Raw genomic sequence first — 71,942 nt, 5'->3', positions numbered from 1 at the left:
GCTTTTAAAAGTTTCCCAGATGCCAGATGTGGAGTTACGCTCAAGCACCCACCCCCAAACTACATTCCCCAGTTCCTGTTTTTGAAACTACTTGCTGTTTTGCTTTAGCAGCTTTGAGAGCAGGGTAAAACTGTCCAGTTGTCTTTATTTCATAAGAAATAATATAGCAGTGATACCTTATAGTATGCATATAACTTTAAGTTTTGTCCTTTGAATTGTTTAGATACAGGAGATCCCTTTTCCATTTATAGTCTTGTGAAAGTATCATAAACATTGTTTCCAGATGACTTTGGGTCCAATCTAATTGAAACATCCAGCTGTTTCTCCCAGAGGAATCAAGTTTCAGTATCCAACTCAAACCTGAGATGAGCCTAGAGAATGTTTTTTACTATTTCACAACATCTCTGCCTTTCCCCAGTTCAGCCGACCTTGTTCTAAGCATTTCTCACCTCAAACATCTGTCTGTCAAATGTGATTTTCCCCACCTCCACCAATTACAATGTTGTGCCATATCCAAATTTGCTGATGACACAAAGATAAGTAGTGTTGTAAGCAATGTAGACGGAAGCATAATATTACAAAGAGATATTGAGGGAATAGGCAAAACTGTGGGAAGTGGATTTCAGCGTAAGCAAATATGTGACCATCCACTCTGGACCTAAAAAAAGAACAGGATACTTTCCAAATGATGATAAAGTAGAAACGTTAAAGGTCCGAAGCGGTTTGTAAGTTCAACAATCAAAAACAATTTCAAAAAGGCCATGAACAGTTGCAGAGAATAATTTAAAAATTAATGAGTTTGCTCATGCTTGCACTAACAACCAGTTTAAGATAATCCGTCAAACTTGTAATGTGGCTAATTCATGTTTGCTAGAAGAGACATACAATCACAGGCAGGGACCTGTAAATTCAAGGAATATTTTCAACACAAACTGAAATTACTGGAGAAACTGAACTGATTTGAACCACCCCAGAGCTTGCGGAGCCTGTACTTTCATATTGCTTTCTGCATGGTAACACCTCGGCCAATCTTGACTTTCCAACTAATCAGCATTCTTTTCCCCATAGCAAAAGTTGTGATTATTTGAAATTTGACATTTTCATGTTTGTCCTGATAAATGCAAGATGAAAAGCTTCAGCAACATGTCTATTTGTTCAGTAAATAGCAAATGGAAAGCTGACCTTAATATCTAGAATAATAGAATACAAAGGGATAAAATTTGTGCATCGGATGCGGAAAGTCATGTAGAGTAATATGTGCAGTTCTAGGCATCACAGATTCAAAGGGGTAGATTGGTTCTGGAGGGAATGGGACAAAATACTTATACAATATTCACATTCCAAGTGGTAAATTCTAAGATACAATTATTCAAACAAAGGTGTATTTCCTGGAATTTACAAGCTTAAGAAGTGATACAATATTACAAAGAACAGATAGTGTAGACAAAGAGAAACTATTACCACTAGCTGACAAGTCGAGAACCATGGAATGTTCCCTGATACTAGAGCTAAGTTTTTCAAGAGTGAAATTAGAAAATAACACAAGGATGGAAATTTGGAACTGTCTTCTGCAAATGGTAATTGGTGCTCAATCAAATGTTAATTTTAAATTTGGGTTTGATAGATATTTGTTAACCAAAATTGTTAAGATATATGTAGCAACAGGTTTTATTATAGATCAGCACAACCTCACTGAATAGCTGAACAAGCACAATGAGCTAGGTGGCCTCCCTTTTTTGATTTTCAGACATTGTGCTGTAAAGCACTTTGGGACTGAACGAAAATTGTTATACAAAATGCAAGTTAGTTGTTTAATATGGAAATGGATATTCCTCTGTTGAAAAGCTGGGTGTCTTGCTGGGCAGGTACATGTGAATTCTGAATAGTTACATCAATGATCCCTACACAAAGCATTTGTATAAAATTTAGAAACACAAAATCTTCATCCTTTTGATTTGCTTTAGGAGTTTCACTGAGTAATGATACATTACAGTGACCCCATGCTATCTATGACATTCAAAATGGTGAAGAATTGTCATGAAATTTGAGAAGCTGCTCTGCCATCTGTTGTAATTATCACAATAAACTTGATTGATTATTGCAACTTTTCATTTAACACTTTTTCTGCTTAAGATAAATGACGTTTCAGTTGGCCCTTGCAAAGGTATAAATATTTCTCCAAGGAATATGAGGTAGTTAAAATGAATAACATGAAGATAGATTTCAGGGTCATTTTCCAAATAATACCTAAGGAATTACAATTTACATGTTGATAAGACATGAACAGGAATCATAGATTGTTTTAAGAGCTATACTTGCTTATCTTTTAAAACTGTGCTGGAAATAAAGCATTGCTGCCACCGATCACATGATACAAGTTGACTACAATTCTGGAAAGTGTCAACCAGCATTTACAGGACAGAGCTTAAAAATCATCCTTCTGAAATCTCGTTTCCCTCCATTGTGTAGACCTATAGTCAAGAAACACAAATGAACAGCAGAAATTTCCTTTTTAGGGCCGGTAACAAACAGGCTATTGAAACACATTATGCTTGTGAAGGCGGAAACAGCCTACCATCAAAGGAGGTTTATTAGATTGATACCTGGAATGTGTAGCTTTTATGAGGATACGTTGGACAGGCTTTATTTATTTCCCTTCGAGTTTAGAAGAGTGAGGGGTAAGCTTATGAGATCCCTAATGGTTTTGACAAGGTCAATATGGAAAGGACATTTCCTCCCATTGAACCGTCGAGAACTATAGAGCACTGGTTGAAATACAGGTTGCCCTTTTTAGTACAAAGATGAGGAGAAATGTTTTTTTCTTAGAGGGTTATGCAACTTTGGAAATCTTTGCCTCAGATGGAAGTGGAAATGGGGTCATTTAACATTTTTAAGACAGAGGTAAAAGATATTTAGTAGACAAGGGAATAATAAGTTACCAGAGTAAATGGGAATGTGGTGCTTGAAACACAAACAAACCCGCAATGATCTTATTGAGTGGCAGTGCAGGCTTGAGGGGGCATAGATCTACCTCTGCTGCGATTTCATATGTTCAATTGTACATATGTTCATTGCTATCTCACACAATAGTGAATGTTTTTTTGACTAAAGCATAGAAAACCTGTCTCATTAAGACCATAAGATTTAGGAACAAAAGAAGGCTATTCAGCCCATCAAGTCCCCTCTGCAATTCAATGAGATTGTGGCTCATCTGATAATCCTCAAGTCACTTTCCTGCTTCATCCTCATAACCCTTTATTTACTTAATTTTTAGAAATCAGTCAATATCAGTCTCAAATATATGTAATGACCAAATCTCAAGAATCCTTTGTGGTAGAGGATTCCACAGATTCACCAGCCTCTGACAGAAAAAATCCTCCTCGTCGCTATCTTAAATGGATGACTATTTACTCTGAGATTACAACTTCCAATCCTAGACTCATGCACAAGATGAAACAAACGGTCCAAATCTACCTTGCCAAACCTTCAATGTTTTAATAAGGTTGCCTCTTATTAGATTCTATTTTTTAAGATTAGATTATCTACAGTGTGGAAACAGGCCCTTCAGCCCAACAAGTCCACACCGACCCTTCGAAGAGGAACCCACCCAGTCCCATTTTCCCTCTGACTAATGCACCAAACACTATGGGCAATTTAGCATGGCCAATTCACCTGGCCTGCACGGGGAAACCCACGCAGACACGGGGAAAATGTGCAAACTCCACACAGACAGTCGCCCGAGGCCAGAATCGACCCTGGGACCCTGGTGCTGTGAAGCAGCAGTGCTAACCACTGAGCCACCGTGCTGCCCTATCTTCAAAATACAAATGGATAAAAATAATTCAAATTAGACTTACATTTTATTGTCACATGTACTCAAGTACAGGGATATAGTTCCTGAAGAAGGGCTTATGCCCGAAACGTCGATTCTCCTGTTTCCTGGATGCTGCCTGACCTGCTGCGCTTTTCCAGCAACACATTTTCAGTACAGGGATATAGGAGTACAGTGAAAAGTTTACAATGTTGCCATTGTACAGGTACCTAGGTACAAAATCTTAGATAAAAAAAAGGGTTAAAACCAAATCTACTTGCAGAATGACCCCTATCTATCTCCTAAGATGAACAACGAATCTTTGCCAGATGGATAGAAACAAATTTATAAGATGAAACTGATTCTTTAACGAGCCTGTCATATTACGAAAACTCTACTGGTCTCTGAAAGTCTTAACTGCACAATTACAAAGCTTTGCTTTGCTCAACCTCCTTGGGATCTACCCACTCACAGGTTAACACCATAGCTAGAATCCAGGTAAATATCTAAGGCTGCATCTAATGCTTCTTCAGAACTGAAGAAGGGTCACTGGACCCAAAACATTAACTATGCTTTCTCTCCACAGAAACTGCCGTACCTGCCAAGTTTTTTTGAGCAATTTATTGTTTCTGATTTCCATATCTGCAGTTATAAAGTCATAGAGATGTACAGCATGGAAACAGACCTTTCGGTTCAACATGTCCATGCTGACCAGACATCACAGATTCTACCAGACCTGCTGAGTTTCTTCAGTTATTTCTGTTTCTGTTTCAAAGTCCTCAGGCTTGGGGGAAACACACCACATTGTGTTTCAAGAGAGAGAAAAACAAAATTCTAGCCAACAGATGGAAGTCAAGAAAAATCAGAGCTCAATTTACTTCTCTCCTCTATAGGAGAAAGTGAGGACTGCAGATGTTGGAGATCAGTCGAAAAGTATGGCACCGAAAAGCACAGCAGGTCAGGCAGCATCTGAGGAGCAGGAGAATCAATGTTTCAGGCATAAGCCAGTCTCCCTTCTGTAGGTAACACCTTTACTGACAGTGGTTCAGTAATGCAGAACTTCAGTATTGCTGAAAACAGGCACATTATTGTGGTTTTCATCTTGCCTTCATTAGGATAAACAAAATAATTCCAACTTTCAAACAATCAATGCAATTTATACAATGGGAGAAAAGGAAGTTGATTAGTTGATCAGCTGATCTGATTAGCTGAGGTGTTCCCTATTGATTAAGTTGTTGTGATCAGTTGAAATTTTTGTTTTATTCATTGGTGGATTTGAGTGTCATTTGCTGGCCAGCATTTATTGCCCATCCCTACTTGGCCCTGCGAAGTGATAGTGAGCTGCCTTCTTGAGCTGCTGCAGTCCATCTGCTGTGACCTGACCCCCAATGCCATTAAGGACAGAATTTCAGGATTTTGACCCAGTGACCGGGAGAGAATAATGATATATTTCCAACTCAGGATGGTGAGTGGCTTGGAGGGGAACTTGAAGGTGGTAGTGTTCCTATGTATCTGCTCCTTTGTCCTTCTGTATGATAGTGATTGTGAGTTTGTAAGGTGATGTTTGAGGATCTTTAGTGAATTTCTGCCACACATCTTGTACATAGTTGTGACTTGCAGGCACAATTGCTACTGAGTGTCAGTGGAGGAGGATAGATGTTTGTGGATGCCATGCCAATCAAATGGGTTGCTTTTTCCTGGATGGTGTCAAGCTTCTCAAGTGTTGTTGGAGCTGCACTAATCCAGGCAGGTGGGGAGTATTCCAAGACACTCCGAACTTTTGCCTTGTGGATAGTGGCCAGGCTTTGGGAAGTCAGAATGTGAATTACTCACGACAGTATTCCTCACCTCTGACCTCTTGGAGTCACTGTGTTTATTTGGTGAGTCCAGTTGAATTTCTGGTCAATGATCTTGATGTCAAGGGTTGTCATTCTCACCTCACCTTTGGAACTCAGCTCTTTTCACCATGTTTGAACCAAGGCTGTAATGAGGTCAGGAGCTGAGTGGCTCTGATGGAACCTAAACTTAGTGCTGCTTGATAGCATTGTTGATGACACCTTCCATCACTATACTGATCAAGAGTGGACTGATGGGGTAATTGGCTGGGTTGGATTTGCCCCACTTTTTTTGTAAAGGACATACCTTGTATTTGTCCTGATGAGTGCAGGATAAAAAGCTTCAGTGATATGTCTATTTATTGTATTCACTTTTACATTTGGAGGATTATTTGGGCCAGAGATACTTTAACCCTAGTCCATATTAATGGCATTAAAAGCGTATGTTCTGCATATTGTGCTATGGGATCATTTAAATCAAACTGAAATGAGCAAGGACCTCTTTTTTTTATTGTAAACTTCCTTTCCCAGATCTTACTGGCAGGCTGAACTTTCGCACAACCTAAAACAGTTACACAGAAGAGCAACACTACTGCTGCCTCCTCAGAATATGGCTCATATATTTGCATTGATTGTGTTGATAAACCAGCCTCCAACCTAATTTATTTTTCTGTCATGGGAATATGGGAGGGAATCACCAGGAAGGCCAGCATTTGTTGCTCATTCTAATTGCCCTTGAACTGAATGGCTCGCTCGGCCATTTCAATCATGCTATTGTTGTCTGGAGTCACATGCAAACCAGACCATGTAAGAATGGCAGATTTCCTTCTCTAATAGTGATTAGAGAATCATATGGGTTTTAAACAACCACTGAGAGTACTTTCGTGGCCACCATCTCTGCAACTAGACAACAAAAAAATCAAAGAACTGTAGCTGCTGGAATTCAGAAACAAAACTGGAATTGCTGGAAAAATTTCAGCAGCTCTGGCAGCATCTGTGGAGATTAAAGCAGACTTAATATTTCGGGTCCAGTGACCATTCTGAAGAATATTTACTCTGTTTCCTCTCCACAGATACTGCCAGACCTGCTGAATCTTTCCTGCAATTTCTGTTTTTTTATTACTGAGACTAGCTCTGGATTCCAGATTTTATTAATTTACTTTACTTTCCATCAGCTGCTGTATTGATATTTGAACTCATGCTCACGGAAGAATAGCCTGGGCCTCTGGAATAATAGTTCAGTGATATTATCTCTAAACTAACTTCTCCCCATAGGGACAGGTATCTTTCATTGTATGCTCGCAATATGTGTAAAGGTTGATAGGGGCTGCCCTGATTCACAGAAGTGGTTGACAGTGATACGTGCCAATGACAGTGATACAATACAAAAGAATAATCTGGCCCATTACCTCATCTGGTCTTCTACAGAGACATATACTATCTCATGGTTCTATTTAAAAGAAGGGTAGGCGAGGAGCTACCAAGTATCCTGGCTAATATTTATTTCTCAACTATCGTCACTGAAAAGCAAGTTATCTGGTCTTTATCAAAAGACTTTTTGTGAGACAAGTGACTGATGCTTTTTTAATAAAATTGTTTATGGATAGTGTTTGTATTCTATTAGGGCCAGCAGTGCTAAATTTTAAATATCATGCTGACAGTCAGAATGAATTCCTAGCCAATCTAATAAAGATCCTTTGAACCCTCTATAATATATCAGACTTTGGGATACACGGGTGAAGATGGGCAGGATGATTTTTCTCAAGTGATATGAAGTAACTGCTGGCCCTCTACTCCCCCTAGTGCTTTTTTGCTGCAAATCAATTTGAAGGTAGAGCAAGATTTTACAGGCAGGAAACTATGTTGCAAGGCAGCAGGCTCCAGGGAACATGATCAAAATAGCTTCAGTTTTAACTAGTCACTGTGTATAGTGGGCCAGCACCCATAACTCTTGCATATCAGTTGTATTTCTTGGTGAATAATGGCCTATAGGGAATTAACAGAAGTGAACAGCCATATGGTCAGCTTTCGATACTTCTTACCATTCTCCTGAGGCATCATATAAATACAAGTTGTTTCTTTATTTTTAATTCATTGGTTGAAAATTGCTTTGGAATATCCTGATCATGAGAAAAAATGCACTCTGGACTATAGGGTATGTGCCTCAGAAAATCCTCCACAGTGAAGAATCCAAGGAGAGGTTGTGCTCCTTGGCAGTGCTCCCAGCTTCAGGCCAGATCTCAAGACTAAGCTTTCACAATCTTGATACTGGATGACAGAACTGAATGATGGTGTTTAGGCTGTCTCTCACGGGCAACATCAGTCACATCTCTGACCTCTCTCATGGATATATGTGATCACTCTGCAATCTGGCACAAATTGTAAGTTTTGTTGGTTTATATTGCAATGTTACTCCCAGTCACAATTCTGAAGTCATGCTCAGTTGTACTCAACATTATGACAACATTAACTGAATGTACATCTGCAAATCCAAGTCTTGATAAAGATTAGGATGCAGGAGTTCAATTTGAGATCGTTGGTGTTTTGAGTATATTGTTAGTGTGCAATTGTATTCTATAATGTCTTAAAACTTTTGAAAAATAGTTCATGTTTGTCTATAAAATACTAACAACTATATTTAGTGATTTTCACAGACTCAAGATATCCCAAAGAACTTCTAGCCAGTGGAATTTCTTTTGTAGTAAGATAACTGTCAGTGGTCATGACAGCTCTTTTCATACAGCATCCTACAGCAATCATGAGATGAATGACTGGTAGTGTTGGTTGAATGGGGTGTAAAAGTTAGAAAATACACTAGAATTCTCTTGCTCAACGTGCATCCACAAATGCCCTTAATGTAAGAAAACAACTCAAACTACTTTACAAGGAAATTATATATAAAATTATATTAAGACATCAACATATCAGATACATAAGGAAATATTCGGGCAGATAAATAAGAGCTTGTTCAATTAGCTAAGTTTTAATAAGCATCTTTACGATTGTTTGGGGAGGGAACTCAAATTTATGATCAAGGTAACTAAAGATTAACAGGTACTGGGGAGGGATTTATGAGGTTGAAACTCAGCAAGGAGGAAGTAAGAGTAGAGGGGGTAGAGGATGAGATAGAGTTAGGGAGGAGAATTAGCAAAGGAGGACTGATCTGTCAACTAAGAGGGGTGGAAATGGGAAAGAATAAGTTAGGGACAAGGAACAATGAATGAGGAGTTGGGTAGGATGGGGAAGGGGTTTAAGCAGATGATAAATAAGGGCAGATGGGGAAAAAGATTGTCTGATTGAAGGGCCTGAACAATGAGATAAGATTCAATAGATTGTTTTTATCCCCCTTGAAAGAGTGAAGGTTGAGAGCTGCAGTCCATGTGCTGTAGGTAGATTCATAATGCCCTTCGGGAGGGAATTCCAGGATTTTGAACCAGCGACAGTGAAGGAACCTTGATATATTACCAAATCAGGATGATGAGTGGACCACTTTCTGTTTGGAAGTGGTTGTGAGTTTCAAAGGTGCTGTCTTAGGAGGCTTGGTGAATTTCTGCAGTTCGTCTTGTAGATAGTCTACACTGCTACTACTGTGCATTGGTGGTGGTGGCGAATGAATGGATTTGGTGCCAATCAAGTGGGCCACTTTGCCCTGGAGATTGTAAAGTTTCTTGAGTGTTGTTAGATCTGCACTTGTCCAAGCAAGTGGGGTATTCCATCATACTCCCGACTTCTGCCTTGTAGATGATAAATGGCTTTCGGGAGTCAGATGAGGTACTCACTGCAGTGTTCCTATCCCCTGAACTCGTATTGTAGCCACTGTGTTTATGCGGCTAGTCCAGTTGATTTTCTTGTCAATGGTAAGCCCAGGATGTTGATAGTGGGGGTTTCAGTGATGGTAACACCATTAAAAGTCAAGGGGTGGTGGTTAGATTGTCCCTTATAAGTGACGGTCGTAGCCTGGCATTTGTATGGCAAGAACGTTACTTGTCACTTGTCAGCCTAAGCATGGATATTGACCAGATTTTGTCAATTTGAACATCGACTGCTGCAGCATCGGAGGTATTGCAAATGGTACTGAATGCTATACAATCATCAGCAAATATCTCCATTCTGACGTTATCATCAAGGGAAGACCATTGATGAAGCAGCTGAAGATGTTTAGGCCGAGGACACTACCCTGAAGACCTCTTGCAGAGATGTCCTGGAACTGAGATGACTAACTTCCAACAACCACAGCCATCTTCCTATGTGCCAGGTATGGCTCTACCAGTGGAAAGTTCACCTCCAGATTCCCCTTGATTCTAGCTTTGCTAGGGCTCCTTGATGCATCACTCAGTTGAAAACAGCCTCGATGTCAAGGTCTGTCACTCTCATCTCACCCCTGGAATTCAGCTCTTCTGTCCATGATTAAACCAAGGCTGTAATGAGGTCAGAAGTTGAGTAGCTCTGATGGAACCCAAACTGGTTGTCAGTGAACAGGTTATTGGTGAGCAGGTGCTGCTTGACAGCACTCCTGATTATGACACTTTCCATCACTTTATTGATGATCAAGAATAGTATGGGGAGTAATTGGCCTGGTTGAATTTGTCCTGCTTTTTGTGTACAGGACGTACCTGGGCAATCTTCCACATTGTTGGGCAAATGCCAATGCTGTAACCCTACTGGAAGAATTCGGCAAGGGGAGAGGAAGTTCTGGAGCATAAGACTTAGTATTAATGCCAGAATATTGTCAGGGCCAATCATCTTTGCAGTATCCAGTGACTTCAACCAAGTTGAGTGAACCGACTTGTCTGAAGACTGGTATCTCTAACACTGAGGACCATTGGAGGAGGCTGAGGTCGATCATCCACACGGCACTTCTGACTGAAGATTGCTGCGAAAGCTGCAGCGTTATCTTTTGCACTGGTATGCTAAGCTTTTCCATCATTGAGGATGGGGATCTTTGTGGAGCCTTCTCCTCCGGTGAGCTGTTTAATTGTCCCCCACCATGCCCGACTGGATGTGGTAAGACTGCAGAGCTTAGATCTGATCTATTGGTTGTGGGATCATTTAGCACTGTTTACCACTCACTGCTTATGCTGTTTTGGCATGCAAGCAACCCTGTTTGGTAGCTTCACCAGGTTGACACCTCATCTTCAAGTATGCTGGTGTTACTCCTGGCATGCCCTCCTGTACTCTCCACTGAACCAGGATTGATCCATTGGCTTGATGGCAATGGTTCGGTGGGCCATGAGGTTTCATATTGTGCTTTAAGTAAATCCACAGAAGGTAGTATCCTGTCCAAGCCACCCTTTATTTACAGGTGGAGAGTTCTTGACACTGAAGCAGCTCTAGCTCCCTCACAGCCAGCTCTGAGTGAACAGAACATTTGACACTCCCATCCAAGGCTCCCTGATTTGACCAGATTAACAGCTCCGATCAAGGAACTCATACTCTATGAGGTCTCCCTAATTGACCTAATTCCAATCACTACAGTGCTGGAGTGTACTGCTGTTGTTGAAAACAGTGCCTAATGGATGCCCAGTCTTGATTTGCTAGATCTGTTCAAAGTCTGTCCCATCTAGCACAGTGATTATTCCACACAACACAACGGAGATTTTTCTCAATGTGAAGGAGGGTCTTCATCTCCACAAAAGCTGTGAGGTGGTCACTCTTACCAATATTGTCATACACAGATACATCTGCAGTTGGCAAACTGTTAAGGATGTTTCTCTTCCTTGTACCCTCACCACCTGCTGCCATCGCAGTCTAGCAGCTATGACTTCCAGGACTTGCCAAACCGATCAATATTGAAGTGTCCCATCCATACTACATTTTGCACCCTTGCTACTCTCAATGCTTCTTCCAAATGTTGCTGAACATGGAAAAGTACTAATTCATCAGCCAAAGAAGGACGGTATGTTATAATCAACAGGAGGTTTCTATGAGGTAAAAACAATGACTGCAGATGCTGGAAACCAGATTCTGGATTAGTGGTGCTGGAAGAGCACAGCAATTCAGGCAGCATCCGAGGACAGGCAAAATCGACGTTTCGGGCAAAAGCCCTTCATTGCCCGAAACGTCGATTTTGCCTGTCCTCGGATGCTGCCTGAATTGCTGTGCTCTTCCAGCACCACTAATCCAGGAGGTTTCTATGCCCAAGTTTAACATGAAGCGATGAGACTTCATGGGGTCTGGAGTCAATGTTGAGGACTCCCAGGGCAGCTCTCTCCTGACTGTACACACTGTGCTGCCACCTACGTTAATTCTGTCCTGCCAGTAGTAGAGAACATATCCAGGGATAGTGATGGTGGCGATGGGGACATTGTAAGGCATGATTCCATGAGTAGGAGTATAGCCAAACAACAGTCTGTGAGAAGACTCTCCCACCTCCATCCACCCATTGTACACTTTGCAACCTTCTCCTTGGCCCCACCCCCCTCTCATTTATCTCTCCACCCTGGAGGCTCCCAGCCTCATTCCTGATCCTGCTCCTTGGATACTGCCTGACCTGCAATGCTTTTCCAGCACCACTTTAATCTTGTAAATGGGTGAAAAGTCAAGGGAATGCAGTCAAAAAAAAAAGTCCCTTTCCCTAACCCTGAGACTTCACCTGACGAAAGAGAAACGCTTCGAAGGCTTGTGATGTTCAAATAAACCTGTTGGACTATAATCTGGTGCCGTGTGACCTCTGACTTTATCCAACCCAGACCAGTCCAAAAATGTGTAGGTTAGGTGAACTGGCCATGCTAAATTACCCGTAGTGTTAGGTGAAGGGGTAAATGTAAGGAAATGGGTCGGTGTGGACTGGTTGGGCCGAAGGGCCTGTTTCCACACTGTAAGTAATCTAAACACTAGACACCCCCACACCATCCATAAACAGGACACACGTCCGACTGCGCCTGCGCGCTCTCGTCCGGCCCATCCGGGGAATTTTTTCCAGGGACAGCGACCAATCACAGGGGTGGACTCACGGGAAGAGCCGGGGCCGGGATTGACGGTACCACTGCGACACGTGAGGGTTTGATCACGTGCCCATGCCCGGTCCAATGAGGTTGCGCTGTGGGCGGGGATGGCACGCGGCTGTCAGCGCGAGCTACCTGACAGTTTGCGGTGGGGGTGCACGCAGTTAGATTGTCATCGCTGAACCTGCTCGCGTTCGCTGGCGGGAAGACCCACCTGTCGAGCCGCACGTTTGATTTTAATTTAGGAGTTCATGGGTGGCCACTCGATCCACTGGTTTCGGAAGGGGCTCCGGCTCCACGACAACCCGGCGTTGCTGGAGGCTCTGGTGGGTTCGGATACTATCCGCTGCGTCTACATCGTCGACCCCTGGTTCGCTGGTTCGTCCAGTGTGGGCATCAACCGGTGGAGGTGAGTTGAATCGAGAGTGACTTGCTGTTTACCGTAGCGACTGCACGGGGCTTGTCGGGGGTTACCGTGGCGACTGCACGGGGGGGGGGGCGTCGGGGGTTACCGTGGCGACTGCACGGGGGGGGGGGCGTCGGGGGTTACCGTGGCGACTGCACGGGGGGGGGGCCGTCGGGGGTTACCGTGGCGACTGCACGGGGGGGGGGGGCGTCGGGGGTTACCGTGGCGACTGCACGGGGGGGGGGGGCGTCGGGGGTTACCGTGGCGACTGCACGGGGCTGTCGGGGGTTACCGTGGCGACTGCACGGGGCTGTCGGGGGTTACCGTGGCGACTGCACGGGGCTGTCGGGGGTTACCGTGGCGACTGCAGGGGGGCTGTCGGGGGTTACCGTGGCGACTGCAGGGCTATCGGTGTTACCATGGCGACTGCAGGGCTATCGGTGTTGCCATGGCGACTGCGGGGACGTCCAAGGGGTTACTGTGGCGACTGTAGGGGCGCCGCTGCCGTGCTTGGCTGCAGAGTGTTGCCATGGGAACAGCACCGTTTCCTGCTGTTGCAGCCTGGAACTGCCCCCATCCCTCAGTGTCCACCACACTTTGGGGTAGTGAATTCCACTGATTCACAACCCTTTGGGAGAAGTAGTTTCCCCTCAACGGTTTTAAATTTGTTACCCCTTATCCTAAGGCAATGACCCCTCGTCCTAGAATGTCCCACAGGAGGTAGCATCTGCTCCCATGTCTACTTTATCCACACTTTTTATTGTCCTGAACACCTCAATTTGATCTCTTCTCATTCTTCTAAATTCCAGACAGTATAAGCCTAAATTGTTCAATCTCACTTCATAAATCCTTCATGTCCTCCTTTATTTGTGGTGCCCAGAACTGGAAGATATTAATGGACTGGTCAGGTGGATAAACCAGTGATAAATAAAATTTAAGCCATGGGGAAGAGGGGTGAGGGTGTGTATTTAGGAAAGTCAAACAAGGCAAGGGTACAGATTGAATGTATTGGAAATGAAACACTAGATAGAAGCAGTGAGAAAGGTGAGAGAAATCCACCTGACTGAATGTAGCCAAAAGAAAATCCCTTTATTATGTCAAATTCCATTCCAAGTAGGAAACAAGTAACCTTGCATCAAGTTTTAAATCTGTTTTAAATGTAAGGAAAACACAGTAACATTTATCAGGTTGTAAATTTCTTTGCAGATTGGTGCTTTTAATGACCTCTGTGTCTTCTAATGACCTCTGAATTACTATTCTAATGTCACTTTGCACTTGTACAAAGAACAGGCTAGAAATGAGATTTGCAAAGAAGCTTACAAGCTTATTATAATTGTTACTGCCATCTTGAATTTTGTAATATGTCTAAAATTTCCCTTTGTGCTCGTGTGATATTATGGTTGCAAATGTGCATTTGCAGGTGATCACCGACCATTTTTGCATTGGAAATGTACTTTCTAAAACATATTCTCTGTAGTTTGAACTGAACTAGCCATGTAAATGCCATGACTGCAAGAGCGGGTCAGAGATTAGTAAGATTGCAGTGACTAACTCACTGCCTGAAAACCTGTCCATTGTTTACACATGGGAGAGATGAAGGCAGAGTGGTATTAATGCTGGACTATTAAGACAGAGACCAGGTATTGTACGGGTTTGAATCCCACCGTGGAAGATCATGAAATTTGAATTAAATAAAAACCTGGAATTAAGAGGCTATGAATCCATTGTCAGTTTGGGGAACAACTCATCTGGTTCGATAATGTTCTTTAGGGAAAGAAATTCTGGTCATTACCTGGTCTGGCCTACATGTGTTTCCAGACCCACAGTCCTCTGGGGCAATTAGAAATGGGCAATAAATGCTGGCTTGTTTCGAAAAACTGTCCTGAATGCACCTAAGAAATCCACCCCCCCCCCCCCCCCCATCCAAGCCTCTGGCACTGAGTCCCAGTCAATATAGGGGAAGTTAAAATCACACACCACAGCAACCCTTCTGTTTTTTACATTTTCCATAGTCGGTCCCCATATCTATTCCTTTATCATCTGCTGGCCTTTAGGATGTCTGTAGTACAAAGTGATTGCACCCTTCCTATTCCTGAGCTCTACCCATCTGGCCTCATTGCATGAGCCCTGTAAGGTGTCCCCAGGTAATACAGGCAGAAACACACACTCTATTTAAAAAGTATCTGATTATGCATCTCAATTGCAATAAACTACGGCAGAGAAAGCAAACGATAGAAAGTGTGATTGGGCTGGGTGGCGTTTTATTTTGTTTGATACAGACACTTGAGCCAGGTGTGCCTTAAACTTTGTGATTCTGTCTGGGCAAAATACTCCAGTGGAGACTGAATCGGTGTTTTATTCAGGTTTACCATAACTTCTTTGCTTTCTATTCTATGCCTCTGCTTATAAGACAGTTTTCTTTTCCCAGTCTTCTTAACCTTCATCTTCAAAGATTTACATTCATACTCTGCCAGGTTTCTCTAGATTTTCCTGATGATCTGTTTTTTTTTTTTGCCATCAAAATACAGTTCATCATTGTTAAATGACATCGGTCATTTGTCTCAAACAAAAACAGAAATTGCTGGAAAAGCTCAGTAGGAGTGCCACCATCTGTGAAAAGAAATCAGAGTTGACGTTTCAGGTCCGGTGACCCTTCCTCAGAATTGTCTTTCATGTGTTTGCCCATTTCACCAATGTGCTAACATTCACTTGAGTTTAGTTAATATCTATGTCTCCAAGTACTTCATTTCCAGTATTTGTATCATCTAAAAATTTTGAACTTATACACTACAAATGTTCATTGTATCTGAATGCTCACCATTCACCAGTGCTGTGTTCTTTCTATCCCTTAACTGCTTTTCTGTCTCTACTCTCCCTTTAATTCCATGTGCTTTAATTCTACAATCTATTATATGGCACTTTATGTCAACTGTCTAAGATGCTGAAAGAATATCAACTGTAATAGCTTTATCCAGCCTATCCATTTCTTCATTGAAGGACTCCATGCAGTTTGTAGGACAGAATTTTTTTTTAAACCAATCCACATTGGCAATTGTTGATTAAACCCATGCCTCTCATAAATTAAGGCCCCAATGATGGTATGTAGAAGTCTTCACACCACAGAAATTAACTTGTCTGAGCTGTTATTACCTGATTTATCTTTTTTAATATCTGAGGTCTTTCAGGCCTGAAGAAAGGTTATTGGTTTAAAATTTAATCTCACTTTCTCTCTCTTCATAGATGCTGCAAGTCCTACTGTGTGTTTTCAATATTTTCTATTCTTAATTCAGGTGGCCAGCATCTACAGAATTTAACTTTTAAATTTTAGATCTTGGTTCTAGCACTCAACCTCATGGTGGATGTGAAATTCCAGTTCTCAGTTGCTAGTTTCTATCACTTTATTTAACTTAATGTCTTTTTCTCCTTTGTGGGGCAATATACTCAGTTATGTTATAGCTCGTTCGGTCAAAATTGTGGCAAGTGGAACAAGTATTAAGAATGTTGATGTCACTTTTATTCCCTTGATTGCATATTGGTTCATGGCCTCAATTGTAATGCCAGCTTGTAGGTTAGCAGCTGCAGTCATGTGTGGCTTGTCCGTATTTACTAAAGTGCATTTCAGAACTGGGTTAACAATCCTTGCAAGCATTGTATCCTTTAGGAGCAGAAATCAACTGCAGAGCAAAGTCTAGCTGTTTGGAAACCATGATGGAGACCATGATTTATTCTCCAAGACAGATTATTTGCTAAGTATCGTGCAAAGATATGGCATGAGTTTCGAACCTTTTATAACTAGGATAAATAAGCCATTAATGGAATATATTGAAGTAATGTTGCATTTTTCTCCCAACTCCAGATTTCTGCTCCAGTGCCTTGAAGATCTTGATGCCAATTTGCGGAAATTAAACTCTCGCTTATTTGTCGTACGTGGTCAACCAGCTGACGTCTTTCCCAGATTGTTTAAGGTGTGAACTTTGCATTTCATTTCGTTTTTAGTTTTATTTTATTTCATACTGTTCAACAATGTTTCATTGTTTGTAAACCTATACAGAATCACACAATTGTCACAGACAGAGGATATTTGGCCCATGTCTGCATTTATTCTCTCAATGGGCAATCATATAATATCATGTAAATGAATATCTCTAGCTCGGGTATAATGGTTACTCAATATTCTATATTACCTAATGATTTTTATAGAACCATCCTCAACACAAAATAGCAATAATCCACGAGGCAACTCAGTGGACCAAAAACAGCTCAGATTTTGTACAAAGACCATCCAGCTCTGAATTATCACTTTCAAGTTAATGTAGGAAGCTGCTTCACGTGGCGGTTTTTGTCAATATTTGTCAAGAATCAAGTGCTTAGCAATTGTGTAAGAAACCTGAAGCCTCATTTTCATTGGATAGCTTTTAACATGGAAAGATACCTTCCAAAATTTGGTATTAATACATTAACACTAGCTAGGCTTTATCATAACGTTAACGTGAGTTAAGAGATTTTCTTTGCTTGCAAACACTTCGTCCTTTCATAAGTCATACAAATATACACTAATATCCATAGTGTTCTGTCTTTTATATCCATATTTCAGAAGTCTTTCAGAAAGCTTCTTACATTGTTGGGCTAGAATATTCTTGAACTGTTTGCATTAAGCAGAACACCCATTTGTACAGTTTTCCAATTTCAGAATGTAACCTGATGTAAAGTGATAGTTTGAGCGGTTATTTTCTGCTGGTACTGAATCTAGTCTTTTATTAATATATGTCCTAAACAGCATATGAGGAAATTGGGCTTTGGTTATTTTTTTGCTGCACTAATATTTTCAAGGCACAGGTTAGTTTTTAAGTTTTGACAGGCCAGCCCCCTGCCCCTATCCTTAATAATACAAGACAATCAAGAGACAAATCACAGTATAAACATAACAATGAAAAAATATGCCTCACCTTGATCACGATTACAGATTTACAAAAAAAGTTACAATTTAGAATTTTATAAGTCACTTACTTACTGATCAGGCTCAAAAATCAAAGGTTGTCCTCTTCTGTAGTTTCTGGCAATCATTTTATTTCTTAACTCTGCAACTGCAAGTGAAGCTAGATGTTAGACCTCCCATTGTCACCATTATGCACTGCTTGTTTATTTTTCTAGTGAAACCCAATCTCCAGAGCTTTTGTGCAAATTTTTTGTCTGACAGCTGTGAAGCTTCACCAGTTTCTTTTTTCGAAGCAACTAACTAATCTCCAAGCCGGATGCAATTCTCAGTCTCCAACCTTGCCACAAACTCCCAAATACTCTCCTTCCTCCTTTTTAAAGTATATTTGCTTTTGTTTTTGATTTTTTTTTTGAAGTTCCAATGTAAACCTTGTAACGTCAGCAATTACTGCCCCAGGGAAGTGAGTAAATCCAGCTGAGCACTGAAAAAAAGACCTCCAATGTTACAAAAATATCAAGCTAACAGTTTTCATTATTTAAATCTCCTTTAGGAATGGAATATTTCCCGTCTTACCTTTGAATATGACTCTGAACCCTTTAGCAAGGAGCGAGATGCAGCTATCAAGAAGTTGGCCATTGAGGCAGGCGTAGAAGTGATTGTGCGGATTTCACACACGTTGTATGATTTGGACATGTAAGGTTTTTAAGTGACTGCAAGTTTGCACATAAAGTTCCGGTTATGTAATTGACCTAGTGTAAGAAACATTTTTTTTGAAAACAACAAGTCAGTTTGAGATCTGTTGAGTATGACTGTTTCATTTCTTGAATTTGTCACCTTTTGTTCAGAAGCTGTCATTGACATCGCTAATAAAACATTAAATCTTGTTTAAAAAATTGAATACTTATAGATGAAGATTGATTATTGGATTGTAAATCTTCAGATCTTCAAATAGAACTTTCCACTTATTCTGAATCTGCATTGAAAAATATCATTAAGTTCTTGCTCAATTTGATATTGTTGCAATTCCTTTATACATATTCCAATAGAAAGTAACCATGACACATCGACCTCTAATATGCAAGCATTTCTAGACACGCACACAGCCAGCTCATTATATCAAGTGTTAACCTTGTGTCTGTTATTATCTTATCCAAACATTAATAATAATTCTCTGAATTGGTATATGTGTATGAATCATTTTGTAGATTTTTACAAGGGTAAAGTGATTCACTTGTAGTGTGTGGTAGCTGACGTAGAATGCTACTGGCAGAATTACATCGCTCGTTTGCAGTTTCTCATAATAGAAACAGTGCAGAGTAGTGGTACATAGAACTTTGACTTTGTTACCGTTTGAATAACTGGATACTATTTTGAGTGGCACCTTATTGACTTCAGAAAGTGGCAGGCATATTCTCAAATGGCCACTAATAACCTTATCGTCAATGCTTAGCAACAAAGAGCATAGGTTGATTTCTCCAATGCTAGAAGTACTTTCCTTAAACTTCACAATTTAAGTTTTTTCCAACACAAAAGTCTATGTAAATTATTAAATGATATGAATTTGTTAAAAACTGAGATTTAATTATTTTCTATGTGTGATATGAATTAATGGTACAGAACAGAAGTTCTAATTAGTTGATGAACTGGTTTCTTTTGACAGGATTATACAGCACAATGGTGGGCAGCCTCCTCTAACATACAAACATTTCCAGACACTTATTAGTCGAATGGAGTCTATAGAAATTCCTGTGGAAACAATCACAGCTGAGGACATGGGAAAATGTACAACGCCTGTCTTTGATGACCATGATGACAAATATGGAGTTCCATCTCTTGAAGAATTGGGTATGAGCCAAAAGTATTTCATAACTGGTTTCCGGCCAGTTGTGATCCCTGAAGAGTTTAGACTAAATTATAACTGGTTTGGAATAATATTTATTTTGATGTAACATTTGACTGAAAACCACAATTAAAATTTATCAGAGGAAATTGGATAAATAATGTTAAGCAAAGGACGATACAGAACGATGGAAAATGAGAAGGCCATTGTGTTGGTTTTTGCATATTGTCACTGTGGTGTTGCGTACTGATTCTGCCTCAACTAGAAGATTTCATCCACTTCTGGACAGCACAACATCCCAGGATTCTTTGTGTACAAAAGGAGGCAATTTGGCCCATTATGTTTGCACTGGATCGCAAAATAAGAGTCACGTCTTGCTGTTGTTCTCCTGCTCTTGCCACATAATGCGTCTCGTGCCCTCTTAAATGGGTCATGTTGAATCTGCCCTCACTTCCTGGCAGTATGTTCCAGACTCGAACAATTCATTATGTGAAACTTTTTTTTTTAACATTGATTTATCTTTATTTGCAAATCTCTTTTAAATCTGTGCATTCACAGGTCCTTTTGAGTGGGAATAGTTTCTCCCTATCTGTCCAGATCCCTCATAATTTTGAAAATTTTGATCAAATCTCCTGTTATCCTTCAACTCTTTTAATAGAAACAATTCCAGCCTGTCAGATCTATCCTCGTAAACAAAGTTTCTCATTCATGGAAATATGGTCATAAATCTCTTTTGCATTCTTTCCAATGTGTCATGTACTTCCTTAAGTATGATATCATTGTTCACAATACTCCTGCTGAGGTCTAATCTGTGTCTTACACAAATTCAATATAGCCCTCTTGTTCTTGTACCCATGACACTATGAATGAAGCTATATGCTTTATTAACTGTGCTCTCCACCTGTCCTGTTACCTGTAGAGTTATGTACAAACAGTCCGGTGTCTCTACTCCGAACACCCTTTAGTGCAGTATCCTTTATGCTATACTGTCTCTTCATGTTCTTCCTACAAAAGTGTATGACCTCACACTTCTGTGTTAAACTTCATCTGCCACCTATTTGTCCATTCCACCAACTTGTCAATGTCCTTTTGACGTTTTACGTTGTCCTCACTGTTTACAATGCTTCCAAATTTATATTTGTGTGCAATTTGTATCCTGCAATCTCAGAATTAGATCATTAATCTAAAACAGGAAAAACAAGTGTTCTAATACTGACCTCGGAGGAACTCCACTAAAATCCTCCTTCCAGTCTGAAAAATATCTATTAAATATTACTGCTTATCATTCAGTCAATTTTAGATTAGATTCCCTACAGTGTGAAAATAGGTCCTTCGGCCCAACGAGTCCACATCGACCCTCCGAAGAGTAACCCACCCAGACCCATTTCCCTCTGACTAAGCAACCAAACACTATGGGCAATTTATAATGGCCAATTCACCATTTTGTATCCATGTTAGTACTTAATTTTCATGAGCTATACTTTGCTCACAAGTCTGTTGTGCAGTGCTGTATCAGATGATTTTTCGAAGCCAGGGTACATCGTATTACCTTCATCAAATCTGTTAATTCTTCAAATAGTTACAATAAGTTAGTTAAACATGAATTCTCAGAAATTTAACAAAATAAAGTCCAGTTGTCAAAGAAAATATAACTGTATTCCAAAAGAAATTCAATAAAAATGTTTCCTATTTTTGCTTCATCCCTATAAACACGCACATACCTCAGTGGTACCCTCAGTAGGTGATCAGGAAAGAAACCTCGTGTGACCTCTAAGTGCAGCTACCAAGCTTTATTTCGGCTTGTTTATGCGTTGACCTCTTAACATCCCTACTCAAGCTTACAGTATTTAAATTTGGCAGAATTAAATCATTACTGAGTCTGATTTAATCTGATTACATTAGATTACATTACATTACATTACAGTGTAGAAACAGGCCCTTCGGCCCAACAAGTCCACACCGACCCGCCGAAGCGAAACCCACCCATACCCCTACATTTACCCCTTACCTAACACTACGGGCAATTTAGCATGGCCAATTCACCTGACCCTCATATCTTTTGGACTGTGGGAGGAAACCGGAGCACCCGGAGGAAACCCACGCAGACACGGGGAGAACGTGCAAACTCCACACAGTCAGTTGCCTGAGGCGGGAATTGAACCCGGGTCTCAGGTGCTGTGAGGCAGCAGTGCTAACCACTGTGCCACCGCGCCGCCCACAAATCTGCTTTGATCAAGATGAGAATTAGTGGATCATAGAATCCCTAGTGTGAAAACAGGCCATTTAGCCCAACAAGTCCACACTGACCCTCCAAAGAGTAACCCAACCAGACCCATTCCCCATTACTCTACGTTTACCCCTGACTAATGCATCTAAACTGCACATCCTTGAACACTATGGGCAATTTAGAGTGGCCAATTCACCTAACCTGCACATCTTTGGACTGTGGGTGGAAACCGGAGCGATGTGCAAACTTAACACAGACAGTTGCCCGAGCCTGGAATCGAACCTGGGCTCCTGGCGCTGTGAGGCAGCAGTGCTAACCACTGGACTACTGTGTCACCCGTTTACAGTGCTTCCAAATTTTTTCCTGACGAAGTCGTTATCTTTTAGAGTCATAGAGATGTACAGCACAGAAACAGACCCTTCGGTCCAACTCGTCCATGCTGACCAGATATCCCAACCCAATCTGGTCCCACCTGCCAGCACCCGCTCCATATCCCTCCAAACCCTTCCTATTCATATACCCATCCAAATGCTTTTTAAATGTTGCAATTGTACTAGCCTCCACCACTTCCTCTGGCAGCTCATTCCATACACTTACCACCCTCTCACCCTAAACCTATGCCCTTTAATTCTGGACTCCCCCACCCCAGGGAAAAGACTTTGTCTATTTACCCTATCCATGCTCCTTATAAGTTTGTAAACCTCTATAAGGTCACTCCTCAGCCTCCAACGCTCCAGGGAAAACAGCCCCAGCCTATTCAACCTGTCCGTATAGCTCAAATTCTCCAACCCTGGCAACATCCTTGTAAATTTTTCTGAACCCTTGCAAGTTTCACAACATCCTTCTGATAGGAAGGAGACCAGAATTGCACGCAATATTCCAAAAGTGGCCGACATCCGCAACCTGACTTCCCAACTCCTGTACTCAATACTCTGACCAATAAAGAAAAGTACACCAAGTATCGTCTTCAAGAATATGTAAGGAATTCTCATTGTATTAACTCCAGCAAATGTGTCTTTGCAGTAACCAGGTCAATGATCGGTTTCATTTAAGATACCCGTTGACATTTATAATCCATTTCTGTGACTTATCCATACTATATAATCGATTAATAAAGTTTGTGTCAAGATATAAAGTAAAATATTCTAGAAATCAGCAGTAAAAACAAATTGCTGAAAATACTTGGATATGGCAGCATCCACGGCGAGAACATGTTACCGTTTTGAGTCTAATATGACTTCTTTAAATTACAAATCGCCGTCTTCTCTCCTTGCTAAATTTTGTAGTGTTAACTCACTTACCAATTAGACTTGTATTACCAAATCATATGAGCACATTAACCTTATCAACTTAGATTTACTCGTACATTTCTTAGGTTCCATGAACTGACTCCCTCAACCTCACCTAAGTAGCTATTATGTTAGCAGCAATGGTGAATATAACTGACTACAACTGCAGGAACGTCAAACCTGAGTTTGATCGATTCCCTAGCATATCTTTCTACTAACAATCCCTAGTTTGTGAGCTGACATAATGACCTTTATTTCTCAAATTCATTATTATTCTGGAGGTGATGAGAAATGAATTGTGACTCTAATCCTATCAAGTCCGAAATCAGCAGAGACTGAAGATCAAAGCTAGGTCTGTGTGACATTGGGGAGGATCCTGGAGATTCTTCTTTTATCTGTTTATCTTTACAGTAGTAGATAACTTTTTAATCCTGCTTTTCTGTTCTTAGGCTTTGATACAGAAGGGCTCTCTTCAGCCGTGTGGCCAGGTGGTGAAACAGAGGCTCTTGCAAGATTAGAAAGACATTTGGAGAGAAAAGTAAGAAGAAAATCTGCTGTAAAAGGAAAATTAGATCAATAAAAGCTAGGGATAGAATATTGAAAATGCTGAAGAATTTTTCAGTGAATATATTTGGAATCCCTTTGGTTGTACAGTGTTTGAACCTATAACATCACACATTTTGTGTGCTCTGTTAATAGCCTTAGTTATCAGATGGTTGCTACTTAAGTGTAGAAGTAGATCTGTACTGGATCATTAGATTTGTCAGCTTACCTTCTGTTTGTTGACTTATTGGTCCATTATTGCTGTTGCTGTAGGTTATTAAAATACTTTTTTTGACAGTGAGGCATTTGCCCAGTGAAGATATCACTGGAAATGTTACTAACATTTTGCAGACTGTCTTCTAGACATAGATTGAAAATATTGCTGTAGTAATCTAAAATGATCAACTATTTTGAGTGTGAATGGATTGAATATATTTTATCTGTATCTCCTAGAACGGATGAATTGAGTACACTTTGCATTACTTCAAGATAAAAACGTAATCAGTAGGTTTGTTTCACATCTTTGCAATTTTGTTCTTTTCCTTTTTCAGGCTTGGGTTGCAAACTTTGAAAGACCACGAATGAACTCCACTTCACTTCTTGCCAGCCCTACTGGGCTAAGTCCATACCTGCGATTTGGTTGTTTGTCATGTCGCCTCTTTTATTTTAAGCTAACTGACTTGTACAAGAAGGTATGGATTTTAAGGGTGCAGCAGAATTAGCTATGAAGTGCACAAAATAATTGGTACAATTTTTCAACCCTGAAGTATGATGGGAGGTATGAAGTCTGTTAAGCTGTTATTTGTACAGACGGCAACAATGAAATTCCATACTTTTTCAGCTTCTAGGGCTGTATTATATTCTGGAGAAGCAACTTGGTAGCTTTTTCTCTTTAGTAGTATTTCTGATGTTAATACATAATGGAATCAGGCGAAGCTGGCTGACGTTTAAAGGCTAAACCACTATTAGGCTAATATTATATAAAAAAACTGGAAATGTACCAACAGCTTTGCAAACAGCTTCTTCCCCACAGTTACCAGACTTATCAGTGGACCTCTCTAATATTAGAGTTGATCTTTCTCTGCATCTTCTGTGGTTGTAAAATGATGATCTGCATATTGTTCTATTACTCTGTACTTATGTAAAGTATGAATTGCCTGGTAAGCATGAAAAACAGTAGTTTTCACTGTATCTTAGCACGTGGCAGTGATAAATCAAATCCAATCTTTTGCATAGAGGAAGCTTAGTTCACAGAGCATCACTGTGATGTTCTTTGAACTAGGATATGACTTTGATAATGACACTGCTATCTATTTCCTGATAGCTGGTTACTCTGCCTCTATCTTCTTGCATATGTTGATTAATTATAATGTGTACAGACTCTTGAGTGAAGAAAATGAAAGTAGCTTCTAGTATGACAGCCTTTAATGGATTAAGATATATTCTTTCATACTTGACTCACCCAATATATTGCAGCAAGTACACACAATACTATTCTGATTTCTTACTTTTCTGTCACTTCACGGAAAGTGGAGAAGGAATACCAGCAGACCCACTTACCTGTCATTGGCAGCTTTCTATGTCTCAAGTTCAGCAGCACTTCTGATAATCAGACTCGCCGAAGAGCTGTCATTGAAGATTATAATTCACAGGATGTTGTACGTGACGGATTCTTGGCAGTCTTTTGTCTTGGTTGCTAGTGATTCTTCCATCAATTTGGAATCAAATGTAATGTTTACTTTTGTATAAACCTGACGTTGGAATTATGTAGTAAATGCAACAAAAAAGATCTTTTTTTCTTTGTAGGAGTTAGCAAGTATGCACTAGAGTGCCACAGATCTTTTTGTTGGCAGAGAAGCATCTGAAAATAAGTTGAGATAAGAGTCTTAAAAATCAGGGGATTCTCAGAATTGCATGAAGTTTACAAATGGGAATAAAATCGATCTCTGATCTGACTCCTACTACAGGGATACCTGAGCAGAAAACAAAAAGGGATATTAGTTAACTTTGTTCCCACAATATGAGAAAATAAAAATAACCATTTCCTTCATTCATGGCAGCTATAATTGATTTTACCCAGATGTACTGTACCTATAGTGAAATTATCAATATACACATTGTTCGCTTACTATAATGTATATGGTGAGAACTTTCCCTCCTTTTTCAACAGGTGAAGAAAAACAGCACCCCACCACTATCCCTTTATGGGCAGCTGTTGTGGCGTGAATTCTTCTATGCAGCAGCTACTAACAACCCTAGGTTTGATAAAATGGAGGGAAATTCGATTTGTGTCCAGGTTCCATGGGACCGGAATCCTGAGGCTCTGGCTAAATGGGCAGAAGGAAGGACAGGATTTCCTTGGATCGATGCAATAATGACACAGCTGCGTCAGGAAGGATGGATCCATCACTTGGCCCGTCATGCAGTAGCTTGCTTCTTAACAAGAGGTGATCTCTGGATTAGCTGGGAAGAAGGAATGAAGGTGACCGAATTATGGTTGAATTGTTAAGATAGATTTCCTATTCTGCGTTGTCCTTTTTGTTACGGCTAACGTCACTGCTCACATTGTAGCTATGCACTGCAACCCATGAATGATCTGTCAACATGTTTTGCCTAAAGCAACTTGGGATTTACTATACCGACTGCTTGCACAGTCATCTCATGTTTATTTTGTGTATTTCACTTTTTTCTGCTGCAAGCTGTATATTTCTTGTTGAAATTTGCTTTTCTGGGCAGTGGCAATCAAGTGTTTTGCCCTGGTGTCATGATTTTAAGTGTAAAATCAGCAAGTGAATGTTGGCAGGGTATTTTGACCATGTGGGACATTACAGTCTAGTTGTCGCAGTTTTACATGCAGTAACCTTATCTGCATTTGGAGCTTAGTTCACGTCTTGCATGGTCGTCTTTCTCTTTCAGCAATTCCCCACTACTCTCTCGTTGGCTCACGTCATCAAGACATTCAACGAGTCATACAAAAATATTTGATTGGGAAACCAATTAAAGTAGGAGGTCGCTGAAACTGAAGACACATTCACTTTGATGGAGTTAATAATTTTGAAAACCTGGTTTTTCTAAATACTGGTATTTCTTTAAGTTTCACATAAGTTAGACTGAAAGTAACAAATTCATTGTCCTGATGCAGAACCCAGAATATTAATGAGCAGTTTGATTCTGTGGCCAAATCAATTACTATGTACTCTAGCGCACACATCTCTATATTAGGAGCACAAATTTGTAAACTTTACTCTTGGGATTTCAAGGGTCTTTTTAATACTACATTACAAGAATTCGAGAACAAACTATTGTGTTATTGCTCCAGATTTAATTGTTCATTGTCATGCTTGTTGTTTTTAAATAGGTATTTGAAGAGTTATTACTGGATGCTGACTGGAGTGTAAATGCTGGAAGTTGGATGTGGCTGTCCTGCAGCTCATTCTTCCAACAATTTTTTCATTGCTACTGCCCTGTGGGTTTTGGACGTAGAACTGACCCCAATGGAGATTATATCAGGTACTTAATATATTATCTGTTATGGAGATAGAAAGATACCTGTGCTCCCTGTACCACATTCACGTTTATACTGAAGCTTGGCTCATGTATGGCTCTTATCAAAGTGTCCCTGCTTGTTTAACACTTGCCAAATTTCTCTACCCAACCCAGGGGTGGTAGTAGGGCCCTTATCAACAGGTCTGTCACTTTGATCTCTTCATAACTTAACCACCTTTTTGTGTCCTATAAAATTCCAATTATTACCCATTTCCCCCCAGGTTTACCCCTCTTGGCTTCAACTGAGTGACTTCTACTGAGTGACTTCTCATCCTCAAGGTGAGATGCCAGAAGACTGGAGGTTGGCTAATGTGGTGCCACTGTTAAAGAAAGGTGGTAAGGACAAGCCAGGGAACTATAGACCAGTGTGCCTGACATCAGTGGTGGGCAAGTTGTTGGAGGGAATCCTGAGGGAGAGGATGTACGTGCATTTTGAAAGGCAAGGACTGATTAGGGATAGTCAACATGACTTTGTGCATGGGAAATCATATTTCACAAACTTGATTGAGTTGTTTGAAGAAGTAACAAAGAGGATTGATGAAGGCAGAGTGGTAGATGTGATCCACATGGACTTCAGTAAGGCATTCAACAAGGTTTTCCATTGGAGACTGGTTACCAAGGTTAGATCTCGTGGAATACAAGGAGAACTAGCCATTTGGATACAGAACTGACCCGACGGAAGAAGACGATGGTGGTGGAGAGTTGTTTTTCAGACTGGAGGCCTGTGACAGTGGAGTGCCACAAGGATCGATGCTGGGTCCACTATTTTTCGTCATTTATATAAATGATTTGGATGTAAGCAATAAGAGGTATAGTTAGTAACTTTGCAGATGACACCTAAATTGGAGGTGTAGTGGGCAGCAAAGAAGGTTACCTCAGATTACAATGGGATCTTGATCAGATGGGCCAATGGGCTGAGTAGTAACAGAGTTTAATTTAGATAAACGTGAGATGCTGCATTTTGGGAAAGCAAAACTTAGCAGGATGTATACACTTAATGGGAAGGTCCTAGGGAGTGTTGCTTAATAAAGAGACCTTGGAATGCTGGTCCATAGCTCCTTGAAAGTGGAGTTGCAGGTAGATAGGATAGTAAAGGTGGTGTTTGGTATGCTTTCCTTTATTGGTCAGAGTATTGAGTACAAGAGTTGGGAGGTCATGTTGCAGCTTTACAGGACGTTGATTAGGCCATTGTTGAAATATTGCGTACAGTTCTGGTCTCCTTCCTTATTGGAAGGATGTTGTGAGACTTGAAAGGGTTCCGAAAAGATTTAAAAGGATATTGCCAGGGTTTGAGGATTTGAGCTATAGGGAGAGGTTGAATAGGCTAGGGTTGTTTTCCCTGGAGTGTTGGAGGTTGAGGGGTGACCTTATAGAGGTTTATGAAATCCAGGAGAGGCATGGGATTGGATAAATAGACAAAGTCTCTTCCCTGGGGTTGGGGAGTCCAGAACTAGAGGGTGAGAGGGGAAAGATATAAAAGAGACCTAAGGGGCAACACTTTCACACAGAGGGTGGTACATGTATGGAATGAGCTGCCAGTGGAAGTGGTGGAGGCTGGTACAATTGCAACATTTTAAAAGGCATCTGGATGGGTATGTGAATAGGAAGGGTTTGGAGGGATATGGGCCGGGTGCTGGCAGGTGGGACTAGATTGGGTTGGCATACCTGGGCAGGTTGGAGTGAAGGGGTCTGTTTCCGTGCTGGACATCTCTATGACTCTATTTCATTTTTATTTTCATCTTCACTTATCTATCCTTTTAATTTCATTGCCTTTTTTGTCCTTGCTCTATCTCTTCGTTGTATAGTCTTAAATGCCATCTTCCATTATACCTTCACTCTTGTGCTTCTGATCATTGACAAACATTTGTAACCTTACCAGCCATTTGTAATTTTCTCCTCCACTATAGTTGTAAAAGTGGCTATAGTAGCTGATTTGTGAATTAACTAATATTTGATATCTCTCCCTTTCGATTGTATGTGGGAAAATAATCTGTTTTCAACCGGGAAGAGCAAACCTATAACGCACAACCTGTTTTTACGGTTAAGCTTTAAGCCAAAAAGTAAGATTGACTTTATGAATCATAATTTCAAAGGATTGGAATCTCTCCTCTGATCATTTTGGTATTGCAGAATTGCCAGGTCAGAAATTATACCTGCTGACCTGGCCTAAAATCAGCAAAAGGAAAGCCACATGTAACAGAAGTGGCAGCCCTGACACCCACTTGTGTATTGGCTTGTGTAGATGCAATGAGCTGATCAATCAGCTTCAATGATGTGCTGTTTGGATTTTAGCCTGATGTGGAGGTGTGGTGTTGGACTGGGGTGGACAAAGTCAGAAGTCACATGACACCAGATGACACTTCACTTGATGAAGAAGCAGCACTCCGAAACCTTATGATTTCAAATAAGCCTGTTGGACTGGTGTTGTGTGATTCCTGAATATTACCAATAAGTGTGCTTTGCACCTGGGCGAGTTGACTTAGTGGTAAGATGTTTTTATCTTAAACTTTGGGTTGACTTGGACATAAAGTTGATCATTACTCAAATATATATGGCTTTTTTTTCTGAAGTACAACTTTTTAGAATTATATCTGAATCATCACTTTTTTTAAGTTTCATGTTAATGTACAGTTTATGATAAATAAGATGTATGGATGATGGCGTTCTACTGAGTGCTGTCCTGGTTGTATTTTTAGGAGATATCTGCCAGTCCTCAGAGGTTTCCCTGCCAAACATATTTATGATCCTTGGAATGCTCCAGAGTGTGTACAGAAAGCTGCAAAATGCATCATTGGTGTTCATTATCCAAAACCCATGGTGAACCATGCTGAAGCCAGTCGCCTGAATATTGAACGAATGAAACAAATCTACCAGCAGTTTTCTCGCTACAGAGGCCTGGGTGAGGGGAGAAATAACTTTCTTAAATTATAATTTTTTTTCTCTTTAATAATGTTAAGCAGTAATGCAGCAATCTACAGATGAAAGACTCAAGACTTGAAGAAAGCTTTGAGGAGAAAGTGAGGACTGCAGATGCTGGAGATCAGAGCTGAAAATGTGTTGCTGGAAAAGCGCAGCAGGTCAGGCAGCATCCAAGGAACAGGAGAGTCGACGTTTCGGGCATAAGCCCTTCTTCAGGAATATGCCCGAAGAAGGGCTGAAGAAGGGTTTATGCCTGAAACGTCGATTCTCCTGTTCCTTGGATGCTGCCTGAACTGTTGAAGAAAGCTTTGTAAAGAAGGCAATAGTATGATTGAAGATACGGGTTCATTGCTGCTTGATGAGTGAGTTTGGTCGAGTGAACAAACTGTTTAAATTACCAAACAGCCATTTCGATGCCTTGTTTCTGATTAGCTACCTTGAATTCATTAACTTAGAGGCTGTTTTTCCTTCTGACATTGAGAAGTATTTGTCTGATCTGATGCCAAACTTCCTGTCTGGTGTCAAGTGAAATAGTTCACTGGAAGTACGCAGCTTCCACAAAATCACTTCAGGGCAATCACTAAACATGGGTTATCTTTATGGGACACCATACTAACTTTGTATCATCCACAGACCATACTACAGGCAAATGGAAGAAGTAGCCGAAACTTGTATTCTTCTTGAAACGTATCTGCGTCTGTGGATATTGGCCTCACCCTGATCTGAAACGAAACACCTGCATTGATCCTCAGTCAATAATTTCAGTCTACTTTACTTTTTATAAACTGATTTTCTCAATGTTTGCAAATTGAATCTTGATTGAATTTCCATTGAGAATAGTGGTGATTAATCTGGTCACGTGTAAATTAGAGTACTTGTTTTTGAATCTCAAGACATTCGTGAGGACATCTTATCATACTGAGTCAGCTCACTGTTTAGAAAGTAATCAATGCTTGTATTCTTTTTTCCAAAGTGCAAGACCTCGCATTTGCTCACATTGAACTTCATCAGCCATTTCCTGGACCACTCTCCCGAACTGTCTAGATCCTTCTGCAGCCTCCCCATTTCCTCAGTACTACCTGCCTGTCCACCTATCTTCGTATCATCGGCAAACTTCGCTAGAATGCCCCCAGTCCCTTCATCCAGATCATTAATATATAACGTGAACAGCTGCGGCCCCAACACTGAACCCTGTGGGACAACGCTTGTCACCGGCTGCCATTCCGAAAAAGAACCTCTTATCCTAACTCTCTGCCTTCTGTCAGACAGCCAATCCTCAATCCATGCCAGTAGTTCACCTCGAACACCATGGGCCCTCACCTTACTCAGCAGCCTCCTGTGTGGCACCTTATCGAAGGCCTTTTGGAAGTCTAGATAGACCACATCCACTGGGTTTCCCTGGTCTAACCTACTTGTCACCTCTTCAAAGAATTCTAACAGGTTTGTCAGGCACGACCTCCCCTTACTAAATCCATGTTGACTTGTTCTAATCCGACCCTGCTCTTCCAAGAATTTAGAAACCTCGTCCTTAACGATGGATTCTAGAATTTTACCAACAACCGAGGTTAGGCTAATTGGCCTATAATTTTCCATCTTTTGTCTTGATCCTTTCTTGAACAATGGGGTTACAACAGCAGTCTTCCAATCATCCGGGACTTTCCCTGACTCCAGTGACGTTTGAAAGATCTCAACCAATGCCTCCGCTATTTTCTCAGCCACCTCCCTCAGAACTCTAGGATGTAGCCCATCGGGGCCAGGAGATTTGTCAATTTTAAGACCTTTTAGCTTTTCTAGCACTATCTCATTTGTAATGGCAACCATACTCAACTCAGCCTCCTGACTCCCTTTAATTGTTGGGATATTACTCATGTCTTCCACTGTGAAGACTGACGCAATGTACTTATTAAGTTCTCCAGCTATTTCCTTATCTCCCATCACTAGCCTTCCAGCATCAGTTTGCAGTGACCCAATGTCTACTTTTGCCTGTCGTTTGTTTCTTATGTATTGAAAGAAACTTTTACTATCATTCCTAATATTACTGGCTAGCCTACCTTCATATTTGATCCTCTCCTTCCTTATTTCTCTCTTTGTTATCCTCTGTTTGTTTTTGTAGCCTTCCCAATCTTCTGATTTCCCAGTGCTCTTGGCCACTTCATAGGATCTCTCTTTTTCTTTGATACATTTCCTGACTTCCTTTGTCAGCCATGGCTGTCTAATCCATCCCTGGATAATTTTTCATTTCTTTGGGATGAACCTCTGTACTGTGTCCTCAATTAAACCCACAAACCCCTGCCATTTTTGCTCTACTGTCTTCCCTGCTAGGCTCTGCTTCCAGTCGATTTTCGTCAGTTCCTCTCTCCTGCCCTTGTAATTACCTTTGTTTAACTGTAACACACCATTACATCCGATTTTGCCTTCTCTCTTTCAAACTGCAGACTGAACTCTACCATATTATGATCGCTGCTTCCTAAGTGTTCCCTTACTTTAAGATCTTTTATAAAGTCTGGTTTGTTACATAGCACTAGGTCCAAAATAGCCTGCTCCCTTGTGGGCTCCATGACAAGCTGTTCCAAAAAGCTATCCTGTAAACATTCCAAGAATTCCCTTTCTTTGGATCCACTGGCAACATTTATTTACCCAGTCCACCTGCATATTGAAGTCCCCCATGATCACCGTGACCTTGCCTTTCTGACATGCCTTTTCTATTTCCCGGTACATGTTGCGCCTCTGGTCCTGACCACTGTTAGGAGGTCTGTACATAACTCCCATTATGGTTTTTTTGCCTTTGTGGTTCCTCAATTCCACCCACACAGACTCCACATCATCCGACCCTATGTCATTCAGTGCCATAGATTTAATTTTGTTCTTAACTAAGAAGGCCACCCGCCCCCTCTGCCCACCTCTCTGTCTTTTCGATAAGTTGTAAATCCTTGGATGTTTAACTGCCTGTCCTGCAACCATGTCTCTGTGATGGCTACCACATCATAATCATTCACGATGATCTGTGCCGTTAATTCATCTACTTTGTTACAAATGCTACGAGCATTCAGGTAAAGTGCCTTAATGCTAACATTCTTATCATTAGAGATATTGAAAGTCATAAGATGTCCTAGGTTATCCTTCCTTTTTGTTGCATTCCTAATCTGCCTCCAGGTTAAATCCACGTGCATACATGCTATCCTCCTGCTTATCTTTCCATTTAACTTCATGTCGCTTTCACTTTCCCTCTTTTCCCCCCCCAACTCAAGTTTAAAGTCCTACTGACCACCCTATTTATCCTCTTTGCTAGAACATTGGTACCAGATCGGTTCAGGTGGAGACTGTCCCAACAGTACATTTCCCCCGGTTCCAAAACTGATGCCAATGCCCCATGAAATGGAATCCCTCTTTCCCACAGCAATCCCTTAACCACGTGTTTACTTCCCTAATTTTCTTATCCCTATGCCAATTGCCACGTGACTCGGGCAGTAATCCGGAGATTATGACCCTTGAGGACCTGTACTTCAATTTCCTTCCTAGTGCTTGATAATCCCCAAACAGGTCCTCCACCCTAGCTTTGCCTATGTTGTTAGTCCCAATGTGGACCACAACAACTGGATCCTCCCCCTCCCGTTCCAATATCCTTTCAAAGTGGTAGGAGATGTCCCACACCCTGGCACCGGGCAGGCAACACACCATGCGAGACTCCCGATCTGGCTTGCATAATACAGTTCTGCCCTGTCACAGTGTGATGTGCAGCATATTTTCTGTTGGAGACTGAAGGTGGCCCTGCAAGATGGATCAGTTTTAGATATATCTAAATATTTTAAAATGAGAATAAAGTACAAAGGCTGGGATCATATTTATCATGAGAACAAGTTTGTACTCTTTTGTTTCAACAATATCTAGTGTTGGTCTTCAATAGAAAAAAAGATGTTGTGTTTGTTAACAGAAGAAGTTACATAGAAATACAGAAAACCAACGTGTTGCAATAAATGAAATGCCAGTCTTTAGCGGAATACAAATTACAAAAAACATCTGCTATCTTAACATTGCAAATTATGCAGCAATTTGATAAATGGTAACTTTTGTTTATGAAAGTTTACCTTGCTTTTAGGTCTTCTTGCTTCTGTGCCTTCTAACCCTAATACAAGTGCCGGACCTATGGAATATTCACAAGGCGGGAGCACACATGGATGTAGTAGCATAACAACAGGTAGATGCTTTTGGAATGGGGAAGCAATGTGGAAGGTGAAGCTGCAGTTTTACAGATAGACATTATTCATGTTCTCTTGGTACACTCTATTGTATAATCCTGTATAATCTTATAAGCAAAATACTGCATGTGCTAGAAATCTGAAAGAGACACGCAGTGCCAGATACACTCAGCAGGTCTGACTGCATCTGTGAAGAGTGAATTAGAGTTAACTTTAAAAGATAATGAGGCTACCCCAGTTCCAATCCTTTTTTGGTTTATGATCATTTACAAGTTACTTAAAAAAAAAAAAAAATCCTGTTGTAGTTCACTGTGCAAGGTGGAGTGATGGTTTGTGTGTAGAGGCAGGCAGCTGGCAAGGCCAACCAGGTTTCCCATTCCTCATTGCTGTCACTGGCATCCAATGGACTTATTTTAGATATTTTTAATCAATCTGTTCAGCCATGGTATCTCCACCATCTGGAGCAGGTGGGACTAAATTTCTAACAGTCAGGAGAGATCCCATCAAGAGTGAAACATAGCCTGGGTGAGTACATAGTTTGGGTGAATTGGCCATGCTAAATTGCCCAAAATATTAGGTGTATTAGTCAGGGGGGAATGGGTCTGGTTGGGTTGCTCTTTGGAGGGTAGGTGTGGACTTGTTGAGCCAAAGGGCCTGTTTCCACACTGTAGGGAATCTAATCTAAGTATTAGGACCAAGCATGGAAAGGTAAGGAATCTAACTTCAGGCACAACAGGTAAAGGGACAACTATAAAAAGGGGACAGATGGAATACAAGGTGAAGTGTGAGGTTATGCATTTTTACTAGGATCAGAGGTGTAGACTATTTTCTAAACTAGGAAAGATTGTAGGGAGGAGAGTCGGGAACCAACATTTAATGAAGAATTAGCTTGTTTATTGTCATCCAACAGGGAACGCAAGTTTATTTGTCAACAAATTAAAGCAAATTTAAAACAGATTCCCTAAAATAGATTCTTTACATTTTTGAAATCTATCTTAAAAATATATCCATTAAACTTCGTCTGGCTGGATTAATGTTTTCTGATTTTGAGTGATGTGCAAGTTTTAAAGTAAGCTTGATTTTAGATGACATAACTGGTGATCTTTTATTTCAGGCAAGAGTTTCTTGGTTAGCAGCCGAAGCTCTGGAAAACGGCCCAGTCTTGGTGAAGGAATACCAAGAGTAGAGCCTCAAAGTCAGAGGCAAAACAATGACTAGGTAAGGACATCCAGACACACTCAATACAAATCATTTTTAGGCACAAATGACAGATGAGAGACCATTAGGTTCATTAAGGTGTTTTACCTTCTTTATCAACACGTGGTCACAGCTTTTCCCAGCCTATTCCAATATCTCTTTGTTCATGTAACCATTGTAATGTCTATTGTAAAATCTAATAAAGGAATTAAAGTTCTGGATTAAATATTTTAGAAATTATGTTCAGATGTCTTTTAGGGCAAAATGAACAGTTGAGCTGGACACATTGCTAAATTCCATGTTTATTTTTCTTTCAGTGCACTTGGAAACAAGGGAAAAATAAAAGAATATAAGGACGAATTACAAGAGGGAAAGGTTAGAGTACACATTGACCAACCTGGACCTTTTTTATTTTTAAGAAAAACCTTATCTGAAATATGGGAAGGAAAGATTGGGAAATACATTCTATAAATGTTTGAGTCAATTTGACAAAAATGTATTGTCGGAAGATTGGAGTGAAAGGTCATATTAAATCCTGCTGTAAATATTTAATTTGAATTTCTGAAGTTAAACACTGAATTATTGATGGCATGTTTAGTTATAGACCTCTATTTTTATAATATATTCATAAACAATATTTAAATAATTTAGCATTAAATTCTGTAATTTCTTTTTAAGTGATGCTGCAAGTAGAGTATTTGATTGGGAAATGCTTTGGTTCCTTTTTTCACATTGGGTCTTATAGCTGACCACTCCTTCCAGTGTCCCCCCCCCTCCTACTTCAATTAGGTCCAACTGGCTGGCATTTTTTTAATGGAAACTAGCCAGCACTTGGCTGGTATTCACATGAAGGCATTGAGTATGCATCAATCAGTATAAACTTACACAAAATTGTATGACATGCTGTAAATACTTGCCATAGGATTTCAATGCAGGAAATACAGGGCTAGATCTCTAACTCCATTCAGGAGTGGAGACAAGCAGATATATGCAGATATTCCCACTTAGCCTTGAGCAACATGTCACATTCTGTGAACTGCCTCTCCACATACAGTGGGTAGCCAGTTCACTCTGGTCAAGGTCTATATAGGCCTGCTGTCAGAGGCTGACTGCAATTGTCCAGTTGGCCCTCTGGGTTTGTGCAAGTAGTGGAAGATCATCCAGTCAACTGAAGGCAGATGCCTAACAGCAAAGGTTGGTGGGGGAGATACAGCAACACACTATACTGACACGTTTGGATGCCTCCCTGAAAACCTGGATGTAGCTGAAGTGATAGGCTGGTGGCCCACCTGCTGGTCCTCTGATTTTTAAAATATTGCAGAGACAACCTTCCATTCTCCCTCCATTTCCAAGTCTGTCCAGTGTTCTTAATTGGATGGCAAGCTCATTCTGTTTATTATTTGGACATTTTAGGAAAATGACAGGCCACAAGCTGTGTAGGCTTTTGACCCCTGTATGAGTCTGACAGTGGTTCATGAAACTCATAGGAACATCTTTGTTTAAAAGATCAAGGAGAAGAAATGTATAATCACAATTGCTTGCATGAAACATGGATTTAGCTAACTGAATAGCAGCTGCAATTTGCATTTATATAGCATGTTCAATGCAGTAAAACATTCCATTGTGCTTTAGTGGAGCATTGACTTTGAGCAATTTGTCCCACTTCCTACCCATTCCCTTGATAGTCATCGATGTGTCTCATCTTTACAAATTGACAGACAGGAAGTTTGTCAATTCAGTGAGAGTGGACAGATTGAGAGGGGCAGTATTCAGATAGCACTCAGTCTATATATGAAAATTAATGCTATAATGCACACTAACTCTCCAACTGTGCATAGGGTGAACACAGACTCTCACTGTCTTTGTCTTTTAAATATTTGTATTGCACTTGGTGAAACTGTCAAAACACAAGCTGGAAAATAATGTATAAAGAACTGTGGATGCTGGAAATCCGAAACAAGAACAGACATTGCTGGAGAAACTCAGCAGGTCTGGTGGCATCTTAGAAAGTTATCATTTCACAGCTGGTGACCCTTCTCGACAATACCTGCTGAGTTTCTCCAGCTGTTCCAGTAACTGGAAAATGTTTATTTTTAAAGTGAATAAAATGTTATACTAAAGTGTTTGTTTCTGTTCCTTTGTTCTCTGTTCATATGCATTAATTGTGGTTTTTTAATGTTCACGTGTAGCCAAATTGGGATTGGGCCAGTATGGTAGGCCAAGTGGTATTAGGAGAGAAGACTAGGAAATGGGGAATTAAAAAAGAACTAAAATTCTGCAATTGTGAACATTAAACATAGACAGAAGGACTGGTTTCAAGATTTTAATTTTTACTTCCATATTTAATTAAGAGATCACAGTAAAGCTATTCAATAGAGGTTTTTTCAAATATCTTGAAGATCTTCAAAGTTTGGGTGAAGATTTGTAGCTCGGGTGCTCGTTGTTGTGGTTCTGTTCGCCGAGCTGGAAATTTTGTTGCAAACGTTTCATTCCCCAGTCTAGGTGACATCCTCAGTGCTTGGGAGCCTCCTGTGAAGCGCTGCTTATGCTCGAAATGTTGACTCTCCTGCGCCTCTGATGCTGCCTGATGGGCTGTGCTTTTCAGCACCACACTTTCGACTCATCTCCAGCACCTGCAGTCCTCACTTTCTCCTAATTTAATTTAAATACCATACGAATTATAGTATTCATACTATAAATAGCTGAAGAGATATAAAATTGACAGTGTTCCAAGCAATTTTCTCCGATTATGCCATGGTTGGGTCTGATGATGATATTTGCAGGCATGTGATCTACAAGGTCACATTGATTTGTGGTGTACAAGGTTCAAGTTGGAAGTTTGATGTAGTATTTTCTACTTTTTGGGACAAGTCCCAGCTACAATGAAGTTCGGCAACCTAGGCGAGAACAAATGGGTTCAATTGACATTATTGGTTCACCAGAATAGGATGTATTACAACAATTCCCCAAATTACTTCCACACCTCCCTCGTGACCTGGAGTTTCTTCCCTAGCAGCACCATGCATGGAAATGCAACCTGCAACAATTCAAGAATGCAGCTCAACAACACCAGCTATATTGGGAATGCAAGTGGATTGAGCTCAGTTCAACCTCATCAAGATTGCTCCATCAGGGGCCAGAATTGTTCTATTCTCCCACTAGAAGATTTATTCCCAGTGAATTCAACCCAAATTACAAGTGTGCCCCCAAGGGACACAACTAATTCACACTTAAAAGATCATTTAAAAAGGAAGCAATTTATAAATGGCTCAATTTTGCAGTTGTTTGATGCTTGTGGCTGAACTATTGACACAAGATAACATCAGCTGCAGTATCAGCAAGAAATGGACAACCAATTAGAAGATACTCACACATGCATCCAACTGCTCTGAATCCTATTGAAGATTGTTCATTTGTCAGTGAATTTTACGGCCAGGCAGCTGGGTCCGGCCTGTCTAGGATGCCTCTACCATGGGAAACTAACCAGGAATCTATATGGCTGAGATCAGCATTGTAGGCCTGAACATTTCTGCTTTTTATGGCCGTATCTTTATAGGTAATGTGTTTAAAGTTCTCTCAGCCACTTTGGCAGCTGCTGAGAAAGGCAGATGAGGAGGTATAGTGGCTAGTGAATGGGTGAGGGGCTAGGGTGGCAGCTGGAGCAGTCAGGTGCCAAATGTGTAAAGTGGTACAGATGGAGGGTAGGGTGGGTCAAGTGCCTAGGAGTAGGAGCAAGCGAGGTATGATCAGAGGAGAATTGAGTGTCTGCAGCTGGGATTGGAAAGTCAGTTTTATTGTTAGCGAGGAGCTGGAGAAGATTTTAATCCTGTAAAGTTTCCTGGCTAACTATAAAGTAAGAAATTTGAAATCCTCCAATGCCTCACTCTCCCAGATGCTCCGTAATTGCTCGGTAAGTTTCAGCTTCCTGAGCAGTTCCCACATAGTCGGCACTTCTTAGAAGTCCCATTGAGTATAGTCTAACATACTGTACATCTCCACTATCTGGAGACCAGATAATTTGGAATGAGCACAGCGATTTCTCAAGAAACAACAGGTCTGGCAGAATCTATGGAGAGAGAAACCGAATAAACATGTTCATTTCACTAAGACTCTTCCCCATACTGAAAATTCAGGCCTTAATATCCTTCGCTTTCAACTTAAATTGCCAAATAGTGAAGTAGATGATCGCATGGATATTATAACAAGGATAAACAAGCTTTAGAAAAATTGATATGATTTTACCACCATGGAAAGATTTGACGTTTCATAGTGGGTTAAAGTGACGTCCTATTAAAAAGGAAATCCTGATTTCATGTTTCAGTACTACCTTTCATCTTCCAAACAGGTTGCTTTAAAAAAAAACGGTCTTGCGCAGTAATGATAACTGATCTGATTCTACAACAAAACGTTAACACTCGCAACAAATCAACTTCATAGCATTTTAAGCGTTTTGTGGCGTAGTGGCATAGTCCTTATCTCTGGTCCAGAAGATCCAGCTTTAAGTCTTACCTACCCTCAAGGTGTCATTAACATGTCTGAATAAGATTGCTGCCAAGGGAGGGTCCTTGGCAACAATAATTAACTGTTTCGGACCAGATTTATATCCCAATTATCCAGGTTCAACTTTCCGGGCGTTTTAAAGTGAAACGGAAAAGTAGACGTGACAATTTGTGGGTGGCGCTCAAGACCACACCCTCTCTGCAGAAGAAAATAATGGTTCGCGCAATATTTGGGTCGAGCTGCAGCTTTCAGTGAAGCGTAGTTAGACTCTGCACTTGCTGATTCTGTGGTTCGGGCAGGCAAACCCTGACTCGATGTCCAGCTTTCTCGCCCGTGAGATCAGAATGGATCACAAACCCTTGCATTTAATTGCGGCAGCTGATCGTAACATGGGGATCGGCATTTCTGGAAACTTGCCGTGGCTCCTACCGTGAGTTTTCACTGCTACAATCAACCTAAATGTTCTGATAGTGTTATTCTATATCTCCACGGCATCCATACAGTGGGAGTGGGAGTGGGGGAGGGAGGGGGAAGAGACGCGTTTCATGGGCTTTTAGACTTGGATATGGAGGGAATTGTCAGAGTAGATAATGTTTTCTGGAAATATTAAAGAAATTTTACGTCCCATAATGAGCTTTGATATTAACCCCCACGGTGGCCTCCCGGGAGAGGAAACATCAATCAGAATGAGGAATTTGGACTTTGCAGATTAAAGCTTGAACTCATTCTCTCTTTGCATTGGAATTTAATGGTCTTTGATGCGACTGTTAATGTTATCAAATGTTGGCAATGCTACTTTACTGCCTTAAGTAGAGCCACAGAGCTGTACAGCAGGGAAACAAACAGACCCTTTGGTCCAACTCTTTTTGTGCTGACGCGATATCCTAGACTGATCTAGTCCCATTTGCCAGCACTTGGTTCCTCTCCCTCTAAACCTTCTTATTCGTATACCCATCCAGATGCCTTTTAAATGTAAATTGTGCCAGCCTTCACCACTTCCACTGGCTGCCATTCCACACCTGCACCACCCTCTGCATGAAAAAATTGTTACTTGGGTCCCTTTTAAATCTTTCCCCTCTCACACTAAACGTATGCCTTCTCATTTTGGATTCCACTACCCTTGGGAAAAGACTTTGGCTATTCACTTTATCTATGCCCCTCATGATTTTATATGGTCACCTCAGCTTCTGACACTTGAGGGAAAATAGCCCCAGTCTATTTAGCCTCTCCCTCTCGCTCAAACTCTCCAACACTGTCAACATCCTTGTAAATCTTTTCTGAACCTTTTCAAGTTTAACAACATCCTCCCTATAGCAGGGAGACCATAATTGAACATAGTATTCCAAAAGTGGTCTGACCAGCAACATGACCTATGTAAAGTCTGTGCACTTTTCTTAAAACTGTTCTCTGCATAATTGGTTGTAAACCTTTTTCTGATAAAGTTCTACTCCTTCACTGTTAACACTCTAACCGTTCCCACCAAAGTGAATTTGATGGTAGTACTGCGAGGGTGTCAGGGCTTGGACCAAATACATTCTCGTCTCAAACTGAATCTGGCGAAAGCTGACAGTGCTGTATACACGTGTTGCTATCTATTATGATCCCAGTCCAGATTGCCCAATTTATGTTATCTCGTTAGGGATCACGAACATGTGAGAATAAGTCACACCGTTCCACAGTTTTAAACAAACAACAATAAACTTTGGTACACACAAAACAATAATACAATCAATACTACATGAACAACTTGTTTATAACAGCCAGAATTAACGTGGTAAATATGGGTGTTAGACTGTGAGCCAACACCCCACGTCAAATGTGTTGGTGACATTTTGTCTTAGCAACTACCTACCCCTCAAACTAATAACAGAATTGAATCACCAAATCTCATTAAACTTCATAAGGGATCACAATTTTTCACTTTTCCTAGTCTCATTAGGTGTTCTGTCGTGGATTGCCTTGATGACTGACTGTTCTCAGTCTGGTCTCCTTTCCTGGGTTTACACTCCTCTGCACTCTAATTCTGTACTTTACTGTTCATTCATAATGTAACTCCAGCTTTTCGTCAACAGATAACATCACTGAGTTGGTCCTAACCCTCGGTTTATTCCTGAACTTCAAACTTGTCTCATTGTGAGCTTTTCAATCCCAACTCCCTCCATTGCCCTGAAGTATTAATGTTCACAGTCCTCTTTCAAGCCCTTCATTAGGTTCCACATATACAGAGTAAACAACATTCTCATTTTATTTTAGTTCTCTTCGACCTCTTCTGAATTTGGACTCCAAGACTTAGCTGCCTACTGATTCCTAGGACAATTTCTAACAGCACAGAGCCAACTAACTGGTTTCCAAAACCCATCTGGTTCATTAATATCCTTTGTCGAACGGCACTGACTGCCCTTACCTGCTCTGGTTACGTGTCACTCCAGAGCCACAGCAATGTGGTTAACTTTTAACTGTGCTTTGGGTAATTAGCGATGGGCAATAAATGCTGGCCTAGCCAGTGACACCTACATCCTTTGAATGATTTCCTTGTTTTTAAAACAAACTGCTGTTGATTCCTCATTGAATCCCCCACACTGAATCCATATGGTTCAATTGTCTGCAAATACAGCTAACTGCAGCATTCTTAACATAGAGTCTGTTTTTTTTTCTCTCTCTCTCCAGTCACATTTCCTGCCTGTAATGCTAGCATGTCTCTTCAGTGACTCATAAACTGTCCTGAGTAACCTATTGAAAACCTTGCAAATACCCCTCCCCTGTGGCTGGGCAGAATTAAATGTTACTAACATTCACCATTATGCTGTTGGAAATAAGTGTATCCTGAAGATCATATTTTCACAGTGCTGGAAATGAATTTGTTTAAATGCTGTATCAAATATCATATCTGATCATAGTCTTCCCAATGTTTGGATCATGTTGTCAGTGTTCAGTTTAAAACCAGTCTTTAACATACATAGAATCCCTACAGTGTAGGAACTGGCCCTTTGGCCCAACAAGTCTACACTGACCCTCCGAAGAGTATCCCATCCAAACTCATTCTCCTATTCTATTACTCTACATTTACCCCTGACTAATGCACCTAACCTACACATCCCTGAACACAATGGCCAATTCACCGAACTTGAACATCTTTGGATTGTGGGAGGAAACCAAAGCACCTGGAGGAAATCTACATAGGCATGGGAAGAACGTGCTCCAGACAGACAGTCACCTAAGGCTGGAATCAAACCCACGTCTCTCGCACTGAGAGACAGTAGTGCTAACCACTGAGCTACCATGCCATTGTTAGTTGCTTCCTTCATTGTCAGTGTCTTGTTCTTCCTAGCATGATGCTAGTCTGAATTTATTGTTACACCACTGATGGGAAGAGTGCACTAGTAATCAAGCCCCACTATTCCATGAAACATTTCATAAGTGTAAATGTCTTACTAAATCACTAAGATTGTTGCATTTCTTTACTTTTACTGTTATCAAGGATAAAATCAGAGTCTCCCACCAGGGTTTATCAGTAAACATGAAAACTTATTTATTATAAACAAACTTGCTGTATAAAAATGGCAAAAGCAATTAATGACTACTGTTATGTAACTTAAATTACATCCTCAATTAAATCTAAACATGCACACATTAGTATAGATAGGGTACACACCTCCGCAGAGATATTATGGATGGGTAAAGTTGTGCAAAAAAGAATCCTGTGAATTAAGGATGGAATGAGATGACTACAATTCTTTTGGTTTCTGTTGACAAGATAGGCCAATGGAAGATCCTCCTTTCAGGCAGCTGATCAATTAGAGCTAGTCTTTTTATTGAGTTAGGAGGTCAATTTTCAGAGCCCTATGAGTGTTTCCCTTTTCTCACAGAGCAAAAGGGGAGCCCTGCTTCCTTAAAAACCTCTCCACAACTGTGAGGGTTTTTTCCAGCTTCTCTTGACAGTCTCCTTTCAACTACACTCCTCCCCAGTCTGTGGCAAGATAGGAACAAACAGTCCAAAACCTTCAACTCATGATTCTTCCAATAATTTCAGAATTTATCTTGTCTCTCTGAACATTTCTGCTTTTCCAAAGTACACAACTTTTTGTAAATGATAAGTGAACCAAAACAGAGTTGTACTTTTGACCCAAACATTCCAAAGTCATGTAGTAAACACCCCATATCCCAGACATTATCTGAAACTTCCATTTTCTAGTCTTTGTTCTAAAAATATACATGGGTCTAACACCACTGGCAGTTCATGGGTGTGTCTACCTGGTAAACTGTTGCCACGAATTGCTGCCATTCCCAATGACGTTGTTTTGATAGGAATTTTATGTACTAACTATGTTTCACCAGGTTAGCCAGTGTAAATATTTAAGGCTCAAAAGGGCTGATTGGGGAACTATAAAGTCATGCTGGAGATATGCAGATGGCAAGTGTGGGATCAAGACCCAGAGATTGTTCTGACCCAAGATTATCTTCAATGGGGTTAAGATCCTGTCCATTATATCATGAGTGTTCATTATATTGTGGATTCTTTTCTGCAGGAATGAACTTAATTACTTTCTTTCGAAGATAACTACTGTCTCTGATCCAGGTATGTGACGATAATGCCAAGAAATAATGTAACTTCAGACTCCTTATTCCTTTGTACAAGTGATAGTTTGATTAGTTTGGAATAAAAATAATTTCCCCCAGTAAACAAAGCTGAGCTGAAGGATAGAACCCATAGAGACTGCAGGTGAAATATTCCCAGCTGATGTCTGACATTAGAGAATTGGTGAATGCTGACAACTCCTAGATTCATAGTTGTTAGAGATGGACAGCATGGAAACAGACCCTTCGGTCCAACTCATCCATGCTGACCAGGTTTCCCAAACTAAACTAGCCCCATTTGCCTGTGTTTGGCCCATATCCATCCAAACCTTTCCTATTCATGTACCTGTCCAAATGTCTTTTAAATGTTGTAACTGTACCTGCATCTACCACTTCCTCTGGCAGTTCATTCTATAAACAAACCAGGTGACCAGTTCAGCAACTTTACAAACTGGGCGGCACGCTGGCACAGTGGTTAGCACTGCTGCCTCACAGTGCCAGAGACTCTGGTTCAATTCCCGCCTCAGGCACCTGTCTGCTTGGGTTTCCTCCCACAGTCCAAAAATGTGCAGGTTAGGTGAATTGGCCATGCTAAATTGCCCATAGTGTTAGATGAAGGGGTAAATGTAAAGGAATGGGTCTGGGTGGGTTGCTCTTCGGAGGGTCAGTGTTGACTTGTTGGGCCGAAGGGCCTCTTTCCACACTGTAATCTAATGTAAAAGTAACATTCAATTTCATGATGCAAATTATTTAACATCCTTGAATTATCATCTCTCAGACTGTTGAGAATGTTCTAGAATGGCTTTTTCTTATTTGTTCCATGGGATCAAAGATGGCAGGCAAAATGGATTTGGAACAACGAGCTGCCTCTTAAAAAGGGAGGAGATCATTCAGGTCTAGCAATGATATATCATAGAATCCTTACAGTGTGGAAGCAGACCATTCAGCTCGTTGAGTCCACACTGACCCTCAAAAGAGCATTCCACCCTACCCTGTAACCTTGCATTTTCCCATTGCTAACCTACCTAACCAGTGCGTCCCTTGACACCAAGGGCAATTTAGCATAGCCAATCCACCTAGCCTGCACACAGAGTCAAAGAGATGTACAGCATGGAAACAGAACCTTTGGTCCAACTCATCTTTGGATTGTTGGGAGGAAATCCACACAGATACAGGGAGAACTTGCAAACTCCATGCAGTCACCCAAGGTGGAATTGAACCTGGGTCCCTGACCCTGTGAGGCAGCTGTGCTAACCACTGTGCCACACTAAATACACTCCCACAATGTGGCTAGAAAGGGTAAATAAAACCAGAGCGCCCTCAGTAACAGAGATGGAGAGTCAGACCAAACACAAAAGATGTATGTAATGTATACCAAGTTGATAATAACAGTGAGAATCAGGCTGAATGCTGTAAATCCAAAGGGCAATGAAAAATAAGAAATAGACAAAGAGCAGGTATAAAAAGGGACTGTCAGCTAACATGAAAAAAAATCCAAACGATAAATATAAATATTGAAAGAGCAGTTGAAAGGAGGATGGAACTAATTAGGGACCACAAAGTTATTCATGAGGAAGTACTGTTGAATTTGAGATTTTCATGGTCACAGTTACCTAATATAGACAGCTGGCCATTTATAAGCAATTTTCAGATAGTTTATTGAGTTTGTCAAGAATCAGCAGTTTAGATAGAATGCATTAATTATCACAGAATATCATAGAATTCATACAGTGTAGAAAGAGACTATTTGACCCAGCAGATCCACACCAATCCATCCCCCTACCCTATCCGTATAACCCTGCACTTCGTATGGCTAATCATCTAGCCTGCACATCCCTGAACATATGGGCAATTTAGCACAGCCAATCCACCTACATTACACATCTTTGGATTGTGGGAGGAAACCAGAGCACCTGGTGGAAACCAGACACGGCGAGAACATGCAAACTCTGCACAGACACTCACCTGAGTGAGGCAGCTCTGCTAACCACTGAGCCATCATGCCACTGATCAGTCAAAGTATACGACCATGACAATTTATCAATGGTTCATTGATACCAGAGGACAAACAGACTGTTGGCATAGAACGTGTTGGTTTCATTAAAGTTTTGAAGGCAGCATCCTGTTTTCTGGCTGAAATGTTAGGAACTCTTCCCTGGGTTGCCTCCTCCACTACTGGACAATCTTCTGTCTGGTCAAGACAGGGCTTATGCCCAAAACGTCGATTCTCCTGCTCCTTGGATGCTGCCTGACCTGCTGCATTTTTCCAGCAACATTTTTCAGCTCCCGGATAAGGACCACCACCTCCAAGGGTTGCCCAATGAGGACCACTCTCTGCCCCTGCTGACTTGTCATTTTATTTTGTTTCAAGGGACAGGTCACTTACTCTGGCAATCACTTGTCTGAATACACTTGGCCAATGACTATGCGGCAACTACCATAGAAGGCTAGTTACTCAAAGGTAAAGTCACCATAGTCTTACTGTTTCATTAGAGAGAGAGAGAGATGACTGGTGGTGATTTAATCTGAGGGTCATCACACCTCAGGCAAGGGGAAAGTTGTGAAGGAGAATCCTTCATAATGAAGGAATTTCTGAGTTCAAAGTCACATGTAGATCAGATTAGATTTGGATTTTATTTCCTGAGGGGCCTTAGTGAGCCAGATAGGTTTTTATGACAATCACCAGCCACTTTTAAATTCTAGATTTACTGAATTTATTTTCTGCCACAAGCCATGGTGAAACTCGAACCCATATCCTCAGAGTATTCACCTCTGGATTGCTACATGATGAATACACAACCACCTCCCTCAAAAAGGTGTAAGGATAAATCCAGCAACTGCTGGCAAGTCAGTGTATAAAGCTTTTAGAAGTGATAAAATTCACCATCCCTCGGACAAATGTGAATTAATTAAGGAAACCCAGCAAAAGTTTAGTAAAGGTAAAATGTGTTGAACTAATTTTACAATTAACTGGAAGGACTGATGAGGATAATGAAGTTGATGTGATTGTTTTGTATCTGCATTTCCAAAAAGCATTTGATAGTGCTGTGTATCAGCAAAATGTACCTGTGGAATAATGGATGGCAGCATGGATGCAAAGTTGTGTAAAGGAAAGATGGTTTTGGACAAGAGGAATGCTTATAGTGGGGATCCCCAGGAATAGGTATTGGGTCCACTGACTTGCTGATCTATATTAATAACCTAGATTTGTGTGTACAAGATGTAATTTCATGATTTGCAGGTGACACAAAATTTGGAAGCATTGAGAACCCATGAGCAGGATACTGATAGAGTTCAAGAAGGCAGAGACCAGATGGTGGAATGAGAGGACATGTGCAAGATGAAATTTAATACAGAGGAATGCAATGACTCCTTATGAAAGAAAGAACAAGGAAAGGAAACATAAAACAAAGGATACAATTCTAAAATGGGTGTCAGAGAACAGGATTATCCCTGAAGGCAGTCGTTCACCCATTGTTTGAGTTCATACTAAGCTTTGACATTTTTAGACTCCTCCAAACTGAGAAGGTAAAATGTTTTTTCTAATTCATTGAGGAATTGTAGCCTTCACTGGCTGGACCAGTACATCCACTTGACTCTTGAGAAGGTGGCAGTGAGCTGTCTACTTCAACTGCTAAAGGTCTTGGTGTAGAGGGACACCCACAATGCTGATAAGGAGGGAGTTCCAGGATTTTGAGCCAGCAACATTGAAGGAATGGAGATATATTTCCAAGTCAGGATGGTGAGTGGCTTGGAGGGGAACTTGCAAGTGGTGTTGGTGTTCCAATGTGTTTGCTGCCCTTATCCTTTTCTAGAAGGTAGTGGGTCAAAAGTTATTAACACATCAAAAGGGTGATGACCATCTGACCTATTTTCTCCAACTTTAATCCAAAATTCCTCTGAAATAGCTGCTACAATACACTTGGAGTTTAGAACAGCAGCCAGGGATCCAGGAAGTGCCATTGTTCTCAAGAACCTTGATGAGGAACGGAAGGGTAGTAATGGGCTATTCTACAGCAGAGAGAGGATGGGGAAAAAGGTGTGGCGCTGGAAAAGCACAGCAGGTCAAACAGCATTCCAGGAGCAGGAGAGTCATGTTTCGGGAATAAGCCTTTCATCAGGAACGTGGGGAGTGAGGTGGGGACCAAGGGGGGGCTGAGAGATAAATAGGAGGGCAGGGGTGAAGGGATGGTAACTGGGAAGGCAACAGGTAGATGCAGGTGGGGGTGATAGTGATAGGTCAGAGGGGAAGGTGGAGCAGATAGGTGGGAAGGAAGATGGACAGTTCAAGAGCGTGATGCCGAGTTGGAGGTTTGGATCTGGGATGAGGTGGGGGGAGCAGAGATGAGGAAACTGTTGAAGTCAACATTGATCCCGTGTGGTTGGAGGGTCTTGAAATGTTCTTCCTCCAGGCGTTGGGTGGCTTGGATTTGGCAGTGGAGGAGGCCCAGGACTTGTATGACCTTGGTGGAGTGGGAGGGGGAGTCGAAGTGGTCAGTCACAGGCTGGTGGGGTTGTTAGGTGCAGATTCTACAGCAGGGTTGATAAGCTGAGATGACAAGTAGGAACACCTCAAATCAATTAACAACTGGACTATGGCATTAAATAATTGAGGATAGCAGGGCAATTTGTAATGTCTTTAGCATCCTGCACTTCATAAATAGGGACACGGTGTGTAAAAGCTAACAGATTATGGTGAACCTTTATAAAAGTCTGTTTATGCCTCAACTGGCGTATTGTGTCCAGTTTTGGGAATCACACTTCAGGAAGGTTGTAAAGGTTTAAGAGAGGACACAGAAGAGTGTCTCCAGGAATGAAAGACTCAAGTGGATAGATTGGAGAATCTTGGGGCTGTACATCTCAAAGAAAGGTGAGACGCAATTTAGTCGACCTGTTCATTTACCACAGAAAGCTGATGAGGTTGGATCATTAAAGTATATTCAAGGCTGAAATAGACAGGTTTTTAATCAGAAAGGAAATAAAGTGTAATGAGAATAAGGCAAGCAAGTGGAGTTGAGGATTAGCAGACTGCTCGAGATCTCATTTGAATGGCAGAGAAGTCTCAATGGACTGATTGGTCAATTTCTACTCCTCCATCTTGTGGTCTTGTAGTCTTAATCATGAGGGGTCTAGACGGAGCAGATAGAAAACAAATGCTCCCATTGGTTGGAGGATTGAGAATCAGATGGCACTGAGTTAAGGTGAGTGGCAGAAGAAGCAAGGGGACACATGAGAAAAAATGTTTGTACACGGCAAGTGATTAAAGTCTGGAATGCATTGCCTGAGAGTTTGGTGAAAGAAGATGAAGTGATGGCTTTCAAAAGATGATTGAAGTAACACCTGAAGGGAGAGAAATTGCAGGGCAGTAATGGTAGGGTGTAGGACTAGTTGTGTTGGAGGGAGTTTGTATAAACATGTTGAGCTGAATGAAGGTTCTGTGATCTTTCTGTCATTCTAAATTAAACTGTTGGACTTGATTGAAATGTAGAGTGTGGATGTCATTTTACATTATTTCAATTTCAGGCAAGAAGAACCTCATCATCTGTGGTAAAGGGAGTGCCGTCAAGGACAGTTTATCTTTGCCAAACTGCTATTGTGTTGTATTAAGCAGAACATTGTGGTAAGTTGTACGAGGCTTGAAATAGAGACAAATGGACTTACACAAGAGATAAAGGATCCAATCTTCATTCTCTTTACTGGGAAAGTGGTAACTTGAAGTCCAAAGGTGAAGTGTGAGCCCTGAAAAGTTAGCAAGCTATGTTCTTAAAGGATTGTATTTTTAATTGGTTAAAATGTTACCTACTTTCACCTCAGCAGTAACACAACAGCCCATTACTAACTTTCCTTTCCTTGTCAAAGCTCTTGGACATCCACTGGATGCCTGGCCCTAAATTCCAAGTGCAAAATAGGAGCCATTTTTAAGATGCAAAATGATGAAAATTGGGGCTATAGGTCAGACTGTCATCACCCTTTGATATAAAAACCAAACTTTATCTTCCTAAATTGGCTGCCATTCAGAGGACAATCCCAAGAAGTTGACATTTAACATGGACTTAACTAATGGGTGAACTGCTCTGTGTCAGGGATTACCCTCATACACAGGATTGCCTCCCATGTTCAGCTAGCATTCTGAACTGTCAGGGAGTCTGAAGTTATTATGGCCCCAATTGTAGTCCTACACAGATAGGTTTTGAATGAGATGAAATCTACCCATTGGGCAGGCTCTCCCCACTCCCATAGTGAGGGAAACTTGAAGGGAGAACTGGGACAAAAGTTGGAAAGGATAGCTGTGTAAATTGACCAATGTGTTGCTATTGCTAGTAGATCTTGTTTGCAGGTAGGGAGGACTGGCAATGTTTAACCAGCAGCTGGTTCATTTACGAACATATGGATAAGGTGCAGGAATAGACTATTTGGACCCATGAGACTGCTCTGCCATTCAATACAGTCATGCCTGATCTGATCATAACTTCAAATCTGTATTCCTTCTCCCAATAATCTTTCAGCCTCTTGCTTATCAAGAATCTATCAACCTCTTTCTTAAAACTATTCAAGGCCTTTGCTTCAACCAGCTTTTCAGGGGGAGAGCTCCAAAGAGTCAAGACCCCCTGAGGCAACAATCTTACCTAATCTCTTTTTTAAACAGGTGTTTAAACAGTGACCCTTAATTCTAAAATTCTTCCACATCTTCTCCACATCCACCCTGTCAAGACCCTTCAGGATTTTGTATGTTTCAGTCAAGTTGCCTCTATCTCTCCAACGCCTGTCCAACATTTCCACAGTCAACGTGCCCCATTCCAAGTATTAGCCTAGTAAACGTCTCTGAACTGTCTCCAACATATTTGTTTAACCAAATGCTGTTGGCAGATTTGTAAGGTGGGGTGAGGGGTTAGTAGATGTCAAACCGCACCCCAGTGAGGCCAAAGCCTGCTAGGTCCTGGCACCGACAAGGTTTTTGATATTCACTCTTCCTTCCACAATGTGTGGTGAACCACCTGGTACTGGGGCTTTCCCTCCGCAATGATGGCCAGACAACTCTTTATTTAATGAAAGATCAAACCTGTTTAAGCGATCTGCTGAAGATGGAGCTGCTCTGATCGACCGAGGCAGTCCATTGGATTGGATTGGCCAACTCATCATCAGCAAATGCCAACTTGGAACCGGAGGCTGCACCTAACCCAGAGAGCCTGCATATTGAACAATTGAAGTTGGATGCTGTCTAGGAAGAATCTAAACTATAGAGGATAAAACACATTCCAAAAGAATTTATTGGCGATACTCAAAATTCTCAATCAGCATCCTTTCTCATGCCATATAAATTGTTCTTCCCTTTGAAATTTGGTATTTTTTCACCTGTCCTGATGAGCTTCAGTAACTCATCTCCTCTGTTAGCAAAATTTATTTTTTTTGATTACCAACATTACTTTCAAAAATAAAACAAGCTTATATCTACTTGCTAATTGAAAGAAAAAAAAGCCTTTACTTTAATTCTCCAGAGCTTCTGAGACTAAAGCATCTTCTACTTAATTCTTTGTTCATTGATCAAAGAAATGAATACTGACAGCAAAATCCTATGTGGCATTTATTTAAGAGCAGGTGAATGCTCGACAATGATTTAAATTTAGAAGTTATATATGTATCCAGGAACATGAGTGACTTTGACTTTTTTCTTGATCAGTTCAGTGCCTGACAATGCAGACTATCTCTGCCGGGATCTGACCAGTGCTATTCAACTTGCTTCAATGCCACCTCTAAGTGAAGAGATTGAAACAATATGGGTTATAGGTGGCGTCAAACCCTTTGAGGTAAAGCTGTGAAAAGTGTTTGAAATATTAGTCAGTGTTTATCACATCGATTTATGTCAGAGTTCTGCAGCTTAGTTGCCCTCCTGCTCTTTGGGGTGATGACACCATCACGTTATATGAGATTTGCACGGAAACCAGTGCTTTCTCCACATCCTGGAGAAATGTGTAAATTCTGATGATAAGCTGGTCCATTTACATGCAACTGCCCTCTTTCTGTTCTACAGAACTGTGAACTTCCTGTATTGAATAAATCTAGGCTTGAGTAAAGGAAACCATTTCAAAATTTGCAGACCCAAGAAAACTTGAAATTACTATGAACTGCAAGGACAATGTTGATAGATTTCAAGATACAGGCTGGTTGAATATGCTGACGTGTGGTAAACTCCTTAAGAATTTCAGAAGTTTCAATGTGATCGCTTCTCTGAGTTTTAATGAATACAGCTGCGTCTACTCAATCCCTTCTTTTTGGATAATCACCACATGGCAGAAAATGAATCCTTATTGCACTCCCTCTAAGACAAATATGCTCTTTCTTAGGTAGGGAGACTGAAACTAGACAGGGCTGTCTCCCTGAGGTGCAATGAAAGAAACCCTATTCTCGTTCTCAATACAACATCTAAATACTCCACATCTTATCCTTTTAACTTCAAGAACTAAGACATATTGGCCAAATGACTCTACATAGAGAAATCATTCTGTTCCTTTACTGGTTGTGTGTGTGTTTGTGAAGGGAATATTTAATCATTTCTAGTTTCATATTACAAACTGGCTTATCCAGTTTTTGCAACTTCACTGAATATGATTTGTTTTTTGATACATCAATAATTTTGAGTTGATTGAAGAAACATGGTTGATGAATTCCCCTATTTTAAATTTAGTGAAAGCATACAATCGACCTTATTGAGAATTGGGTAAAACAATTAAATGTGGAGCCAATAGAGTAGTGGGACAAGAGAAAGATGGTACGTTCCTTCCATCTGGGTCAGAGTGTATTGTAGTTTTCCAATCGATCCTACCTACCCCATTCTTTACACCTACCTGCCTATAGTTTTCATTGCAGGAGTATGCGGTCCCTGCAATCTCTAACTGGAATCCAAAACAAATTAAGATCATTAACCTGGTCCTAATAATTCCCTGCAATATAGACCGGTGACCCATCGTCTCAGCCAAACAGGTGGAGCTGGTTTGAAATTGATCTTTTACGTTGTGTAGTGTTGTGCTAAACTAACTTCTTTACACTATCGTGAGCAATTGTTTCCTGCTGTATAATCAAGAATTACTCAACATGTCATTGAGTAATTTGCTCCAGGTGAAGGAAGCTCTCTTTGTATATGTTACAGTAACCATTGTAAAGGCCCTTTAAAAGATCCTGTGCTGTGAGGGGATCTGATGATGTCGTAGCAGTTTCACTGATCCGGTAATGCTGAAGCCCAGGCTAACGCCCTAGAGACAAGGGTACAAATCCTCCCACAACAGAAGGTGACATTTGAAATCCATGAACAAAGCTGGAATTAAAAGCTAGTCTGACTAGTACACCAATGCCTTTTAGGGAAGGAAACCTGCTGCTGTTGTTTGGATGGTCTACGTGTGACTCCCCAGCAATGTGGTTGACTCTTAACTGCCCTCTGAAAGGGGCTGGCAATCCTCTCAATTCAAGGGTAATTAGGGATGGCCAACAAAATGTTAGCCCGTGTTTCAGGAAAGAAGAAAAAGGTTGCAAAGCCACTAATCAATTTTCTCTTTCTGTTCACAGGAGGCCATGAAGCATCCAAACTGTGATCGGATCTACCTCACACATATCATGGCTGAATTCAGCTGCGACACTTTCTTCCCAAAGTTCGACTGGAACACGTTTAAGCTGCTTGATGAGTGAGCATCAAAATCTTTGTTTTAACAGAAATGTTCCAGGTCAGAAATGAAGATCTGGGGATAGGGGTTATGATGGGATGAGGGGGTGGTAGGTAGATTCTGGTCACGGTGAGTGGGGAGTCTGTGAGAACTAGCAGAGGGAGGTGCAGTTTCAACATGAGAGGGAGGATCAGTGGGGGGTTGTCTTGGGAACTTAAAAACTGGAATGGGTGGGGATTGAGGTTAGCTGCCATTTAATGAGCTCTGAGGAAGGGTTGCTGGACCCAAAATGTCAATTCTGATTTCTCTTCACAGATGCTGTCAGATCTGCTGAGCTTTCCCAGCAACTTCTGTTTTCGTTTTTGACATTTTAATGCATTGAATCACAACATTATCACTCTCTGTTGGCTCACCTACTGAAATCCCTCAGACTCAGCCTTCAGTCTTCGTGGATCAGTCTCTCACAGGCTGTCCCAGGGTATACGAGAACTAAAGGCATTGATGCTAAGGCTGTTTTTCCAGAGTGCAGATGATGATTCACAAAGAATGAATGATTTGGAACTACCTGTAGGAGAGGCTGAAAGAGATTGATGGGCGAGTCAGGACAACACTATCTCAAATGCGAGTGGACTGATCAAGGCACATTCCCTATTTGTCGAAGGATATTCTGTACAGTGGTTTCACTGGCAGCCCCTCAATTAACTATCTCAGTCGGGTCTTCGGGAATACTTTGAAAACTTACTTTCTGAGGTTGGGAGAGACTGGGAAAGTGAGATTAGTTCCTCTGTCAAAGACAGAGGGAAGAGGAGAGAGTAAATAATTTGGCTCATGGATTTAATTGAGGCAGGTCTCTCATAGTGAGATATGATACTAACTGGAATAGGAATGGTTAATCCTCATACAAGGGCAGGTTCAGCTAGTAGGATAATGGAACACCGGTACACATTCAAGATAAGGCAGGTATTAGGCTTATGTTAAGACGTGCTTAGGTCCCATGTGGGGCAGGTGGTCATTATATTGAGAATTTCCTGCGGTCTCCTCCCATTTGGCTGTGAGAACTTTGATGCAAAGCCCAGATACCTGCTGTCAAAGGGCTTCCACAAATCTTCTGCCAAGATTACAGTTGATCAAGGAAAGCCTTGGAAAAATCCCCAGGGAAGGTTTCTGTGGATGATTGGGCTAAATGGGCTATCTCACATCTTTGAGTTCCCACCACCATATCAAAGGTATGCTCCATTGCATGGAATTCCTGTTCAAAGCGCCTCCATTTTCAGAGGTCTTTCTTCCCTCTCCTTCCTCCCATTTACTTTCAGTGAAAAGGGAGTTTAGCCATCTTGTCTCCACACTCTGAAATTCTACCCTAAACTTCCTTCAAATCTCTGACCTTCAAAAGATTCCTTAAAATCTGTCTTTTTGATAGTGGAAGAGTCTATGGTAATTAGTTCGGAAAAATACTGGAAAACAGCTAAGAACATATAGATTAGGAGCAGACTAGATCATTGGATAATATCATGGCTAATCTAATTGCTGCCTGAATTCCATGTTCTTGTTTGCCCTGATACCATTTCACTCCCTCATTATTTGCCTTGTGGTTTACAGGAAGTGATCATCAGTGTTGCTGATTATGTTCATACAGGTCCATGGCTTTTCATGTAAAACTTTTGTGTTTAGGTTTCCTGGAGTTCCAAGTGACATCCAAGAGGAAAATGGCATCAAATATAAATTCCAAGTCTTTCAAAAGGTTTGCAAAGAATAAATCTCAATATTAAACTTTGTGTGTGTAGTGATTGGAACCAGGTGGATCTTCTTGATTACGAGATTCTTGATTGGGGTTGTTAACCTGGGACACATCTCCGGGACACCTACACCAACCGACCCCACTGCCCTGTGGCCAACCACTTCAACTCCCCGCTCCCACTCTGCCGAGGACATGCAGGTCCTGCGCCTCCTCCATCGCCACTCTCTAACTACCTGACACCCAAAGAACGCCTCATCTTCTGCCTTGGGACCTTCCAACTACATGGCATCAATATGGATTTCACCAGTTTCCTCATTCCCCCTCCCCCTTACCTTATCCCAGTTCCAACCTTCCAACTTGGCACCGCCCTCATGACCTGTCCATCTTCCTTCCCACCTATCCACCTTCCTTCCCACCTATCCATTCCGAACTATCACTATTACCCCCACCTCGGTCTACATATCACACTCTCAGCTACCTTTCCCATTTATCTCTCCATCCCCTCGGCTCACAAGTCTTAGTCCTGATGGAGGGCTCTTGCCCAAAACGTCGATTCTACCTGACCTGCTATGCTTTTCCAGCACCCCACTCTCGACTTTAATCAGGAAGACCTGGCTGACCAATATAAACAGAGGATTCCATTGCATCTTGCACCTACACACACAACATGGATACCGAGGAATATGGGTACTATGGCTGTAAGGCAGTAGTGAGGGGGGTATAAATCTGTTAGTACTTTTTTTTTCAAACTTTTGTATCTTCTGCCCAATGGAACAGCGTGGAAGGGAGTATAACTGGGATGGGAGGGGTATTTGATTATGTTGGCTGCTTTCCCGAGGCAGTGGGAAGTATAGACGGAGTCAGTGGAAGAAACGGGGATTTTTTTGTGATGGACTGGGCTGCATTCACAACTCTGTAGTTTCTTTAGGTCTTCGGCAGAACTGCGGCTCCAACTGTGATCTTATTGAATAGCGAGCATGCTTGAAGGGACAGATGCCCTATTCCTGCTCGAATTTTTTTTTAAATGAAAGAAATGTTACACTTCCCTAGCAGATCTTCTCGGGACACCCAAAAGTGCATTAAAGCCAATGAAGTAAACGTAGTCACTGTTGTAATATATATCTAGCAATGATGTGGGTGACTAAATCATCTGTTTCGTGTTGATTAAGGGATACATTTTGGTCAAGAATTGAGAGAAAGACAGCGAAGTCTTAAGAGGAGGCAGTGAATTCAAGACAGACACGTGCAAAGGTTCAAAGGACTAGACAAGGGGGAAACTAAACCTATCAATAGCGGCAGAAATACCACATTACAAAGTTGAGCCTTGAATGAAGAGGATGCGTTTAGCTCAAGTTAATGGTTAAACGACGACGATAGGAAGGCATCCAAACAATGACATGGTGCACTGCAATCATGTTCTCAATAATTTAAAGATGATCTTGGCAGCAGTCCAATCATTCAAACCGACCAATAGCTCAGTATTACACTCTCGGGAACCTCTCACAGAACTAGAACACTGTTTAATCCTTCTACTTTGCCACGTTCACAGCTAGGGCTGTGTTGTCAGTCAACACAGAGATGGACTTTGGTTCCCCAGAGAATATTTATGGGATTTGTGAGACTAAATTCAATATTTGGCACAGCTGGAACTATCAGAAAGACAGTACACATATTAACAGGAATTTCAACAAATTCCAAGAAGGTCATTTAATCAAAGCAAGTTTTGTTACATTGGTTTCTATAATCTTGGAAAATTAATCATTGACACCAAGACAAGTCAGAAAGTATGATGTGAGGAAGACGTAAGGAGGTTGTAGATGTACATATGTTGAGTGAGTGGGCAAAAAGCTGGCTGATGGAAAATAATGTGAGCACATATAAAGTTGCTCACTTTGTACAGAGTACAAAGCACTAATATTTAAACAGAGAATGACCTCAGAATTATAAAGGGTAAGGGAGATTTGGGTGTCGTGGTAGGAGTCAGAAGCTTGTGAGTAACTTAAAAAAAAAAGGATTAACTATATTCCTTTTATTTGTAGTGCACGGGTCCCTTCTTATGAAAGCATATCACTTTTATTAAACATAACTGAGCCACAGGCTCAACTGGAAGGAGTTGTTAATGTAGCTAATGATACACTCTGGATTGTTCAGCAAGTGTTGTCCAATGGCAGAATCAGACCTTGCAATGAATATCCATATCTACTCCTTGTGAGAAGGCTGACAGGAAAAGTAACCACGAGCTTGATGGATTTGTTTATGAAAAATTATTAACAACTGGCACATAACAAGAGGCCATTTGATAACTCAAAGCTGTTTCACTCCTCAATTAGACCATGACTGATTTGCACATGGTAAACATTTTGTTTTGTTTTATATTTTCTGAGTTGGGGAGCTGTATGCAGAATTTCAGGTTTTCCTGACCTTTTAGGTGAATACATTGCTTTTTTTCCCCTAGTTGCCCAAATGGAATCTGCCAATCATTTTAAATACACCAATCTGTCTCTGGCTGAAATCTCATATATTCAGTATGTGCAAAACCTGAATACAATACGAACCGCAACATCGCAAAGACAGACTTTGGTAGACAAGAGAGTCAGGGGCAGCCAGGAAAATGTTATTGAGGCCACAATCAGAACAGCTGTGATGTTACTGAATGCTACAGCAGGCTCCAGGGGCTGAGCGTCCTACATACCTGCTCCTATGTTCCAGCTTCAAGGGCACATCTTGGGTTGACACACCCTGGTACTTACTGGCCGGTTAGTCCTCAATGCTCAAGGGAGCAACTGGGTTAAACAAGGGTCTCTCTTTCCTCCAGTTCATCTTTCCACAACGGACTTCAAAATCCTTCTTGGTTCCTGTGAGCAGTTCCAGGCTGTCTCTTTTCACATCATACCCTAAAGAGATCAGCCTCTTTATGCGACGGTGCACAATCTGTGGAGACAGCTCGAGAACTGTAGGGCTCGCTCTGACCTGTTCCACTGAAAACCCTTCCCGTAAAATGGCAGTGAGGCGCTCCTCCAATATGGGAGCCGAGAAGTACAGCAAGGCCGGGCAGCTCATGAAAATGATCTTCAATCCCTCATCAGTGCACTGCAATGACTGTCGACAGAATGCACTGCTTTTCTCCATAGTACTGAGGGATAGCTCGGCTATCAACCCTTTGAGCTTGGAGATGAGCTTTAGGAGCTCAGCATTGCTGAAGCCTAAGGATCGCAGAAAGGTCAGGTTTTCACACACCAAGTTTGGAGGTTTCAAAAAAATGAAAGGATTTTGGCTCAGCAGTTTCATTAACCAGATCCTCATGTCAGCCTGTTTACCACCCAGCAGAAGGTAGGTCTGCTGTAAATTCTCAATCACAGCCCTGTTCTGATCCACACCAGTACAGAAAGTCTGGGGAGAACTGACCAGCAAGCGACCGATGATCCTGTTATTTATGTTTAATGCTTGGAAATATTTGATATTGTCCTGTCGATTCTTGTGGTTTTTTATTGTAAAGAATGATTCTGGGAAGCGCTCAATAATTCTTGCCAGTTCCTTCTCATTGGTGCACAATCTGCCCCATAACTCCTGCTGGGCTCTGATTTCTGCTGGCTTGCAGAGGATGGCCTCAGGATATCGTTCCAAAATGAGGGCTACCTTCTTCCCCTCAACTCCTATTTCCTTTAAAATGCTGGCAGTTTCATAGACATAAACCTCGTTCACAAGCAAAACCCAGTTTTTCAGCTGACGAATCCTCGCTACGTCCACTGACAGCTGCTTCAGACTCTCCACAGTCTGTCTGTTTTCCTTTCGCTGTGCACTGGAGGCTGTGAACTGAAGGCAGCCTCTGTACAGTCCTTGGCTGCATAGGGCTGAAGGAAACCAATGTTCCCCATACCGTCCACTGTATAACAATCCTAATCGAAACATCTTCTAGAGAGAGCTGGATCTGAACATTTTCATATCACCTTGGACTGAAGGAAAGCTAACAGTGAAAGCTATGACCGCACAAGTTATGACAGCACATTTGAAGTGTTTAAAATAATGATTAGTTTTGATAGAGTAAATACAGAGAACGTTGACAATGACAGAAGGGCTGGCAACCAGAGGGCACCAATATAAGGTGATTCGAGAACGGTTATAGCACTTAAAGAAACTATTCGGCCCATCCAGCCTCTGCCAGCTCTCAGCAAGAGCACCTCAGTTAGTCCCTCTCCTCTCTCTGTCAACACTACACCTTCTTTTCCTTCAGGTACTTATATAATTCCATTTTGAAAGCCAGAGTTGGACCTGTCCCCACCATGTTCTCAGGTTGTGTATTCCAGATCGTAGAATGGATCTTGCTGTCTGCAAATTGTTTCCTTGTGTTTTTACTGCTTCTTAAGCAATGTTTTCAATCTGTAACCCTCTTGTTCACAATCCTTCCAACCTGTGGGAACAGGTTCCCTCTATTTATTCTGTCCAAATTGCTCATGGCTTTGAATATCTGTCAAAACTCCTTTTAACTCTCTTCTGCAAGGAGAGAGTTTCCTAAATTCTTCTGTCTATCTTCATAACTCAGGTTTCTCACACCTGGAACCTGTCTTATGAATCCTTTCAGCATTCTTTCTGAAGCCTTCACCTTAGAGCTTCTGAAAGTAGGGGTCAAGATCCAAAGTGGGGCTGTGAGGTCCAAGGCAGTGATGGCTGTTGAGGAACTCTAACTTATAATATAGGATCAAGAGTAGGCCATTCAACCCATTGAGCTTGCTCTACCCCATTTAATACGATCTTGACTGATCAACATATCAATGCACTGTCGTCATAACCTTTTATGCCTCTGATATTCAAACATTTTTTAACTTCTAATTTATGAATATATTCTAAATTCTGTACTCCAGTGTTTTGGAAGCTCAAAGATTCATAACTCTCAGGGTTGAAAAAAAAACATCATTAATGACATCCCCCTTATTGTTAAATTGTGCCCCTGGTTCTAGACACATCAAACAGTGGAAATATCTTATCTGCATTTACCCTATCGCTTTAAGTACTTCATAGTTTTCAATGAGATCACCTTTCATTCTTTGAAATTCTAGAGAATACAGTCCCAGTTTGCCCTCTCTCTCTCTCTTCATTGGACAGTCCCACCATCCCTGGACACAAGTCTAGTAATCCTTAGTTGCACTCACTCTCTAAGAGTAATATCTTCCTGGAAACAAAAAAGGAAATCAAAACGTACAATACTCAAGGTATGGTCTAACCAAGCTCCCATACAATTGAAGCAAGTCTTCACTAACGCTGTAGTCAAAACCTCTTGTGATAAAAATTAATGTTCCATTAGCCTTCTCAATAACTTACTGCATCTGCGTGTTAGCCTTCACTGATTTATTTGGCAAGGACACCCAAATACCCCATCCTACACTTTCCAACTTTTCACCAATTAAAAAACTCTGTATCTGTTCTTCCTACCAAAGTGGATAACTTCGACATTTTTCCACATTATATTGTCACATTCTTGCCTAATTGTTGTATCTATGCAAATCCTCCCAAAATCGCTTTACATCTTCCTCACAGTACACATTTCTGATAAGCTTTGTATTTTATGCAAGATTTGAAATATTCCTTTTGGTCTGCAAGTCTCCATCACAGATGTGTTCCAAGTACAGATCCTTGCAGTACTGTCCGAGTCATAGCCTACCAATGCTATTTAGATTCCTGGAATCATACAGCACAGAAGCAAACTCTTCAGTCCAACTCATCCGCGCGGACTAGACATCCCAATCTCATCCAGCCCCATTTACCAGTCCTTGGCCCAAAACCCTCTAAACCATACCTACTCATATACCTATCCTGATGCCTTTAAATGTTGTAATTGTACCCACATAAGCCACTTCCTCTGACAGCTTGTTCCATACATGCACACCCTCTGCATGAAAAAGTTGCCCCTCAGGTACTTTTTAAAATCTATACCCTTAGGTTTTTTAAATCTGTGCCCTCTAGTTTTATTCCTATTCTAACAGACAGTTTTATTCCTACACAGATGCTCCACCATGCCCCGTTCTCAGAGGTCGGAAAAGGTTTCAGAAGCACCAGCAAAAGTGTGGATCCTAACACAACTACTCCAGCTGAGGCCTAAGTGCTGTCTCACACATCTTTCCAATGCTCTGATTTGAGAGGTGCTGCAGATTCCATATCAGTTTCCTCAAGGGATGACCATGTGGAGATTGCGGCCCCTTGCCCACTCTGGGATTTCTTTTGGGCAGGTCAAAAGTGGGCCTTCAACCGCTCCCGGATCCCCTGGGCTCTGCCTCCAGGTCGCAGGCTGTCAATGTACTCGCCCCGTCCCATCGCCGCAGCAGGCTTCCAGGCCCTACCTTCTCCCGCAACCGGCCAATGGGAGGGCCCCATCCTCTCTCCGCCCCCAACTCTGGGGTGGGGGGAACAGGCCAATCCCGAAACCCGCCCCCAGGGAAACCCCGCTCCCTCTGGTGACGGAAATAACAGCCACACCCTCTCACTGTAGCCCCGCCCCACAGCGTAACACCGCTCCCTCTGGTGACGGAATAACAGCCACACCCCCTCACTGTAGCCCCGCCCCACGGTGTAAACCCGCTCCCTCTGGTGACGGAATAATAGCCACACCTCCTCACTGTAGCCCCGCCCCACAGCGTAACACCGCTCCCTCTGGTGACGGAATAACAGCCACACCTCCTCACTGTAGCCCCGCCCCACAGTGTAACACCGCTCCCTCTGGTGACGGAATAACAGCCACACCCCCTCACTGTAGCCCCGCCCCACGGTGTAAACCCGCTCCCTCTGGTGACGGAATAATAGCCACACCTCCTCACTGTAGCCCCGCCCCACAGTGTAACACCGCTCCCTCTGGTGAAGGATAACAGCCACACCCCCTCACTGTAGCCCCACCCCACAGTGTAACACCGCTCCCTCTGGTGACGGATAACAGCCACACCCCCTCACTGTAGCCCCGCCCCCATGGCCGAGGAGGGGCACAGCTCTCATTCCTGTCGCTCAGGCCCAGCCCCGCACAAACCCATCCACACACTCGGACACACTTTTCCCCGTAGCCCTCCCTCAGTACCTGAAAGCGCCGCACCCTTCACGGAGTCCGCCTTGAACCCGGTTCCAGTATTTATCTACGCCCCGCTCCTTCAACTCTAGCACGCCCCGGCCCGGAGCCTCGCGTTTGGCCTGCAGCCCCACCCCTGGCCTGTAGCCACGCCCCCTAGACTGGAGCTCCGCCCCCACGCCACCTGAAAGAACTGTTGATGCTGTCAGCCAGAAACAGAATTTGCTGGAAAAGCTCAGCAGATCCGGCAGCAATTCTAAGAACCCGAAACGTTTACTCTGATTTCTCTCCACAGATGCTGCCAGATTTGCTGAGCTTTTCTAACAATTTCTGCTTTTGTTGTTGCACACGATATATCCCTGCTCTACCCCCTTCAGCCCAAGTCTCTTTCCGCCCCGCTCAGATTTATAGTGCCCTATCCCCAAAATGCAATCCATCTCCACTTATAGCCCCAACCACAGTGTGGCCCCGCCTTCATGTATCCCGCCCGCTGTCAGTGGACATGCTCCTGTGGAATGTCGCAACTTGAACTGAAGCCCCGCCCCTTAGAATGTGACAACCTTGCACTGAAGCCCCGCCCCTTAGAATGTGACAACCTTGAACTGAAGCCCCGCCCCTTAGAATGTGACCACCTTGAACTGAAGCCCCGCCCCCTGGAATGTAATAACCATGAACTGAAGCCCCGCCCCCTGGAATGTAACAATCTTGAACTGAAGCCCCGCCCCCTGTAATGTAACTGCTTACAGTCTTGGTGAGCCCTCTGGGGTGTGGAATTTCTGTTTGAAATCGGTCGTTTTATCCGAAATTGCTGTAAATTGTGAACGGCTGGTGTCCTGCGCCCTCAATTGCCTTTCTTCACCCCCCCCCACTCCCACAGAACAGTAGTGTTTGCTCCCCACAACACCCGTGTTGTGTTTGTGTGTGTATGTGCAGCGATTCAATGAAAAGGCATCATGTGCAAAAGATTTTATTCAACGTTTCCCACCACCAGGCAAACCTCCATATGACCAGGGAATCAGTTACAACAAAGCCCAATATAGATAATGCTTATGTGAAAAAAAGTGAAGGGGCTGGGTAAGGATGAAATCAAAATAGAGTTGAGGGGTAATAAAGCACTTCATCCCTGTGGTGCCCGTGTCTCCGTAAAGGCGTGGCGAGTATTGGTGGACACTGATGCTCCATCTCCAATGAGACCTGGGCTTGAGCATAACTGCTCCATCTTGTAAAGACAAACCTAAGTAGCCTAACCAGATCAGGGAGTAGATTCATCTTTTGGTCTCTGTTGTGGCTCAGCCTTGATGGGTTAAGATTCCCTCTGAGTTCCTGGCACCTTCCCATACTGTAACCAATATCCCAGGTCTCATAGATTCCTTTGCTCTCAGGTAGGGTAGAAAGAGGTAGCTGGTGGGCATTAACAAATGCTGGTATGGGAACAAATAGTGGTTTACACAGAAGCATGGAAAATAGGAGCAAGAGTAGGCCATTTGGCCCTTTGAGCCTGATACACAATTTATCATGATCAGTGCTGATCACCAAATTCAATAGACTGCTTCTGATTTCTCCGTCTCATTTGATGCGTTTAGCACTAAGTGCTATAGCTAACTCCTTGAAAGCATACAATGTTGTGGCCTGGACCGCTTGGTAGTGAATTCCACAGGTTCAGCACTTTCTAGGAGAAGAGATTACTCCTCATCTGAGTCCTAAATGGTTTACCCCATCACAGTGGACTCTGGCCCCTGGTTCTGGAGTCTCCTGTCATTGGGAACATCCTTCCTGTGTCTACCCTGTATATTTCTGTGAGAATTTTATAGAATTTTATGAGATCCCTCAAAGTCTAGCGAATATAATCCTAACTGATTCAACCTCTCCTCATACTTCAATCCTGTTTGCCCAGGTTTAAAAATTTCCTTGAGAGAATCTCTGATTGATGGCATTAAAAGCAGAACTTGCATTGGTGTGGCAGCTTTAACAACCACAGGACTGCTGTGTTATGTCTAAGTGTACCTATAAGAAACATGCTCGTGACACAATTGCATGATAACAGTCTCATATTCCCCTTGTCTCGATTCATTTGAAGCATGGCACTCTGATGGAAGTAACCAAGGCTAGGTCAGACAATCTTGTGTCTGAGGCATGTAATGTTTGCACACATTAGTTAGCTGTAATAAATATCTGTTGCATTCTTCAGTACCATGAACATAGAAGTATAGAAATGGGAGCAGTAGGTCGTTCAACCCTTCAAAGTTTGGTCCACCACCATTCAATTTGATTGTAGCTGGTCATCCAACTCAGTACCATGTTCCTGCTTTCTCCCCATACCCTTTGAACCCTAGATCCTTAAGAAGCATATCTAACTCCCTCTCAAAAATAGTCAATGTTTTAGGCCTCAATGTTTTTTGTGGCTGGAAATTCCACAGGCCCGCCACTATCTGGGTGAAAAAGACCTCTCCTTATCTCAGACCTAAATGGCCTATGCTTGGTTCTGCACTCCCCAGTCATCAGAAACATACTTCCTACAGTTACCATGTATCACATAAAATCAACATGCAGTTTCTTATTGTAAAAGATGTATGATAAGTATTGCTGCATCAGGCATTACAGCCTGTAGAGGCAAACTCACACCAGGATACCAGTGGTGACCATCCTGGTGGTAGATATTTAAAAACCTAATCAAAGGCCAACTAGACAACAGTTTTGGACAATAGTGAATTCAGGCAAATAGAGATTCTCTCATGATTAAGCAGCATCAATTTCAGTTGATGACAGATGACTGTACAAAGCTGTGAGACAGGGTGTTAACAACTAAGAAAACAGCCAAGCTATTTTCAATGAAAGCATAATATTTCAAAGCTAAAAAAAGTTCTAAGATTGCCTTAATAAAACTAAATAAATTTAAAAAGTTGTGCAATTTTGTGCTGCAGCGCAAAGCAAGTGTAGTGCTATATAGAAGATGAAAGGCAAGTACACTCTGTTCCTGACAGTGATTACATCAGTAACAGGTCTCAGAACAGTGACTACAGAGTCTTTGTTCTTAAAGATGAGCAGTTATTAACTTATGCCGACAAGAAATTCAGGGCATATGGCTCATCATCAATGTCTTCAAGGTGCAGGCTTGGAAAGCAGAAACATCATCATGAATTGGGCATCCTGGGACAGCTTTATTGAACTACAGCTATTCAAACAATGTATGCAGTTCTAATTTACAGATCAAGTGAAAGATGATATCAATTAGAATATAGGAGCAGGAGTTTGACCCCTCTTGCCCCCTACTCCACCATTTATTACGATCATTGACCTCAATACCCAAGTCCCACTCACTCTCCATATCCATTGAAACCTTTAGCCCCAAGACCAATATCTGCCTCTTTCTTGAAAATACATAACATTTTGGCCTCAACCACTTTCTACAGTAGTGAATTCCACAGGAGCACCACTCTGTGACTGAAAAAAATGAAAAAAAACTTCTCCTCATCTGAGTTTTGCGAAAAGAGCTCTAAAAATCTTGCTTGCCATTGACAAAGTGGAACTTTACATTTAAACACCTCTGTATCTTTCTTTGGATAATCAGAAAAGACCTGGAAAACTGTTAAAGACCAGCTCAAATTAAGAATTAACTTCAGGATTAACTGACTCCAACTCACCTCAAACAGCAAACCCCAAGAGTCTATTGACAAAAATGGGAGAGAGTGAATGTGTCAATTAATGGATGTAGTTCCAATCAGGTAAGTCGCTTTGTCTTGAATGATGATGAGGATTAGGATGTGCTAAGGTTTTAGTTATGAAAGGTGCTATATAAAGGTGCTTTTTTTCCTGTTGCATCAAATCTGCCAGAGGAGAAAGTGAGGACTGCAGATGCTGGAGATTAGAGCTGAACATGTGTTGCTGGAAAAGCGCAGCAGGTCAGGCAGCATCCAAGGGCAGGAGAATCGACGTTTCGGGCATAAGCCCTTCTTCAGGACACTTTCCTCATTCCTGAAGAAGGGCTTATGCCCGAAACGTCGATTCTCCTGTTCCTTGGATGCTGCCTGACCTGCTGCGCTTTTCCAGCAACACATTTTCGGCCCAAATCTGCCAGAGGAAAATTTAGTATTGGCTAAAAGTTTGGAGTAAAACTGAGAAATATTTCCACACACAAGAGCTTCATAAAAATTGAAATTATCTTCTATGAATGGCAATAAGCTTAGAACATTTTTTAAATTTAAAATCTCAGATTTTTGTTTATCAATTGAGTTAAGAGAAATGGGCAAAGTCTCCTGGAGAGTTATGAAGCATTAACGCCATTATAGGAAAACTATTCAATACGTGGCTCCCCTATACCGACTCCACAATTTTCTCTCTGAATGGTTCAGTTCTGGTTGCCCATAATCCTCAATGACCCTGCAATGTAATTTAAGCCCATGTCTAAAACCAGATTCAAATGTTGGAAGAGTTTGGCTGATGTGTTTGCAGCCAGCAATAAATCTAACTATAACCCATGTTGTGTCCGTCTCTTTCCGTCTGTATGATTTATTTTCCATTAGTACCTCTTGTCGCATTAATAATTGCTGAAAGATTTGTAGAGTGATCACCCCTGTCAGTAATGGATATGAAGGAGACTGACTGACTCAGTGCAGATAGGTAGTTCGGACACTGGGCTGATTTGCTCACTAGATGGTGCTCTGGGCACCTCTTGAATTTAAAGGAAGGAAAATCATATTTATCTGGAGCTTTACAACGTTGTCATTTCACCATAATACATTTTCCAAAAACAAATGTTTCGCTATGTCCAAAGAAAAATATTGAACTTTGAATGAAATTTTAAAAAAGGTCAGAGAATTGCCTGTGACTGATGGACAGAGACAGGGGTTTTGAAACTAAAAGAAATTGCAGTGTTTTGTTTTACAAAATTCATGTTTTGAAATGTTCCTATAGATAACATGGCAGCAAAAACTGAAAAGGGAGGAATATTAAACAGACATTAATCTTAGTGTGTTGGTGAAAGTTGAGTGATTTTTCAATATATAAAACTTTAGATAGTTCTATGCTAGATATTTTATAATTTATTAGAATAACTGCAAGCTTTTATTCCAAAAGGTCTTGCACCAAGGATTACAGCCCTCCAGGATCACAGCTTCAAAGAATCCTAACTTCTCATTGTTCACTAATCAATGAATTTGGTGCTACAATTTGAAAATAATGACTTTTCACAATTGATTCAGGTTTTCTTGAATTCCTATATATTGTCTGCATATTTAAACAAAGTGAGAAATGTTAAAGAAAGGAATGCAATAAGTAATGTGCTAGGTAATGACCATCTCAAGCAAGAGAGAGTCTAATAATCTCCCTTTGACATTTGCTGGTGTTACCAGCACTGCAACACGCTGGGGTATGTCATCCATCAGAAATTGAACTGGATCAGCCAATTAAATATCAGGAATTAAATATGGAACAGCAGGTCAGAGGCTGTGAATTTTGTGGTGAGTAACTCACCTCCTGAATCCTCAAAACCTGTCCACCATCTATAAGTTACAAGGCAGGAATGTGGTGGAATACTTGCCTGGATGAATGCAGCTCCAACAGCACTCAAGAAGCTTGACACATCCAGGACAAAGCAACTGCTTGATTAGCACCTCCAATAGTTACTCCCTCCAACATCACTCAATAGCAGCAGTGTATATGACTCACAAAATGCACTGCAGAAATTCACCAAAGATCCTTTAAATCATCCTTCAAATCCACAACCAGTACTACCTAGGAAAACAAGGGCACCTGGTATTTGGGAACACCACCACCTGCAAGTTCATTTCTGAATTACTTACCATCCTGTTTTGGAAATACATCACCATTCCTTGTGTGTTACTGGGTTAAATTCCTGCAACTTCCTCCCTAACAGCACTGTAAGTGTCCATACTCCATTTGCTGCAGTGGTTCAAGAAGGCAACTCACAACCACCCTCTCCAGGGTAATTAGAAATGAGAAATAGCCAGCAATGCTCTCACCCTGTGAACAAAAATCATTTAGGTTTTAATATAATTACAGACAGAATTCCATAAATATAATTACACATAATTATCATCCTCTGATACTTTATTTTTGACAATTCTTGATTGACATTGCAACAGGAGATGACGTATTTTGTAACATTAGGGTTTGCAGTATTGGCAATTAAATGGTAGAAAATGCAGCAGGGAGCAACATTGTCAGCTCACAGTTTATGGTTTGCAACAAAACTCTCCTGCTGGGGGTGCAGGCTGCATTATGCGAATACTCAAATGACTCATTCTACACTCCTCGATTATCCTTCTGAATATTTGATTAATTGATTTCAGACTGAGTTTTGCTCAGCCTCAGTGTTTCTTCACTTCTGCTGAGAGACTCGCAGTCTCGCACTTGTGGCCTGATTAGAGGACAAGTTACAAAATTTATAAATAATCGGGATCTCAACCTAGCATATGGCTCCAGTGTTTGCGTCAAATTCATGCTCTGCCACAATTTTCTATACACTGAACACTAATGTGACCATGTATACATTTATTATGGTATAATTTTCACAGGAAAAGATTTGGAAGCTAGTAAACAAATAAAGGAACTTTATACAGCATGAGAGTTAATTTTTATGATGATTCTATACAATGAGACTTCATATAGAAACAAATTTTGAATAAGATTAGAAATTATAAGAAAGTTCTCCTTGCTAAAGGATTGTGGAGGAATTGACCAGGATAGTTACGTTGAGCATGAATTGAACATCGATTGGGCTGCCTATGGAGTACTGTGAACAACTATGGTCTCCACTGGATATCAAGAGAATGTGCAAAAATGATTTACTATAATGATATTGAGAGGATTTGATTAATAAAATAACTGTTTTGGGCACTTTATTCTAAAGACCTTTAAGTCATGAAATAGTTTGGTAGGTTAGCAGATGATTCCAATTGTAGATTAGACCAGGGCCCTCCTGTGTCACAGTGCTAGTTTCCCTACCCTGAAACAAGTTCAAATCACACCTGGTCCAGCAGTGTATAATAACATCTCTGACTAGATTGATTAGGAAAAATTGATTGAATATTTTTAAAAAGCCCTGAATGTACAATTGTCACAAATTAACCCAATAGGGAAATCAGGAAACCAAAAACATCCATACTCAAAGGTGTAGTGAGAATGTAGATTTCACTACCACGAGGAGTAGTTGAGTTGAATATCATGGAGGTATTTAAGGTGAAGTTACATAAATACACAAGGGAGAAATTAATGGAAGGATATGTTTAGACTATTTACAGTGTGGAAACAGGCCCTTTGGCCCAACAAGTCCACACTGACCCTCCAAAGAGCAACGCACCCAGACCCATTCCCCTACAGTTACCCCTTCACCTAACACTACAGGCAATTTAGCATGGCCAGTTCACCTAACCTGCACATTTTTGGACTGGAAATTTGGGAGGAAACTGGAGCACCTGGAGGAAACCTACGCAGACATGGGGAGAATGTGCAAACTCCACACAGACAGTTGCCTGAGGTAGGAATTGAACCCAGGTCTCTGGCGCTGTGAGGCAGCAGTGTTAACTACTGTGCCACTGTGCCACCCAAATGTTCATTGAATCAGATGAAAGGGTATGGGAAGAGGCTTATGAATTTCAGTGGTATTAACATAAGTTGATTTTAGTGTCAAATGGGACAGCTCCAGAGTTGTTTGAAGTGGTTGACACTTATTGGGTTGGATGATTAGACTTTGTATTTAAGAGCTGGGTTCCTTGCCCTCAAAATGGAGGGGTGGATACCAGTGGTGGTGGGAGGAGGGGTGCAGTGGCAAGGGGTGGAGTGTATTATCTCCCCCTTCAACATTACTTTGATTCTGTTCCCTTCCTTATTGTCCCTATCTTCTATTACACTACAGTCAAAATATAAGCAAAAGAAAGAAGAATTGGAATAACTTAACTTTATTGGAAAACTGAACAGAATAATGGACTATTTAACTACTAAACAGCAATTGCTCCAATATAGTAACATCCCATAAACACACCATTGGCAAAGGCACATTAAGTAAAATAGACTGTCTAACATGCAATTCTAGCAGCAGGAAGAGAACCTCAGCTTTTAGCTGTAACAGAGAGAGGAATAAAAGCTTCCACATCCAGCTTCAGAACCCCATCAACAGTTAAAAACTAAAACTAAAATCCCTGGTTCTGTGGGAGCTTGGCCCCACCCTTTAATGCTGCTTCTATTGTTCCAAATTCTTAATAAAAAAGATGGCTGGGCTCAGAACAGACAGTTCAGTTCCATGTTTACAACACTTGCTTTCAAAAGAAACATGACAAAATAAATCCTTCTTAAAGGCACATGCCATAACAAAAAAAACCATTATAAACTTCTAAAAGTATTGTCCTGCCTAATTTACTACATGGCTCTTGGTCTGTTAAACAGTGAAGAGCATGATCATTATTGAGACATGATAGGCTAAATGGTCTATTTCTGTGATTTAAGGACTTTGTAATTCAAATATCTTTGGAATCCTCATGAACCAATGCCTTCCTTACAGACAGACAGAAGGATCTTTCCACTTTCTCCATCCATGTTGAGTTGAATTTAGGCCTAACTTCTCAGCTCCTGATAGTGTCATTCTGGAACATTCCATCGGAACTTTAATCTTCAACTCTCTGAAAAAAAGTGCACTACAGAAAGAGATTGCTTAAGTATTGGAATCTGAACATAGAGCCAGCATTTTTTTTTTATTTGTTATTGACAAGGCCAGCATAAATTGCCTGT

At 41.4% G+C, this 71,942-nt stretch overlaps 3 protein-coding genes across 4 annotated transcripts; 2 read left to right on the top strand and 1 right to left on the bottom strand.

The window, feature by feature from the left end:
• Positions 1-12,714: 12,714 nt before the first annotated feature.
• cry1b (cryptochrome circadian regulator 1b) lies at positions 12,715-37,810 on the top strand. Its single transcript, XM_043709856.2, has 12 exons — positions 12,715-12,999; positions 16,853-16,961; positions 18,483-18,625; positions 19,593-19,777; positions 23,738-23,826; positions 24,383-24,523; positions 26,002-26,313; positions 27,190-27,341; positions 30,074-30,276; positions 34,393-34,491; positions 35,607-35,710; positions 36,007-37,810. Exons 1-11 carry the CDS (start codon positions 12,842-12,844, stop codon positions 35,708-35,710), a joined length of 1,695 nt encoding a protein of 564 aa, XP_043565791.1. The 5' UTR covers positions 12,715-12,841; the 3' UTR covers positions 36,007-37,810.
• Positions 37,811-37,997: 187 nt separating this feature from the next.
• Positions 37,998-63,604, bottom strand: mterf2 (mitochondrial transcription termination factor 2). Of its 2 annotated transcripts, none has more exons than XR_015760385.1 (2): positions 63,213-63,604; positions 37,998-38,586 (listed from the first exon to the last, which is right to left on the bottom strand). XR_015760385.1 is itself a non-coding variant. In XM_087997079.1 (2 exons), the coding sequence occupies exon 1, from the start codon at positions 60,062-60,064 to the stop codon at positions 58,913-58,915; it is 1,152 nt and encodes a 383-aa protein (XP_087853205.1). In that variant the 5' UTR covers positions 60,065-60,634; the 3' UTR covers positions 37,998-38,586; positions 58,848-58,912. The 2 variants fall into 2 exon arrangements, 1 of the variants encoding a protein (XP_087853205.1); XM_087997079.1 differs by lacking the exon at positions 63,213-63,604 and adding an exon at positions 58,848-60,634.
• Positions 40,301-56,200, top strand: LOC122559801 (dihydrofolate reductase). The gene is made up of 6 exons (XM_087997080.1): positions 40,301-40,619; positions 44,716-44,765; positions 50,288-50,384; positions 52,443-52,569; positions 54,323-54,438; positions 56,089-56,200. The coding sequence occupies exons 1-6, from the start codon at positions 40,504-40,506 to the stop codon at positions 56,171-56,173; spliced, it is 591 nt and encodes a 196-aa protein (XP_087853206.1). The 5' UTR covers positions 40,301-40,503; the 3' UTR covers positions 56,174-56,200.
• Positions 63,605-71,942: the final 8,338 nt, after the last annotated feature.

The sequence above is a fragment of the Chiloscyllium plagiosum genome, unplaced genomic scaffold (assembly GCF_037043375.1).
Source record: "Chiloscyllium plagiosum isolate Xiang-an unplaced genomic scaffold, Cpla_swu_hap1 HiC_scaffold_19, whole genome shotgun sequence".
NCBI lineage: Eukaryota > Metazoa > Chordata > Chondrichthyes > Orectolobiformes > Hemiscylliidae > Chiloscyllium > Chiloscyllium plagiosum.
The sequence above is the reverse complement of the archived record's forward strand: the minus strand, read 5'-3'. Positions and strand labels throughout refer to the sequence as shown.

What these genes read in the sequence shown, in the direction of transcription:
- cry1b (XM_043709856.2), top strand. Translation starts at nt 12,842, where the DNA reads ATGGGTGGCCACTCGATCCACTGGTTTCGGAAGGGGCTCCGGCTCCAC. An exon ending in TCTTTCCCAGATTGTTTAAG is followed by an intron (nt 16,962 to 18,482) that starts GTGTGAACTTTG and finishes AATCTCCTTTAG; the next exon opens with GAATGGAATATTTCCCGTCT. An exon ending in AAAGACATTTGGAGAGAAAA is followed by an intron (nt 23,827 to 24,382) that starts GTAAGAAGAAAA and finishes TTCCTTTTTCAG; the next exon opens with GCTTGGGTTGCAAACTTTGA.
- LOC122559801 (XM_087997080.1), top strand. Translation starts at nt 40,504, where the DNA reads ATGTCCAGCTTTCTCGCCCGTGAGATCAGAATGGATCACAAACCCTTG. An exon ending in GTGGCGTCAAACCCTTTGAG is followed by an intron (nt 52,570 to 54,322) that starts GTAAAGCTGTGA and finishes TTCTGTTCACAG; the next exon opens with GAGGCCATGAAGCATCCAAA. An exon ending in ACGTTTAAGCTGCTTGATGA is followed by an intron (nt 54,439 to 56,088) that starts GTGAGCATCAAA and finishes TTTTGTGTTTAG; the next exon opens with GTTTCCTGGAGTTCCAAGTG.
- mterf2 (XM_087997079.1), bottom strand. Translation starts at nt 60,064, where the DNA reads ATGTTTCGATTAGGATTGTTATACAGTGGACGGTATGGGGAACATTGG.